The following is a 72089-nucleotide window of genomic DNA, read 5'->3' as shown; positions in this document are numbered from 1 at the left end:
TGTGTTACGGGTGAGGTTTCTGAGTAATGAAACCGAAAGGACACATGCAGTATCCTACGGTTAATTGCTACAGGTTTTTTTCTTTCTTAACCGAGGCTAGAGACTCAGAATGTGGGCAAAATCCAGGCAGCTCCCTCCTCCACAGTTGTCTTCTGTGCCCTTACTCCACAGTGGGAACAGAGCAGCCGATGTGATTGTTTCTCAGGGATAATTTTGGTAAGGCAATAGAGGGATTTTGGGTTTTAATTTTTTGCTGTGAATCTTTTTTTTTTTTTTCCCCTGTCTCTCTCTTTTAAAAGCGCCCTTGTTATTAATTGGGCTTCCCTGGTGGCTCAGCTGGTAAAGAATCCGCCTGCAATGCAGCAGACCTGGGTTGGATCCCTGGGTGGGGAAGATCCCCTGGATAAGGGAAAGGCTACCCATTCCAGTATTCTTGCCTGAAGAATTCCATGGACAGAGGAGCCTGGCGGGGTACAGTCCATGGGGTCACAGAATTAAACCCAACTGAGTGACTAGCACTTTCACTTTTCATACATAGCTTCACTGAGGAGGTATCATTTCTGTTGGATCTTAAAAAGTGATTCAGTCTTTTTAAAAAGGTAACTGGAAGAAATAGATTTTAAAGCAAATGAAGGCAGTGAGCAGATGTATAAAAGTAGGAGCTAATCAGCCCCTAAGTAATCAGGTCCATGTAACCAGTGTAACAGACTCACTGAGAATAAAGTTGAAAGACTTGGTTCATAGACTGTATTCCCCAGGCAGAGACTTTGAAGGTTACTAGGAATGCTGAGTCATGTTTGAGCTCCCTCTCTCTGATGACAGAAAGAGAGAATAAAGTGAGGACACTGGAGATAGAGATGGTTTGGGAGGGTGGTTCTATAACTTAGAAGACATATTACAGTCCCACCACTCTAGGTTCCAGAGAGTCATTCAGAATTTCAGGTTCCTTCCATTCTGCTGTTTGGTACCCACTAAGACATCACAAATATGTGGAAATTCAAAGGTTGACTGCTGCCACATCAGCTGATATCCAGATCAGTTCAGTTCAGTCTGTCTGTCATGTCCAGCTCTTTGCGACCCCGTGGACTACAGCACGCCAGGCTTCCCTGTCCATCACAAACTACCAGAGCTTGCTCAAACACGTCCATCAAGTTGGTGATGCCATCCAACCATCTCATCCTCTATCGTCCCCTTCTTCTCCTGCCTTCAATCTTTCCCAGATAGTAAGATGGATAAGAGTGACTGGTGGAGAACAGGCTCAAAGTTCTCTGGCATAGACCCACCAGTAAGGTACATATACTTCTAATCACCTGGATGCAAGAGCAGGTAGAAAAGTAGGATTTCTACCTGGATTGCCATGAGCTCATCTCATAAAATAGAATCAATCATAGTGTTTACAGTTGAAAATTCTGTAAAACCACTAAAAGTATACCCAACAATATCAGAGATAGATTTTTAAAGAGTCTTAAACTTATAACTTCTAGAGTTGAAATTTAACTGGGTTAGGATAGTGACCCTGAACTTACTGAGACACAGATACTGACAATGAGGGTCGAGCACTGACCCAAGTCCAGAGAAAAAAATTTTTTTTCCTCATCAACTGGATCACAGCATCCTGCCTGCCTTCTCTTTTTGCCTCACTCTTTTGTTTTGGTTTTTATTTTGTTCCATGAGGCTATAAAATAAAAATATGATTTTAGAGATGTAGAATATAAGGCTAGCTAACTCTTTTAGTCTTTAAATCAATATTTTTATTGTTATTTTATTACTATTTATCATATTTTAATGTTTATAATAACTTATTTTAATATTATTTTATTATGCTAATTTATTATTATTACTGAAGAAAAATACCTTTGGAGTTATCTCCCAGCTTCCACGGGAGAACTCCAGAAAGAGTTCCATGGAAAATTATTGCAAGATAAAATATCTTTTAAGAAATGTATTCTATAAATCTTGTTCACAAAATATAGTATTGGTTAAGGAAGAATTATTAAAATAATTTCCTAAACTGATGGAGGATAAAGAGATGTTATTTAACTGAAATGAAATTTTACTCATCTTCTATTTAACTCCAGAAAAGATGGCCAACCCAGCATCTTGTTTTAGAAATAATATGTTAATACAGTCCAGCTGTCGCCTGGAGGAAGAGTGTGGTCTCTAAGGAGAATCTGCAGAAGCACTTTGGGAACACAGATTTAATTGTCTGACCAGTTTTCACATTCTGCTACAGATTTAGATTTTCAAAATCAGGCTCTTCTTTTCCTCATACAGAAGAGCTGCTGATTTCCTAGAATTGAGTCTGTTATAAAAGGAGCTCTTCATCGATTTCAGTTTCAGTCTGGATTCTGTTTAAAAGAAATGCCATTTCAAGTGGCCTCAAGTGATGTAAGACACTGGCTGGCTGGAAAAGCATTATGCTGGATCATTTTAAAACCTAACTACTGTTCACCTTAAACTATGTGTGTGTGTGCTGTCGCTTAAGTCATGTCCAAGTCTTTGCAACACCATAGACTATAGCCCACCAGGCTCCTCTGTCCATGGGATTCTCCAGGCAAGAACACTGGAATGGGCTGTCATGCCCTCCTCCAGGGTATCATCTCTACCCAGGGCTCGAACCCACGTCTCATGTCTCCTGCATTGGCAGGCTGATTCTTTACCACTAGCACTGCTGGGGAGCCCTCACCTTAAGCTATGTTATATGTCAATTATATCTCATTCAAGCTAGAAGAAGAAAAAAGTCATGACTGCAGCCATGTGCCATTTGGTGGGAGTAAGGGGAGAAACATAATGTGAAATAAAATTCATATTTTATGGCAAGAGAAGAAAAATTTAATCATATAAATTTTCTGTGCCCTTTGCCCTCCTGTCTCCCTCCTATGGTGCACTGTGTATCTGCATTATGTATCAGCAAAACTTCTACCATGGGCAGAAATACCTGCTCAGCCATAAACAGCAACATTCCCCTGGCACCAAGACAACGCCTTAAAAGATAACATTCCTTCCTGATCTCATAAAGGGCCATGATGACTCTTCATTCTAGATTATGTGAACAACCAATAACATGCCATTTAATGTACAGCTGCTGCTGCTGCTGCTAAGTCACTTCAGTCGTGTCTGACTCTGTGCGACCCCATAGACGGCAGCCCACCAGGCTCCCCTGTCCCTGGGATTCTCCAGGCAAGAACACTGGAGTGGTTTGCCATTCCCTTCTCCAGTGCATGAAAGTGAAAAGTGAAAGTGAAGCCACTCAGTCGTGTCCGACTCTTTGCGAAACCATGGACTACAGCCTACCAGGCTCCTCCATCCATGGGATTTTCCAGGCAAGAGTACTGGAGTGGGTTGCCATTGCCTTCTCCATAATGTACAGCATCTGTCCTCAAAATCTTTTATCACTGACTTGACTTCTAACAGGTGGAACAGTTCTTTGAGTTTTCTGAGATTCTCTTCTCGTTATAATCCTCAAATCTGACTCAAATAAAATTTCTGATTTCTTCCATAGATCAACAGATTAATTTTTCATCAGCAACTGCATCAAAGAGTTACAGCACCTTTCATTGTTATTTTTTCAAGAGCAAGTATATGGCACTTAGCGTTTTAAGTCTTGCTTTTAATTCTAGGAAGCCCCAGACCGGTCTATTTTTAAGATTGGTGGCATGACCTGGTATCAGTTTTGCCTATCTGTGTGCCCAGTCACTTCAATCATGTCTGACTCTTTGCAACCCCATGAACTGTAACCTGCCAGGCTCCTCTGTCCAGAGGATTCTCCAGGCAAGAATACTGAAGTGTGTTACCATGCCCTCCTCCAGGGGATCTTCCAGACCCATTAATAAGCAACAAAAAGCAGAAATTAGCATTAATTAAGCATTAATAGCATAAAATGCTTAATAAATAATAATGTTTAATAAATAAATATATAATAAATACATAATGCTTAATAATAATTAAGCATTAATAAGCAACAAAAAGCAGAAATCTGAGGAAGTACAGCCTGAATTTGCTAACTGAATCCTATTACTTTTATTTTCTACACCAAATCAGGCAATTTTAGGGAAAGAAGACATCTTCTGTAGACATTGTTAAGTGGCTCCTTCCTCCATACTTTTCTTCAACCCTGAAGACTGGTCAAGCCCAGGAGCACCAGTTATGAGACTGGGATGTGTTTGCATAGAGATGGTTTCAGTTATTCCAGCTTGGTAGCTCCCGATGGTGCTGATTTGGCCCCCAGGTGACATTTGACAATGTCTAAGGACATGTTTGCTTGTAACTGGCTTGGTTAATCATCTACTCTGCAAACTTTCCCTGGAATAAATGGGAGCTTCTCTGCCCAAAATGAATGGCCCACAGCCAATGCCTGCTGTGGGATATTGATATCCAACCCTTTGCTGCAAGGAGGAACCAACTCTGGTGCTGGTTGTGCTAAAGTGGTCACATGGGACCAGCTTGAAGCCACTTTCCACCTGAGATTGTAACCTTTTTTATTTTTATATTCTTTTCCTCTCCCCCTTCTCTCAGTCCCCTTCTACTGAAAGCACTCGCTCAGTGAGCCATTTGTATAAAACTATAGCTCTCAGTCTCTGCTTCTGAGGAAACTGACCTAAGACATTACAAAGCTTCCTTTGTGGTTTAGTATATGTAAGCTTCATGTGAAGGCTCCAAATCTGTTTTAAAAGAATGAGTATTATGTTTCAGGGTGAAGGTTCTACAATTAAACATTAAGCCAAGTTTGTTCATCAAGTTTTTAAGACATTTTCTAATTTCTCCGATTTTTCAGTCTTTTATTTTCTGAATTACTGATATGTGTAAGTCACTTTTATGTTTCACAGTACAGAAATTAAAAGCCTTCTCTGTTCTTTATCTGATTGTGACATAGTGAAAAACATTCATGCTTAAATCATCACACTCAAAATTATTCACCTTTACTCTCCTCCAGAATAATTCAAAGACTTTAGAACACTTGATCTGTAGCCCCAATCTTCCTGAACTATTTAATGTTAATTCTATCTTCTCATTTTTTAGTCCGAGCATATATTATTATAATTGTTTCATGCAATCAGTCATTTATTGATTGTTTCACATTCTACTGCTGTCTTAGATTTTCATTTGCTTTTGCACTCCAGACTTCCTGTCTCTTGGATCTTTTTACTCCCGCTTAAAGTGAAATATTTAGAATTTCAATTAGAGTTGATGTGCTCATGGTAAACTCTCCACCATATATGAATTTTGTACCCATTTTTGAATGCTTTTTCCTGCATATATCTAGGTTAACAACTATCTTTTTCTTTACCTTGCACTTTCTTTTCGTTTCCACTGATGCTGCTGAGAAGTCAGCTTTCACTCTGTCTTGCTGTGAACTAAATATGTTCTTCTTCTATAAATATTCTTCAGATAGTCTCATTTGCATGCCATAATTTCATTCTGATTTCTCAGGTGTATATTTACCATTTTTTCCACTTGGATTTAACCTTGCAGTTGCACATGGATGATTTTTAAAGTTCTGGGAAATTCTCTGACCTTGTATCTTCAAATATGGCCTCTGTCCCATTTCTCTTTCCCCGGCTACTACTTTTGATTCCATATCAGTTAGACATCTTGTTCTATTCCCTCCATTACCAACCTATTCTTCACCCTGAATCACTTTTTATGATGTTTCCCTACCTCAATCAATTTCTCTTCCTTTGGGTCTGATCTGCTTCTTAGCCATATAGCTCCTCCCAAAGACAAAGATACCCTCTTGAGGCTTTCTCGGAGTTCACTTTTCCCGTCAAGGAGAACTTGACTTTAATCCTTGTCCTTTCCTAGCCCAACTTTAGTAAGAATCCTGCTAAGTTAGTTTACTGAGATTCCCCCATCCTTGATTTATGATTAAATTCCTCATCACTCACTCTTGATGTTATGGACTAAATGTCTGTATCCTTCCAAGACAGAATTTGATATCAACAACTGAGGTGCTAAAGTTCAACAAACACCTTAAAATGTGGAAGCAGATTTGGAACTAGGTAAGGGGTAGAGGCTGAAAGAGTTTTGAAGTAGATGCAAGAAGAAGCCAATACTGCCATGAAGAGAATCATGTAAAGGTGATTCTGGTGAGAACTCAGATGGAAATGAGGAATGTGTTTTTTTAAACTGAAGGAAAGATAATTCTTTTTGTAAAGTGACAAAGAACCTGCCCCAATTTCTTCATGTTCTACTATTTGGTAGAAAATAGATGAAACTAGAAATTTAGTTGAGATTTCTAAGTGTTGAGAGAGAAGCTTGATTCCTTCTAACTGCTTTATACTAAAATGTGAGAAGACAGAAAATAATGAAGTTGTAAATGTTAAGGAAAGAGGAACCAGAATGTAAAGATTTTGAAAACTCTCACTCAGGCTGACCACATTATAAAAAATAAGGAAGTACACTCAAAAGAGCATAGTCAAGTTGTGGTGGCAGAACCATTTGATAAGAAAATCAGTGTGGCGTGAGGCATGAATTTAATCAGCCATCTCAACACAAGGCAAGTATAGAGATGGGACTATACCCACAGAAACACTGCCAGCTGGAACTACAGGAAACAGACAAAGTGGGATGAAATGAAGATAGACTGTTGGACTTCTTAGATTCAAGAGAACTGGACCATAGAGCTCTTCGTCAGCTAATAAGTACTCTTCTTCAAGACAAGGGAAGAAGAACCCCAAATACAATTCAGAGATCATCAGGGCTGCCACTTCCACCTCAGGCACAGAGTTCATGGACATGTGGTTTAGGAGTACAAAATGCCTTTATGTTGATTTCAAGGGGTGAGGAAAATGCCCAGCAGAGAATCTGTGGCATATGACCTTCACCCCACAGAGCCACAGGCACATGACCCCTGCCAGGGAGAGCCTCACCCACACAACCCCCACCAGGCAGAACTGTGGGGCTAATGACTCAGTGAGCCCAGGGGGCAGAATTCTGCCCCAATAAATATAGAAGGCAGTGCATTGAAAAAAAAGAGTATTATTGTCCTGCCTTAAGATCTAGTAGAGCTTGCCTTGCTAGGAATTTAGACTTGCTTAGGACCCTCACACCTTCCACCTTTCTCTCCTATTTTCCCCTGTGGTGATGGATTGTATATCCATCCTTATGCTATTTGTCCATGCTTCACCATTGTATCTTGGAAGCATGCAACTTGTCTGGGTTCACGGGTTCACAGCTGGAGAATTTTGCCTCAGGATGATTCCTACTGCAAGCCTCATCCATATCTGATATAGAAGATACTTATGTGAGACTTTGGTCATTACATTTTAGAGCTGTTACTGGAATGTACTAAGAATTTTAATTTTGAGCCTGTTGGGATAAAGTGAATGTATTCTGCACATGTAAAGGACATGCATTTGGTGGGGCCAGTGATGGAATGCTATGGACATCATGTTTGTGCTCCCCCAAAATTCATATGTTAAAGCCAAAATTCCCAATGTGATAGTATTTGGAAATGGGCTTTTTGAAAGTAATTAGATCATAAAGAAGAACCTTCATGAATGGATTTCAGTCCTAATAAAAAGATAATGAAACATAGGATCTCTCTCTGCTCTCTGCCACATGAAAATACAATAAGAAAACAGTTGTCTACAAACCACCAGATGCAAGATCCACTAGCATATTGATCCTGTACTTCCCAGTCTCTAGAACTATTACAAAGTAATTTCTGTTGTTTAAGCCACCTGCTCTATAGTGTTTTTATTACACCACCTGAACTTACTAAGACTCAATATCTAAGCTGTTGGTCTGTCTTTAGCAGTCCTATTAAGCCAGTTTAGCAAGAATTTCCTTATCCTTACCTACCTGTCTTCGTGCTGAGTCGTGTCTAACTCTTTGTGACCCCGTGGACTGTAGCCCACCAGGCTTCTCTGTTCATGGAATTTCCCAGGCAAGAACACTGAAGTGGGTTTGACATTTCCTACTCCAGGGATCAAACCCACATCCCCTTCGTATCCTTTATTGGCAGGCAGAGTCTTTACCACTGTGCCACCTTCAGTAATTTTTTATCCCTTGACCCTCTAACTCTGCTTGTCAGCTATATATTCCCAACTGACTTTACCATATTTGTATCAGAGCTCAATATTTCTTCTCTATTGCAACAGCTTTGACCGCTTTTGCAAAAATCTTGAATAAAGACTTCCTTGCCATTTTAAGAAGTGTTAGTATACTATTTCTATTACAGTCTATTGCTGCATCAGATTCACCATTGTGCTCTGCAGAACTTTCACCTTGGACTTCAGTTGTACACCTGTTAAATTTTTTTCTTCATTCCTGACTTGATTAGAGATCAGTTACTGAGTTCAACTCCTATCTCAGTGCTTCAGATGATAGCACAGTAAGGACAAATTTTTTATTCTTAACAGTCTGTGTATAATCTTGAAACTGTATTAGAATTTCAGACATCAATGATCTAAAGCATGAGAGCTTCTCAGTTCACACCCCTATCTTGAATCCCTGCTGACTACTTTTAACTTAGAGAATCCCAGTAATAAAAAGATTCCAAGATCTTTCATTCAGACCTTGAGATCCTTCTTGGCCTTCCCAAAACACTATGGTCTACACTCCATTCTCCAGTGTCTCCATATTCCCCTCTCCACTGTCCCTTTTCCTTCTGCACTTAAAATGCTCTTCTGCCTTTCAGTTAACCTCCAAGGTAAAAGTATTGAGTCTCCACCATCTGTAGATGATGCTCAAGACACCCCTACAACTTACTCAAATCAAAACCGAAAATAGAAAGTAACATTTAAACCTTGGTCTTAGATCGAATTTCACAACTAAAATCCACCAAGTCCCCAAAGGAAAGAGAGAAATTTATTTAACAATTCAGGAGTTGTTGGGTGCTTACTCTCTGAGATCCTCCAACTTATATCAACTTATCCACTTGTTTGTGGATATGCCTTTCTTTAGGTTTGGAAAGCTAAAGGAACTACTATCTTGGAAAACCTTCAGTTCACTTCAGTTCAGTTCAGTCGCTCAGTCATGTCCAACTCTTTGCAACCCCATGAATCACAGCACGCCAGGCCTCCCTGTGCATCACCAACTCCCGGAGTTCACCCAAACCATCGAGTCGGTGATGCCATCCAGCCATCTCATCTTCTGTTGTCCCCTTCTCCTCCTGCCCCCAATCCTTCCCAGTATCAGGGACTTTTCCAATGAGTCAACTCTTCACATGAGGTGGCCAAAGTATTGGAGTTTCATCTTTAGCATCAGTCCTTCCAATGAACACCCAGGACTGATCTCCTTTAAGAGATCTCAAACCACTGCAGAGTCCAGTCAGGGGGTAAAAAAGTCAAAGAAAAATCATTAGAAGACATTCTGAGTTTTATCCTGTTAAAATTGATTGGTCATGTATTCAAACTTGAAAACAACTAAAGGAGAAACCTTGACAAATTATCATCAGCAATTAGACATTACTTAGAAAGAGCATTCGGGACTTGAACTCAGTTACCAAGCAGCCTTTGCTATAGTCACAGCTTTCTGAATGACCTAAGACTCAAGCTTCATGACACTACTCCCTCAAAAAATGGCTATTGTTAAAATACTGAGATGTCTGAACTTCAGACATTAGCCTAGCACTATGAGGGCAACAGTTCTTAAAAAACAGAAAATGCATAATCAAATCCTATGACTTTATTTATTAAAGCAATTAGGAAAAGTTAAATGACGACAAAACCCCATAATACGGGCCTGCGCCGACCAGGATGCTTGCTGGTATTGCAAAAAAAAAAAAAAAAACTCTATTGGGTTTGGGAATGTCCAGCCTTCAGATGGAAAGAAAAGAACCCAAAACCCTCTTCACAGGATAAATACTAACTCAGCTCTGAGAAAGCAGACATTCCATGCCCTTAATTCCCACTAAATTCACCAGATGATGTTACCCTTGTGAGTTGAATGGCATCCAATCTTGTGATTATTTCACAATCACATTTCACAATCATGTGATTGGCACTCAATCACAATATCATAGATATTGGAGTGACACATTTCACTCTTAACACTGTTTCTTTTTCTGGCCCCTTCAAAATTACCAAACTGCCAGTAGTGGGCTTTGACAATTTGCTTCACAATTTGCCTGCCAGACTCTCAATATCTTTATAAGATCCCTTCAGTGTCAATACAGTTTTCTTCTTAGATCAGCTACCCCAATAACTTTGTGAATTGAGGTGTTAAACGTCACTGAGACCCTGAAGGACTTCTTTCACAAGTCTATTCACTTCCTTCACACCTGCTTCCTCTAATGGCTTTGCCCGATTTCCCTAATCTTCTCTGTCCTCTTCAACCTCGTACCTATTTTGCAGAGGACTTAAGCCAGTTAGTGGACAGAATTTCACCTCATTGTAGACAAGAAATTCCACTGATATTGACATCTATGTGGTGTAGAACCCCATCATAGAATGCTATGATAAGTAGAGGTAGATCTCTCCATGCTCCTCTGCACGAGTCCCCAATGTAATTTAGCATTAGATGGATTTGAAGGACTCTCCCCAATAATTCAGATTTTTAGATAAGGGACTTCTGGTTCCTATTTCTAGCCCATGCAACACTTTCATTCTGGCTGTTAAAAAGCCAAATGGAAAGGGTACTGGCTCTTCCAAGACCTAATGTACTAATATGTTCCCTTTCATCTAGGAGACCTCTATTCTGAGCTCTATCAGTGTTCCCCTTCCTGCATTCAACCCCCAATCCACCCATGTCAGACTTTCCCCTTCCCATTCTAGCCCTTAAATGCTATACAATCACTCAAGGTTTAGGCTTCTTTCCTCTCTGGGACTTTTGAGAAATGTAGGAACCTCAAATGCAACTACCAGAGGCTGATAAGACTAATTGCAACAAAGAAGATAATTTATCCACTCAGATGAGTTTTTAAAACATCCAGACAGCTGTTAGTCTATAGTCTTCATAAGATTACACATCATGGCAAAAGAAAAAACTTACAAGTCTCTTTCAACTTTCACTATATTTCACCAGTTTTGATAAGTTGTATTTTCATTTCAATTCATACATTTTAAAATTTCCATTGAGACTTGTTTGACTTATATATAATGTAGAGGTGCATTGTTTAGTATCCAGCTATTTTAGGACTTTCCAGATATCTTTCTGATATTAGTTTCTAGTTTAATTCCACCATGATCTGAGACATGCGTTGTAACATTTCTATTCTTTTAAATTGTTAAGGTGTGTTTTACCATCCATAATGTGGTCTTGTTGTCATTGTTGTTCAGTCACTCAGTCATGTCCAACTCTCCCTGTCCTTCACCATCTCCCAGAGTTTGCTCAAACTCATGTCCCTCGAGTCAGTGATGCCATCCAACCATCTCATCCTCCGTTGTCCCCTTCTTCTCCTACCTTTCCCAGCATCGGGGTCTTTTCCAGTAAGTCCGCTCTTCCCATCAGGTGGTCAAAGTAATGGAGCTTCAGCTTCAGTATCATTTCTTCCAATGAATATTCAGGACTGATTTCCTTTAGGATTGACTGGTTGGATCTCCTTGCCATCCAAGGGACTCTCAAGAATCTTCTCCAACACCACTGTTCAAAAGCATCAACTGTTTGGCACTCAGCTTTCTCTATGGTCCAATTCTCACATCCATAAATGACTACTGGAAAAACCATAGCTTTGACTACATGAATTTATGTTGGCAAAGTAATGTCTCTGCTTTTTAATATTCTGTCTAGGTTTGTCATAGCTTTTCTTCCCAGGAGAAACATCTTTTAATTTCATGGCTGCAGTCACCATCTGCAGTGATTTTGGAAGCCAAGAAAATAAAGTCTGTCATTTTTCCATCTATCTTGGTGAATGTTACATGTGAACTTGAGAAGATTGTGTAACCAAAAAGCAGAAACAACCCAATTATCCACCAACTTTATGAATGGGTAAATAAAATGTGTTACCTATCACCTCACACTGGTCAGAATGGTTATCATCAAAAAGAACACAAGTAACCAATGCTGTAGACAATGTAGAGAAAGGGGGAATCCTGGGTACACTCTTGGTGGAAATATAAATCAGTGCAGCCATAGTGGAAGAGTATGGAGGTGACTCAAAAATCTAAAAGTAGAGCTATCATATGACTCAGCAATTCTACTCCCAGAAATATATTAAAAAAAAAAAAAAAAGAGTGAGAGAAGAAACACTAATTTGAAAAGATGCATGCATCCCAGTGTTCATAGGAACATTATTTGCAATGGCCCAAGTATGGAAGCAACCTGGGTGTCCATTAACAGATGTGAATGGATAACGAAGATACGGTGTATATGCACCATGGACTACTACTCAGTTATAAAAAGGAATGAAATTTTCTATTTGCAGCAACATGGATGGAACTGGATGACATTATGCTAAATAAAATAAACCAGAGAAATATACTACATGATATCAGTGACATGTGAAGTCTAAAAAATACAACAAGCTAGTGAATATAACGAGAGAAGCAGACACAGACATAGAGAACAAACTGGTGGTTACTGTGGGAGGGACAATAGAAGGGTGGGGGCAGGGAAGGTACAAAATATTGGATGTAAAATAAGCTACAACCCAGAGAATATAGCCATTAATTTGTAATAACTGTAAATTAATTGTAACCTTAAAATTGTATAAATTTTTTTTAATTTTTAAATAAAAATAAAAAGCAGTATATTTTTGCCATGGAATAATATTTAGCCTTAAAAAGGAAGGAAATTCTGACACATTACAACATACATAAACCTGAAAACATTATGCTAAGTGAAATAAACCTATCACATAAAATATTGTATAACACCATTTATATGAGGTATTCAGAGTAAAGTTCATAGAAAGTTTACTAGTGATTACCAGGAAATTGGTGAGAAGGAAATGGAGACTTGTTTATTAGATACAAAGTTTCAGTTTAGAAAAATGAAAAAGACTAAGAGACAGCAATGAAGCTTGCAACAACTATGTTCATATACTTAATTCCACTGAATTGTACTCTAAACATAGATAAAATGCAAACATTATGTTGTATATATTTCACGACAATGAAAAAAAATTTAATATTTTAAGTGGAAGGAAAATAGAACTTGATAGCTTCTGCATTTTATGTATTAGTGGACAGTCAGCAGGGACAGAGAGACATTGGGACCTCTCCTAGTGCAAATATATCAGAAAGGAATTCATTAATTTGCATTTGATCAGGGACTGGAATCAGTCCCTGCATCAGTCAACTGGGCCAAGAGTGAGCACCATATTCAGTGCAACATGAGACTACTGGGCATAAAAAGTGGTCAGGGGAACAGGATCATATTGCTGAAGTAAAAGAATTCCATTCAAATAACAATGCTGAGTAGGGAAGGCACCTTTCCAAGGAAAGAGATACTAGGAAAAACATTGTAGAGCTGATATACCAGTTGCAGTCAGTCATAGAAACAGAAACCACTTCAGTTTGTTTAAACATAATAAATTTGTACAAGTGACACAGGAACAGAGATCAAAGACAGGGGCTCATGCAATAACCCTGGGGGCTAAGTAATTGCAGTAAGAAACAACATCCTAGGCTTCAGAAACAAGAGACTGATACTAATGCTGAAACTGATAAACATGCTGATACTGAAGTCCAGAGGCCTGGGCCTCAAGCAGAAAGTGATGCCTCACAGGCCTCTGTTGAGGGAGTTGGAGCAACAGAGATGTACCTCCTCCCAGACACTACCTGAGGAACACAGGATGCAGAGACCTCAAACTGTCCCTTCCTCCTCACTCACACTTTTCATCCAGTGCCTCATATCTTGTCTGGAGCTAGTACTAGGCAGGCAGGGGGATGGAGGAATGTGTGTAGTGCTGAGCTGAAATTTCCACAGCAGTGGAGAGCAGCAGGAAAGGAACAGAACAGACCTTAGAGCAAATAGTCCAAGACCAGCAACGATAATTTCTCCAGACGCTGCTGTTAGAGAGATAAAGAGATTTTATTATTTTAAAAAGAGCTGGAAAAGACTCATGAGCTCATTTTAGCTATGTTAAATGTTCCATCACTCAGACCTGAGATGGAAAATCACTTTGAATATCCACCTAAGGTCAGAAACCTTTGTCTTAGCCTCACTCTGGGACTCCAGAGTTAACAGTTCAGAGCTATAAAGCTCAAACCTTGCTCTGTGAGAGAGCTTGCACATTTTTCCTATCAAGACCTTTGCATCAATCCATTAACATAATCCTTCTACTTGAGATCTTGTCTTTATGTTCTTTCCATCAGATGGAAAAACACAACATTCTCAGCAAACACCTTTACTATTTTGACTATGGGTAATGGTCAGTAATGGATATTGATTATCCCTTGAAATGATAAAGAAATGTTACACTTATTTATTCAGCCAACCATTCATCTATTTACTCATTCTTTCAATCATCATGTATTCTGGGTTTTATTATGCTTTGATGTTATCTTATTTGGTCCTTAGGATTCAATTGTGCATATAATGCACAATTATATGCCCAGACAAGAAAGACTAGATTGAAATCACACTTAAAGAATGAGTATTTGGTTTCTACTTTGAGTCTTAATCACTATCCAGGTTATATATATATATACACACATACACAACATTTATTACTACCTAAATATTGCCATAATATTATGTAAGGTCCATACAGGGTGTAATCTGCATGAAAACAATATTTTTACTTTTCTCTCTTCAGATAATCCAGAACAATAGCAGGTAGGGCATAAGAATTTAGCAAACAGTGTAAATAATTAGAACTAAATATTCCTTAATAAGTATTAGAACAGGTGTATGAATAAATTGTTAACTACTTTTGAAAGTTTTTTTCTCTTTTTTAAATGATCAATACAAGTTGGTTTTTTTGTTTGTTTGTTTTACTTTACAATATTGTTTTGGTTTTGCCATACATCAACATGAATCTGCCACAGGTGTACACGTGTTCCCCATCCTGAACCCCCCTCCCACTTCCCTCCCCATACCATCCCTCTGGGTCATCCCAGTGTACCAGCCCCAAGCTTCCTGTATCCTGCATCGAACCTGGATTGGTGATTCGTTTCTTATATGATATTATACATATTTTAATGCCATTCTCCCAAATCATCCACCCCTCCCTCTCCCACAGAGTCCAAAAGATTGTTCTATACATCTGTATCTCTTTTGCTGTCTCGCATACAGGGTTGTCATTACCATCTTTTCTAAATTCCATATATATGCGTTAGTATACTGTATTGGTTATTTTTTATTGAAAGGAAATGAAAACAGTATTTCACAGAGATATCTGTACTCTCATGTTTATTGCACAATTAATCACAACAGCCAAGATATAAAAACAACCTAAACACCAATCAATAGATGAATGAACAAAAAAGAAGTGATACATATACACAACAGAATGTTATTCAGCCATGAGGAAAGAGGATATTCTGCCATTTGCGGCAATACAGATGGACCTTAAGCACATTATACTAAGTGAGATGTCAGACTAAGAAAGACACGTACTCTATAATGTCACTTATATGTCAAATCTAAAAACGTCAAGACTTCTTTATGTTCTTCAATTCGGGATGTCTCTGGTCTAAGGGACTATAACATCTGCTTAATTCAAGTTCTCAATGGGAAAAGATATACAGGTTTTCTATAGAATAATTTGCTTTTCCACTAAACCCTATCATTTATTGGCCACATACTCTTTACTAAACAGTTTCTTCCTTAAAAGGCAAAGTCATTCTTCCTTCTGAACACTTGAAGTCACAGTTATAATTGATAAAGTCATTTAAAATCTCCAGTGGAGATGTGTTAACGTCCTTGCAGAGGCACAGAGATTGTGATACACAGAGGAGGTCACAGAGGAGGAGACTGTGCCAGAAAAGTTTTTTTTATTCTGCTAGCATTTAAATCAACTTAGAGATCTTAATCTAGTGTGTGAAATCCAAATTATCATTCCTTCAGGCCTTTGGAGTGTTCATGGAACTCTGGCAATTGATAACCATCATGCATGTGTCAGCATTTTGTGTTTCCAGCAGAGTCTTATGCAGTATACTCTGTGCCTAAACATACCCATGAAGATGCGCAGAAAAGTAGGTCATGGTTTCTGTCCTCGGATGAACTTTACTTTCATTTGAAAACAAACACTAGACAAAATTTCTTGCATTGCACCTGGGCCAGGACTGGATTTATTACCAGATCCCATGTGCCTCTACTTTAACAGGGACACTGTAAATTCTTTTCAGGATCTGGGTATCACTGCAAATTTGGATCCTGATTCCAAGAGTCCTCAGAACATGCAGGCATTCCCATTCTCCAGCACACAGGTACCAAGTAAATTTCCAGAGGTCCCCTAGAAGGGGAATGGGAAAATCATTATAATATAACCTTGTTCTAGAGTTGCAGGGTCATTTCTCTTGAGATCCTGCTTTCCTCTCCAGGTGATAAGTTCATTATCTGAAATTGGTTTAGATCAAGGCTATAGACTTTCTTTTCTTCGAGGCTACTTCTCAGCCTCCTGATATACATCCTTGATTCCATTTGATTGCTTCTTCCACATCCATTTTGACTCTACAGTCATCCTGTTCTATTTGCCATATTCAGAATTTTCTCTGGCCAGCTCCCGCTGGCTTCCACTCCAACCATGTTATGGACTGAATGCTTGTGTTCTCCAAAATTCATTTGTAGAAACCCTAACTCCCAATGTCCCAATGTACTTGGAAGTGGGGCTTTGGGGAGGAAATTATTTGGTAATGAGTGTGGGGCCTTTATGAGTCTGATTAACGCCCTCATAACAAAGAAATATGAGGTATTCCTTCTCTCACTCTTCCAAAACTGTGAGAACACAATAGGAAAGTTGTCATCTGTGAAGCTGCAAGAGGACACTTACAAACAACCCAGCAGTGCTGATACACACTTTTGGACTTACAGCCTCCGTAACTGGGAGACATAAGCATTTGTAGTCTAAGCCATCCAGTCTGTGTTAATTTATTATAGAGCCTGAGCTAAGACAAACCCTGATTCTCACCACTATCATTGTGCGTACTTGACTTTTGATGTTTAAATGCCAACACCTGGCCTCCATGTATCAGCGTCTATCAGCCCCAGTACTGTCAGGACATCCATTTCTTCATGGTACATCCCTCCTTCTACTCTTGCCTGCAGCAGAGAGCCACCAGTGAACTTTCAAGCAAGATGGGATTCCTCTCACCAGGAATATTCCTAATGTTTAGTAATTTTCTTCCAGCATCTTACAAGTGTACTTCACGGGAAGTAAAGGCAAAGAGTCGGACACAACTTGGTGACTAAACCACTACCACTAATGCTTCCTCTAGCTGAGATATCAAGGGGTAACAGGAAAGTTTATACCTTATACTTGAAGCAAATGTAAGGGATTAAAAACCAAACCAAGAGGAAAACAAAACTAGGATGCAGATTTGACGCCTTCTAGTGTTTTGCTCCAACTCATTGAACAGGCTAATATTTCTAGAAACAATGAACAATTTTATCATCTAACAGTCAATTTCAAATTCCATTTATTATCATTTTTAGTATTATACTTTATGCTTTCTTTGTTATTTGAGAAATGACAACGATATAATGAAAAACACGTGTTTTTTTTAAACACCCTTAACACCAAGCTGTCCCTCCCCAGAAGAAATCAATGATATCAGTTTTTCAAGAGACGCTCCATGTGTCCATATAAATGAGTGCACATAATAACTGCAGTTTTTATGGTGAACAGATAATGCAAACTGTTTTCTACCTCAGTTTTTTTAATTCTACAATATATCTTTAAGCTTTTTCTATATGTGGCAGAGAAGGCAATGGCACCCCACTCCAGTACTCTTGCTTGGAAAATCCCATGGACGGAGGAGCCTGTTAGGCTGCAGTCCATGGGGTCATTGAGGGTCGGATACGACTGAGGGACTTCACTTTCACTTTTCACTTTCATGCATTGGAGAAGGAAATGGCAACCCACTCCAGTGTTCTTGCCTGGAGAATCCCAGGGACGGGGGAGCCTGGTGGGCTGCAGTCTATGGGGTCACACAGAGTCGGACACGACTGAAGTGACTTAGCATAGCATAGCCTATTTATGCGGATAGACTTCCATTGTTGATTTATTTACTGGCTGCATAGTATTCCAGTATATGTACATGCAAAATATATATTATTAATACCAACTATATAGATAGACACTTAAGTAGTTTTCAGTCTTTTGCCATTAAAAGAGATGCCTCAATGGACCTCTTGTATATATGTGTGTATAAAGCAGTAGTGGTGTGAGTCGCTCGATCATCTCCAGCTCTGAGACCCCATGGACTATAGGCCGCCAGGCCCCTCTGTCCATGGGATTTTCCAGGCAAGAATACTGGAGTGGGTTGCCATGCCCTTCTCCAGAGAATCTTCCTGACCCAGGGATTGAACCTGGGTTTCCTGCATTGAGAGCAAATTCTTTACCGTCTGAGCTAGAAGGAAGCTATATATGTGTATATATGTGTATATGTTGTGTGTGTGTGTGTGTGTGATTTTGCACACATATATTTCTTAAAAGTGGAGATGCTGTATCAAAATGTCTAGGCATTTATTCTGTCTAATGTGGGTCAGGCATTGATATTTTTAGTAACCACTTTTTATATTTAAAGCCTTGCTAAATGAAAGTGAAAAGCATTCACACCAAACATAGGCCAGAGCATATACATATATTATATATCTTTAATTTCTTTAAAAGGAGATCTACTTTTTAAATAGCAAGCTCACACCTTCCACAATACGACCAAGAAGTTTGCCTGGAACACACAATACTGAAGCAATCTCTTTGCCAAATCTGTCCAAGACTAGTGAAATCCAGGAAGCATTACCATCATTAGTATTATCAATCATATTTCTCAAATGATTTATCTCTGCACTCATATTCTCAGATTTCTGTCCAAATCCTTCTTTAAGCAGAGCTTCCTGTGCCTAAAAAAAAAAAAAAAAAGAGTGAGAAGAAGAGTAAAAAATTTTAAATTCCCTTTTTTCTCAAGGATTACATTTTCTCAAATCTTAAAATTTCATCAAACTGTCTGTTGTAGTCCTAATATTGTTCTCTGTTACTCAATCATGGAAGGAGAATTTTGTAAACAGAATATCTACCGGTTTTGACCTGAACATTAAGAGAAATTGTAGTTTACAGTCTTACTACTACTCATACACCATTGGATTTAGCCCGTGAAGCTAAGACTGACATGAGGACAAATACATGTTCTAGGCAAAAGATGCCAGGTGTAATTGCACTAAGTCTCAGCCCCACTCAGGATGGTATAGTCACCCAAATCATAGACATCTGTTCTAAACACACCCAGATGGACAGTGAGAGAGTTTCCCTTTTGCTGCACGATAGCTTGGGTATCCACCCTTGGAGACAATGCAGCACATTTAAAGCTGTCCCTGCCCTGTGTTTGTTAAGTCTGGGCATTGCTGATAGTTCTATGTCAGCATAGATAGGGCCTTTGGGTGGTAGCAGGGTAACTGGCAGTGACGCTCATAAAGCAAACCAGTTAAATACATGTGGTTGGAGTATCCATTTAACCAAGCCTCATGAGATCATTTTAAAACTCCCCAAATTTTATAATAGGGTTTATAAATACAAACAGTGTTTATATCCTCTGATGGCTTGCAGAGGCCCTATGCCTCTTGAAGTCTCCAGAGTCTACTTACAGAATAGCCCTCAAAGACTTTGGAAGGATTCAAAGGCTTTGGGGTTTTAATGAATCACAAGCAGTAAATGGCAATGGTGCTTCCCTCCATGGTCTTGCCGTAACCTTTACCCATCCCTTCCTGAGGTCCCAGGGTAGTGACCATCGAGCACAACTAAGGCCACAGCCTGACTTACCTTCAGCTTATGCTCCAACATCATAGTCTGCTCTCTCAGTATGTTTTCTCTTTCCCTCTCCAGCTTCTCTGTCAGCTGGGCTATGTTTTCCTGGAGACTCCTCTGTTGCGCCTCCATCTCCTGCTGCTGCTCTTGCAGTTTCTGTTTTAGCAGCTCCCATTCCTTCTCAGCTGCCTCATTCCTGGCCCGCTCCTCTGCCCCAGGAAGGTTTTAGAGAGGGAAGAAAATAAGGTAAGGACTGATCTCTACCCTCCTGACCTCAGAGATTAAAATAAAGTTGGAAAGGGAGGTGGGAAATCTCTGAATTCCTTGCTTTGTCCACATCACCAAGAGCACATTCCAGAATGTGATGGGAGTCTGGCTGATGTCTAACCCCTCTGTGATTGCACAATTCCTTTTACTGTTTTCAGATGTAGCAGAGTTGTTCCACAGATGGAGAGGAATCTCTTTGTACCAGGGTTTTAGTCTCACACCTGTCAGAGGGCACTGCCCAAGTCTACCCATTCCCTGTGAGCCAAACCCTACCCCGTACCTGCTATAGCCTTCTCCCCATCAGTGAGGGCTTTATCTGCCTGCAGGATGGATTTCTCGACTACCACCTGTGACTGCAGAAAGCTCTGGAGGACTTCATTTTCCTGAGGAACCAAGAAGGAACACAGAACTTAGATTTCCATTGGGGAGATAAGTGCAAAAACAGTCACATCCACATAATTTTTCTTCATGTTTAAAATTCCACAGTAGTCCCCTACAAGTCTAAGCTCCTTAGAGTGACCTGTCTTCCTCCCATCTCCCTCCCAGTGCTACTTCCTTCTAGCCACTCTAGACTCCAGCCAGTCAGAACTATCTTCAGTTCTACAAACCCAAGATCTCCAGTACTTTTATATATTTGTCTTCCCAGTGTGAAATATTGCCTCTAAACTGTGCTGCTGTTTTCCTCTGCTCAGTTCACTTCAGTTGCTCAGTTATGTCTGATTCTTTGCGACCCCATGAATCACAGCACACCAGGCCTCCCTGTCCATCACCAATTCCTGGAGTTCACTCAAACTCATGTCCATCGAGTCAGTGATGCCATCCAGCCATCTCATCCTCTGTTGTCCCCTTCTCCTCCTGCCCCCAATCCCTCCCAGCATCAGAGTCTTTTCCAATGAGTCAACTCTTCACATGAGGTAGCCAATGTACTGGAGTTTCAGCTTTAGCATCATTCCTTCCAAAGAAATCCCAGGGATGATCTCCTTCAGAATGGACTGGTTGGATCTCCTTACAGGCCAAGGGACTCTCAAGAGTCTTCTCCAACACCACAGTTCAAAAGAATCAATTCTTCGGCTCTCAGCTTTCTTCACAGCCCAACTCTCACATCCATACATGACCACAGGAAAAACCATAGCCTTGACTAGACAGACCTTTGTTGGCAAAGTAATGTCTCTGCTTTTGAATATGCTATCTAGGTTGGTTATAACTTTCCTTCCAAGGAGTAAGCATCTTTTAATTTCATGGCTGCAGTCACCATCTGCAGTGAGTTTGGAGCCCCGAAAAATAAAGTCTAACATTGTTTCCACTGTTTCCCCATCTATTTCCCATGAAGTGATGGGACCAGATGCCATGCTCTTCGTTTTCTGAATGTTGAGTTTTAAGCCAACTTTTTCACTCTCCTCTTTCACCTTCATCAAGAGGCTTTTTAGTTCCTCTTCACTTTCTGCCATAAGAGTGGTGTCATCTGCATATCTGGAGTTATTGATAGTTCTCCCAGCAATCTTGATTCCAGCTTGTGCTTCTTCACTTGATGGCTAAAACTTAAGGCAACTTTGTTTAACCTGCTAATCCTCTCAGTTCAGATCTTTAAGATGATGACAATAAGTGTAGATGCATCTTAATGTCATTTGAAGGATTAAAGGGTCTAAGGAAAGATCCAGGAATCCCATTCCTGGGCATATATTCCAGGAAAACCAAAATTTAGAAAGACACATGTATCCCAATGTTCATTGCAGCACTATTTACAATAACCAGGCATGGAAGCAACCTAAATGTTCATCAACAGAGGAATAGATTAAAAGGATATACATAAATGGAATATCACTCAGCCATAAAAAAGAACAAAGTAATGTCATTTGCAGCAATATGGATGGACCTAGAGACTATCAAATTGTGTGAAGTAAGTTAGACACAGAAAACAAATATCATATGATATCACTTATATGTGGAGTCTAATAAAAAGGTACAAATGTAGTTATTAATGAATATCATACAGTGAATCTTAAGACCTAAAACTTTCATGATTTCCCCATGTTCTCTTATTACTCACACTTGGTGTTTTGCTCTCAGATTTTCAAGAGACCCTCTGGACTCTATTCTGTAGGCTCCCCATGCTCCCCTTGTTCCTCACCTTTACTCCTTTCCTGGGCAGTTGGCAATAGTCCTGTTGTAATCTTTCCATTGCTTTCCTGTAGAGTTTGTGCCCTCCAGGAACAGAGAAAGCACCTGATGATATACTTTGCATTAGGGCCTTGGAAAGCTCATCAAGTTTAGCCTGGCAGTATTTGATAGATACCTCTTCATTCTGCAGCATGAAACCCTCCTTCTTATTCTTTATGACATCCTGCAAGGGAAATATAGAGAGATGTCACCAGGAAAATGAAAAAGAGGAGATAAAATTTCAAAGAATGTAGTAGAAGGATTGGTCTAACTGCTGTACTCATGAGAAAAGTATTTTTTTTTAATCAAATAAAAAAGCAATCACAAGACCTGATCTATCACAACTCTGAAAACTCTCTGATAGAGCACAGGAAATTTTCTCAGCTTCCCTCAGGTTCTTCTTCTGAAATGTTGGAGTTGCATTATCTCTTCTCTGTGGTTCTTTGCAGTTGCAATGCTCAGTGATTCTATTTTCAATGATATAGCAAGGAGCAACCTAAGCTGAAAATGACTTGGAATAAGAGTCTGATTAGAAAAATTTTAGTTCCTGATCAAAAGAATGTGTTCAAAGAAAAAGAAATCAACTTAAGAATGACTTGTGTGTGTGCCCTGGACAGCACTGAAATCTGCAGAAGTATTTACTTCCAAAGGATATCTATACTGGTTTTACAGCAGAGATGAGAGACATTTCCAGATAAACTTCCCAAGATTTAGTAGAAAAAAGAAGAAAACGCAGTCCTTTGAAACTCTATCCCTCATGTGAACACAGACTACTTCATCCTCGAGTGAGGGATGAACCATGGGGACCATAAGGGCACTGCTAGGCTTCATTATTCAAGGGGAGGGGGGGAAATGGTAAATACAAAGACAAATTACCACAAGAGCCCTCTGGAATTCCTGATCTTTGTCCTTGAAGGAGCTCTCCATGAAGATGGCGATGGCTTCCCTCTCACAGGCTGTGTGCAGGTCCAGCAGTTCCTGGAACGTCTCGGTGGGGAGGCTCAGTCGCTGGGCCATCTGCTCACTGTAGTGGTCAGCTGCCTTCTGCACAGCTGCTGAGTTTTCCAGCTGGGCCAGAGTTGTCACTGCATTCTCCAAGCAAGGTACAGCTCCGGTATTGATAGTATCCACATAGGTCACAACCAAAGTCCTCAGTCCTAAATAAGTCAGGACATTTAAGGGATAAATATTAAGTTATCAATCAATAGGCACCAAGATTCTCAGACTACATTTTTAAAGACACACATGCTCACACACACACACACACACACACACACACACACACACCATCCCCCCTTCTATTATCACTACCTTCATTTTCTTATTGACTCTTTATTTTTATGTTTTTCCAACCCACAGGGCAGAAAAAATTGAAAATCTACCTCTATGTAATAAACTAGGAGGCATCTGAAATATTAAAAGCAAAATAGATTGCTTAGGTATTAAGATGAGACAGGGTATATCAGATTATATTTACTCACAATTCTGAGGCTTTGAATGGATTTTTCAGTGATTTATGGACTAGTATTTATTTTTGGTCCACTCTAATCTTCAAAAAAATTAAAAGACACTTAAAATTAAAAGATGCTTGCTCCTTGGAAGAAAAGCTATGACCAAACTAGATAGCATATTAAAAAGCAGAGACATTACTTTGCCAACAAAGATTTGTCTAGTCAAAGCTATGGTTTTTCCAATAGTTGTATTGAATGTGAGAGTTGGACCATGAAGAAAACCGAGTGCCGAAGAACTGATGCTTTTGAACTGGGTGTTGGAGAAGACTCTTGGGAGTCCCTTGGATCTCAAGGAGATCAAACCAGTCAATCCTAAAGGAAATCAGTCCTGAATATTCATTGGAAGGACTGATACTGAGGCTGAAGCTCCAATATTTTGGCCACCTGATGGAAAGAACTGACTCATTGGAAAAGACCCTGATGCTGGGAAAAATAGAAGGCAGGAAGAGAAGGGGACGACAGAGAATGAGATGGTTGGATGGCATTACTGACTCGATGGACATGAGGTTGAGCAAGCTCCAGGAGTTGGTGATGGACAGGGAAGCCTGACGTACTGCAGTGCCTGGGGTCACAAAGTGTCAGACACGATTGAGCGACTGAACTGAGCTGAATCTTCCAAAATATCTTTCGTATTCTACTCACAAAGAACACTTACTATATAGGACTTCAGAAAATGGAAGATTCTGTTTTTATACCCTAATAGTGAGTTTTTTTCTCAGTAGAGGAATTTTTCAGATAAGTAGAAGCCACAGATTTCAGTGACAAAACTTGCCATTTAAGGAAGGGATTTGTAAATTCCCCAAAGTAAGATAATTATGAAGCATACATATTTCTTTATGGAGTATGAGTGTCTGTAAAACCCAAATTCCATAAAGAATCAAACAAAAATACTGAAAAACATATTATTTACAATATTCAGCACACATCAACCCCCATTGAATCAGGAAAAAGAGACTCACGATTCCCAGTGACCATGATCCCCTCTTTGAGAGTCTTGATTTTTGCATTGGTAAAGATGTAAGAACAGAAATTGTTTGTTTGTTTCAGGAATTTAGGATCCAGTTGGTCTTCAGACACATTCTCAATATTGTATAGGAGTTCTTTGTCATTTGTTGGCCAATCAAACACAAAACACTTCCGTGTTGGAAAGAAATGCCTGATACACTCTCTGGGTAGATTGGATGTTCTAGCTTTGGGATTCCTGCCTGAAAGACAGAAAAACAGATTAGAGAGGGAAGACTTTTTTGAAACAAGGGAGCTCATGGTGTTCAGGACAGAGATTTGCGTTTCTTTGGTGTCTTCTATGGTAATAACTTATTTAGCATAAACACTCAGCACTTCCTTGCACATAAAACTTACACCATTGATATAACTCTGGAGAGAAGTTTAGGGAGACATCTGATTCAATAAAAGAAAGCTAAAACTGATATCTGCAGACCTGCACACTATAGAGCAGTTGTCTCTTGTAAAAGGATGAAAGTTCAAATGTAAATTTTAGCTCTACTGAGTCTCATGTAGGAATTGAACTGTGAGGCCGAGAAGAAGAGCCATAAACAAGGGTTAAGGGACAATACTTGAAATATTGGGAATGACACCCTAATTATTTAGAGAAAACGATTTTGATGCTAAAAAATACTTGGTACAGAGTTAGCTAATTTTTAGTAAAAACCTCTGAAGGATAAACGTAACTAAAATTCAATTTTAAGATGTCACCACTAAAATCAATCAACTCTTTGACAAAAACTATTATATTTGATCTGACAGTTGTCCTCTTCTGACTAGACAATTTCTCAATAGATATTTTGAGAAAGAATAAATAGAAAAAGCAAGAATGAGTAAATCAGAATTGATATCTCTCTCAAGGTTTCATCAGATATACCCAGTGTAAATGTAACCCATTAAAATAATTCATTAATTTGTAATTAAAACACAGGTAAATATGTGAGAATCAGGAGAAAGCTGGGATGAAGAAGGTAAAATGAATGTTCTAAAAATTATCAGAAATATTTAAAAGGCATAGATTGAAAAGACACACACTTCATCAGGTTTATTTAGAACATTAAGTCATTTTTTACATGATATTCCCAGGTGGTACTAGTGGTAAAGAACCTGCCTGCCAATGCAGGAGACATAAGAGATGTGGGTTTGATCCCTGGGTCGGGAAAATCCCCTGGAGGAGGACATGGCAACCCAATCCAGAATTCTTCCCTGGAGAATCCCAAGGGCAGAGGAGCCTGGAGGGCTATGGTCCATAGAGTCGCAGAGTCGGACATGATGAAACGACTTAGCCTGGCACATAACTATACAGGATTAGAAAGATCCCTGTTTGAGAATAAAATCTACCTATGTGAAATGCAGTTTTTTTTTTATTATTAGATAGACTTTTCATTATAATTTCATGCCAACAAGTATCTGGTCAGTTGTTTTCCTCAACAAAGAAAAGCAGAAGCCAAAATAGGGAACACAGGCTTCTGGTCTTTAGAAGGCTTTAGCACCCATTGTAATCTGGATGCTATTTTACAAATGGTATAAAAAACGAATTGATTTTGAATAATTTCACTTCACCTTACACTTTACTTTTCTTAAGTGAACATCAACTCCAGTGGCTAGAGCTTTGCAACCCACTTTCCAGCCACGATTCCTACAGATTTTGATCTAGTCTCAAGTACAAATGCAACCCTGTAGAGGGAATTCCTAATAATGTACTTTCACAGCCTTGAGAAATTCCATAGAAATAGCACCTGGAAAAACAGTATATATTAAGAAACTGTGTTAATGATTATCTTTCATGTTTTTCTTAAGAATGATCTCCTTGTTACAAACCCTAAGGCCAGACCCAGAAGGGAGTATGACTGGGATCATGAAAGCATGGACCTTGGAACACTGGGTCGGCTGCAGGCATGAATGCTGCCTACCCACTTGATGATTGTTCCCAAGACAAGCCCAAAAGGGAACTTCCTGGGGTAAAAACAAGGAGATCTGGACTATGTCAGTGTAGTGTCTTGGGAAATATAAGATCAAAAATAGTCTTGTAGTCTGCAATTAAAAATAAAAGCTGGACTCAGAGTGGACCCTCACCTCAATCCAATAGAGGCTGTATGTACCCTGACCCATTGCACCAGATTTCATGTTCTCTCTTCATTCTCGTCGCTCGCTCCCAGACCATTAGGGCAACAATTGGCACCCAACATAGGGCCGGAGCGAAAGACCACTAGGAGCAAAAGTGAAATTACAGCAACACAGAACCTGGGACAGTTGAGAGGCCTCTGAAAATTCCTGCTGGTAAGTCTTCAAGCATTTACAGGGTTAAAATGGTAAAACTCAGCAGTGGCCACAGGACTGGAAAAGGTCAATTTTCATTCCAATCCCAAAGAAAGGCAATGTCAAAGAGCGTTCAAACTACCGCACAATTCCACTCGTCTCACACGCTAGTAAAGTAATGCTTAAAATTCTCCAAGCCAGACTTCAATAATACATGAACCCTGAACTTCCAGGTGTTCAAGCTGGTTTTAGAAAAGGCAGGGGAACCAGAGATCAAATTGCCAACATCTGCTGGGTCATTGAAAAAGCAAGAGAGTTCCAGAAAAAAAACATCTATTTCTACTTTATTGACTATGCCAAAGCCTTTGACTATGTGGATCACAACAAACTGTGGAAAATTCTTCAAGAGATAGGACTACCAGAGCACCTGACCTGCCTCTTGAGAAACATGTATGCAGGTCAGGAAGCAACAGTCAGAACTGGACATGGAACAACAGGCTGGTTCCAAATAGGGAAAGGAGTACGTCAAGGCTGTATATTGTCACCCTGCTTATTTAACTTATATGCAGAGTACATAATGAGAAACGCTGGGCTGGAAGAAACACAAGCTGGAATCAAGATTGCTGGGAGAAATATCAATAACCTCAGATATGCAAATGACACCACCCTTATGGCAGAAAGTGAAGAAGAACTAAAGAGCCTCTTGATGAAAGTGGAAGAAGAGAGTGAAAAATTTGGCTTAAAACTCAACATTCAGAAAACTAAGATCATGGCATCCGGTCCCTTCACTTCATGGCAAATGGAGAAACAGTGGAAACAGTGACAGACTTTATTTGGGGAGCTCCAAAATCACTGCAGAGAAGGCGATGGCACCCCACTCCAGTACTCTTGCCTGGAAAATCCCATGGACGGACGAACCTGGTGGGCTGCCGTCTATGGGGTCACACAGAGTCGGACACAACTGAAGTGACTTAGAAGTAGAATAAAATCACTTCAGATGTTGACTACAGCCAGGAAATTAAAAGACTTACTCCTTGGAAGAAAAGCTATGACCAATCTAGACTGCATATTAAAAAGCAGAGACATTATTTTGCCAACACAAACGTCCGTCTAGTCAAGGCTATGGTTTTTCCAGTAGCCATGCATGGATGTGAGAGTTGGACTATAAAGAAAGCTGAGCACAGAAGAATTGATGCTTTTGAACCGTGGTGTTGGAGAAGACTCTTGAGAGTCCCTTGGACTGCAAGGAGATCCAACAAGTCCATCCTAAAGGAAATCAGTCCTGAATATTCATTGGAAGGACTGATGCTGAAGCTGAAACTCCAATACTTTGGCCACCTGATGCAAAGAACTGACTCATTTGAAAAGACCCTGATGCTGGGAAAGATTGAAGGCAGGAGGAGAAGGTGATGACAGAGGATGAGATGGTTGGATGGCATCACGGACTCAATGGACATGAGTTTGAGTAAACTCTGGGAGTTGGTGATAGACAGGGAGGCCTGGTGTGTTGCATTCCACGGGGTCGCAAAGAGTTGAACATGACTAAGTGATTGAACTAACTGAAAATGGGAAATATTGAGACTGTAAAACACTATCACCCACATATTTGTTTATTAAGACAACTCTTGAAAGGGGGAGGAGCTTCTATTAGTGAAGGGGGATTATTAGAATTGTTGCAAGCAATAGATAAATATTGCTGCTGGTTCCCATCAATAGGGGCCTTGGATTTAAAAGTCTGGGGAAAGGTTGGAGCCAAGTTTTAAAAAGAACATGCAAAAGGAACTCCACTCCCTATTTCTATTTGGAGTATGTGGGCATTAATTAATTCAGTACTGGAACCTTTACAGACTTCTGATTCTTTTGATGAAAATGATGATAATTCTCTTTAATAACCTCAAAGTTCAGAGTATGTGGAGTCTGAGGGAAAGGGGAAACCATCTGCAAAACCTGCTCCTTCAGCTGCCAAGGAAGATGATGAGGAATTTTTTCTTCTGTCTCCTCCCCCTTGTCCTGCAAATCAATACAGCAAGGGCAGTCACCAAATTATGTTCAATCAAGGTTATATACCAGGATTGGGACTGGGCAAAATCAACAAGGAAGAATTTATCCTTTGACTACTCAAGATTTCAAACCGCCCTCTTTTCACTAGTGGCCACTGCTCCTATTAATCTTCCTCCACCCACACCCATACCTCTTAATTGGAAAACAAATCAACCTGTGTGGATAGAGCAGTGGCCCCTAAAACAAAACAAAAAAAAATTTGAGGCTTTACATGAATTAGTTAATGAACAACTTAACAACAGATATATTATTGAGTCCTTTAGCCCTTGGAATTCTCCAGTGTACATTATACAAAAGAAATCTGGTTAATGGAGCATGCTTACTGATCTGAGAGCTGTTAATGCTGTTATTGTTTCAATGGGTGCTTTGCAGCCTGGTCTACCTAATCCTAGTATGATTCCAAGAAATTTGCATTTGTTTGCTATTGATCTCAGAGATTGTTTTTTCACTATTCCTTTACATCCTGATGACAAACCTAGATTTGCCTTTTCAGTTCCTTCCATTAATTTAAAAGAGCCACATAAAAGGCTTCAATGGACTGTATTACTTCAAGGTATGCTTAACAGTCCCACTATTTGTTAAAATTTTGTAACCAAGGCTTTACATCCAATGCGACAGCAATTCCCTTATGCGTATATCATTCATTATATGGATGATATACTATGTGCTTACCTGAAATTGATAGCCTATAGGAATGTTTTTAAAGCTAAAGGAATGCTTGGAATGTACTGGCTTGTATATAGCTCCTGATAAATTACAATACACTGAACCTTTTCAGTATTCAGGAAATAAGTCACCCATACTGCAATCAAACCAAAAGATGCAGATACGCAGAGACTCAATTAAAACCTTAAATGAACTGGATTCGGCCTAAACTAGGGATTCCAACTTATTCTTTATCCCATTTATTCTATTAAGAGAAAATCCAGAGCTTAATAGCTCCCAACAAAAATTTCCTGAGGCTGAGAAAAAACTAGCAATTATAGAACAAGCTGTACAAAACTGCCAAATAGACAGAATAGACTCTTTAGAGCCTCTTCAGTTGTTTGTCTTCCCCACCCCTCATTCTCCTACTGGGTTGATTATGCAAACTCCTTTAATAGTTTAATGAATATTCTTAGCTAATTCACAAACAAAATCTATTACCCTTTACTTAGATATGGTAGCCAATATAATTCTATAAGGAAGAGAGTGTGTTCAACAGCTTACTGGACATGATCCCTGCCTTATTTGGACTACACCAACTTCCAAGGAATTAAAACATTCTCTTCAAAATTCATTATTCATTATCTTGGCAACAAGCTTTTAGCTGTCCAATATGTTGAACATATTGGCAACCACTATCCTGATTTGCCTATATCTTGCAGTTTTTAAAACAAACAAGATGGATTTTGCCTAGAATTACTAGTGTCAACCCCATTCCCTCTGCTCCTCTCAATTTTACAGATGGCACTAGCTGAGGGAAAGCAGGATATACAGGCACATTTACGCTAGTAATTGAAACACCTGGATATTCTGCACAACAAGCAAAAATTCTACCTATTATACACATATCACAAAATATTCCCCAAGCAATTAATATCTTATCTGATTCTCAATATTCTGTACATGTCACTAAACATATATAAACAGCAACTGTTAAGGATACTATCCCATCCACATTATATATACTTTTTACAAATTTACAACAGGTGATTAGACACTGACAGTTTCCATTCTACATTACTCATATTCGGGCTCATACTATTTTACCAGGGCCTTTAACAGAAGGAAATACTCAAGCCGATGCCCTTTTATTTCCAGCCTTTACAGAGGCATCAGCCTTTCATGACCTGACACATTGTAATTCAAAATATTTAAAAACCAAGTTTCACATCACTTGGGCTCAAGCTAAACAGATTGTGAGCACTTGTCCTACATGTCAGATGGTTGCAATAACAGAAACTGGGGGAATTAATCCTCGTGGCCTGAGGCCAAATCAGATCTGGCAGATGGACGTAACTCACCTTCTGTCCTTTGGAAAGCTTGCTTATGTACATGTCACAGTTGATATTAACTCTAAATTTATCTGGGCAACTGCTTGCGCTAGAGAATCTACAAGACATGTTATTTCACATTTGCATAGCTGCTTTGCTACTATGGGCCTCCCAGAAAATATAAAAACAGACAATGGCCCAGCTTACACTAGTTCTGCTTTTAGGGATTTTTTAAGGCTTGGTCTATGAAAACATCATACAGGAATTCCCTATAATCCCCACAGACAAACTATTGTAGAACAAGCTAACAGATTCTTAAAGAAATGTTACAAAAACAGAAAGGGGGAGATGGAATGTCACTTCCACCACAGCAAAAATTATATAAAGCATTATTTACTTTAAATTTTTTGCATCAAGATAATGATTTCACCGCAGCAGAACAGCATTTTATAAAGGAACAAAAAGAAATTCACCCCAAACCACCTGTTTGGTGGTATGATCCAGAAACACACTCATGCATAGGGGGAATCTGATAACCTGGGGAAGGGGTTTCGCTTGTGTTTCACTAGTGATTCAGAAACACCCGTTTGGATTCCGTCGCATCATCTGAAACCATATCATGAGCAAACTCCCACAGAAGAGATGCTTCAATGGGATGTAGAGACCCCAGTAATGAGTTTAAAAAGCATGAGTCTGAAACAAACAAAGATAACGATTGCCCTCCTGTCGACACATCAGAACAAGATCCCCACTTGGGGACAAATTAAAAGATGAACACAGAAATCAGAGGAGATCTTAGAAAATGAAGAGAAAGCTGTCACTCCTAACAACCCGGGCGTTGCCATGTTTGCTCTTATCACCACCGCAGTGAGTATACATACCCCTAGCAACAGCTGACTCTAAAAATTATACTTATTGGGCATGTATACCTAACCCCCCATTACAAAAACCTGTTGACTGGGGGGATTCTATGATCCCCATTTATGTTAATGATTCTTCCTGGATACCAGGACCTGAAGATACACATCTTCCTCTTTTTTAAACAAGAGGAAGGGACTCCTTTCAGTGTTGTTTATGGGTATGAATCCTGGACAATTTGTGTAGGACCAGCTACAGGATGTCTTAAATTATCTGTGCAAGCCTGGCTGTCCACCAATTCTTTAAATAGCAACTATACTAAGATTTAGCTATATCTTCTCTCTGGTCTGAGTTTTGCTTATAACAACTCAGAACCCTACAATGACACCAAATCAGACAGACCTTTATGGGAGCATCTCAAGCTATGGACTGAAAAACAAGATCATATTCAGTGGGATAATTGTTGTGGAACTGAGGGAGTAATTTTGATTAATGGTTCCTATGGAATTGTATGGGACTGGTCCCCTAAGGGGTAGGCAGTCTCTAATTGCTCTCATCAAAATCAGTCCTGCAATTCTCACAAAAGGCTGTGTTGGAAGCTGCATAAAGTCTTTCACCATACTAATATTACCACTCATTTAGATCATCCAATTATATGGCATGGTAGTGGCATGTCTCCCCCCTTCCCACAATTGGATCAAGGAATAGGGCAAGGAGAGATTTGAAAATTGGCTTTAAGTCTTAAAAAATTCCAAATTTGGGATGGATGTTATTTCTTGACATTTAATACCAGTCCAAACTGGACATTTTATATTCAGGCTTTTGTGAGAGATCCTTATGTACTCTTGAAAAGAACAATTTCTATCAATGAAAGTGTACAAGAATTTTCTTGCCAGGATTGAAAATTATATACTTGCTTAAATTCTTCACTTTATAATTCTAATGAGTGCATTTGTTATATGAAGAAGGAGATGGGGAATATGGCTTCCAGTAAATCAAACCAGACCTTGGGGAGGCTCTTCTGAAACACATCCTCTTTTAAAAGTTATAAAGAGGAGGGAGGAGCCAAGATGGCGGAGGAGTAGGACGGGGAGAACACTTTCTCCCCCACAAATTCATCAAAAGAGCATTTAAACGCCGAGTAAATTCCACAAAACAACTTCTGAATGCCGGCAGGAGGACATCAGGCACCCAGAAAAGCAACCCAACTCTTCGAAAGGAGGTAGGAAAAAATATAAAAGACAAAAAAAGAGACAAAAGAGGGAGGGACGGAGTTCCGTCCCGGGAAGGGAGTCTTAAAAAGAGAGAAGTTTCCAAACACTAGGAAACCTTCTCACTGCCGAATCTGTGCCGAGATTTGGAAGCACAGAGGGCAACATAACAGGGAGAAAAAATAAATAAACAATTAAAACTCACAGATTGCGAGCCCTATGGTAACTCCCCCAGCGGAGAAGCAGCGCAGATGCCTGCACACGCCATTAGCAAGCGGGGGCTGGGCAGGGAGGCGCGGCACGGGCTGCATCGCTTAGAGTAAGAATCTGGCGTGAATACCCTGAGCGCTATCTGAGCGAAATAATTTGGGCTAGCAAACCAGACTGTGGGATATCTACCACGCGAAAAGCCAGGCCTAACCTAAGACACTGCCAGGTCTGTGCACGGAACAAAGGACTGAACAGAGATAGCCGGCTGCAGACCTTCCCTCTCCGGTGACAGGCAGCCAGAGCTGGAAGGGGGCAATCGCAGCCCCAGAGAGACATTATCTATAAAACTGTAAGCAGGCTTCTTTGCTAACTAAAACTTCTTGGGGGTCTTTACGGTCAACATCTGCCTGAGAAGGTGTGCCGGTTTTACACCCAGATAACCAAGTGGCGGGGAGGCGATAAGTCGCAGCATTGGCACTCGCCAAACACCTCATCACCTGAGCTGCTCGGACCTGGGAAGAGCACAAAACGCAGGCCCAACTGAGTCTGCGCCTCTGAGGACTACCTGAGTGCCTGAACCTGAGCGGCTTGGACCTGAGAAGTGCAGGCAGCCCAGGGCCGGCCTCGGATTGTTCCTGGCGGAACAATCTAGAGCCTGAGCAGTGTGGGCAGGGAGGCTACACGTGCCGTGACTGGGGGCAGACCCAGTGTGGCTGAGGCACTGCGAGCGCATACCAGTGTTATTTGTTTGCAGCATCCCTCCCTCCCTCCCCACAGCGCGACTGAACAAGTGAGCCTAAAAAAAAAAAAAGTGTCCTCCACCGTCCCCTTTGTGTCAGGGCAGAAAACAGACACTGAAGAGACCAGCAAACAGAAGAAGCTATAACAGAGGGAAACGCCTTGGAAGCTACAGGCAATAGATTAAAACCCTGTGGTTACTACGGACTACATAGGAAGGGGCCTACAGATCTTGAGAAATATAAGTCGGACCAAGGAACTAGCCAAAAATGAACTGAACCCACAATACTCACAACAAAACCAGAGAAAGTCCTAGATATATTTTTACTATTTTTACGATCATTCTTTCTTTTTTTTTAAAATTTTTTTTTAATTTTAAGTCCTCTATTATTCCTATAATTTTCACTTTTATAACCTATTACTTTGCAAAAAAAAAAAGACCCTTTTTTTTTCTTCTTCAGCAAACTTCATATATATATATTTTATAATTTTTTGACCTTGTTTTTTTTTTTTTCTTTTCTTTAACATTGTATTTTTGAAATTCCAAACTCTACTCTAGATTTTTAATTTTAGCTTTTTGGTATATGTTATCAATTTTGTACCTATAGTTTTTTTAATAATTTCTGTGACTTTTTTTTTCTCTGTTTCTTTCTCTTCTTCTTTTATATAACATTGTATATCTGAAATTCCAAACTCTACTCTAGATTTTTAATTTATGCTTTTTGGTATTTGATATCAATTTTGTACCTGTATTTTCTTTATAATTTTTGCAACATTGTTTGTTTTTGTTTGTTTGTTTTCTCTCTTTATTTTTCTTCTTCTTTTTTTTTAACATTGTATTTTTGAAATTCCAAACTCTAGATTTTTAATTTTTGCTTTTTGGTATTAGCTATCAATTTTGTACCTGTATTTTCTTTATAATTTTCATGACCTTGTTCGTTTTCTTTGTTCGTTATTTCTCTCTTTCTTTTCCTTCTTCTTTTCTTTAACATCGTATTTTTGAAATTCCAAACTCTACTCTAGATTTTTAATTTTTGCTTTTATGTATTTGTTACCAGTTTTGTACCTTTAATAACCCAATCTTCAGGACCCATTTTTCACTAGGGAGCGAGATTACTGGCTTGACTACTCTCTCTCCCTTTGGACTCTCCTTTTTCTCCACCAGGTCGCCTGTGTCTCCTCCCTAACCCCTCTCTACTCTACCCAACGCTGTGAATTTCTGTGTGTTCCAGACGGTGGAGAACACTTAGGGAACTGATTACTGGCTGGATCTGTCACCCTCCTTTTCATTCCCCCCTTTTATCCTTCTGGCCACCTCTGTCTCCTGCCTCCTTTTTCTCTTCTCTGTATAACTCCATGAACATCTCTGAGTGGTCTAGTTGTGGAGTACACATAAGGAAGTGACTACTGGCTAGCCCACTCTCTCCACTATTGATTCCACCTCATCTCATTTGGGTCACCTCTAACTCCCTCCTCCCTCTTCTCTTCTCCATGTAACACTGTGAACCTCTCTGAGTGACCCTCACAGTAGAGAAACTTTTCATCTTTAATGTAGATGTTTTATCAATGGTGCTGTATAGAAGGAGAAGCTTTGAAACAACTGTAAAAATAAGACCGATAACTGGAAGCAGGAGGCTTAAGTCCAAACCCTGACTCCAGGGAACTCCTGACTCCAAGGAACATTAATTGACAGGAGCTCATCAAACGCCTCCATACCGACACTGAAACCAAGCACCACACAAGGGCCAACAAGTTCCAGGGCAAGACATACCAAGCAAATTCTCCAGCAACAAAGGAACACAGCCTGGAGCTTCAAGATACAGGCTGCCCAATGTCACCCCAAAACCATAGACGTCTCATAACTCATTACTGGGCATTTCATTGCACTACAGAGAGAAGAAATCCAGCTCCACCCACCAGAACACCGACACAAGCTTCCCTAGCCAGAAAACCTTGACAAGCCACCTGTACAAACCCACACACAGTGAGGAAACGCCACAGTAAAGAGAACTCCACAAACTGCCAGAATACAGAAAGGACACCCCAAACTCAGCAATTTAAACAAGATGAAGAGACAGAGGAATACCCAGCAGGTAAAGGAACAGGATAAATGCCCACCAAACCAAACAAAAGAGGAAGAGATAGGGAATCTACCTGATAAAGAATTCTGAATAATGATAGTGAAATTGATCCAAAATCTTGAAATTAAAATGGAATCACAGGTAAACACCCTGGAGGCAAGGATTGAGAAGATGCAAGAAAGGTTTAACAAGGACCTAGAAGAAATAAAAAAGAGTCAATACATAATGAATAATGCAATAAATGAAATTAAAAACACTCTGGAGGCAACAAATAGTAGAATAACAGAGGCAGAAGATAGGATTAGTGAATTAGAAGATAGAATGGTAGAAATAAATGAATCAGAGAGGATAAAAGAAAAGCGAATTAAAAGAAATGAGGACAATCTCAGAGACCGCCAGGACAACATTAAACGCTACAACATTCAAATCATAGGGGTCCCAGAAGAAGAAGACAAAAAGAAAGACCATGAGAAAATACTTGAGGAGATAATAGTTGAAAACTTCCCTAAAATGGGGAAGGAAATAATCACCCAAGTCCAAGAAACCCAGAGAGTCCCAAACAGGATAAACCCAAGGTGGAACACCCCAAGACACATATTCATCAAATTAACAAAGATCAAACACAAAGAACAAATATTAAAAGCAGCAAGGGAAAAACAACAAATAACACGTAAGGGAATTCCCATAAGGATAACAGCTGATCTTTCAATAGAAACTCTTCAAGCCAGGAGGGAATGGCAAGACATACTTAAAATGATGAAAGAAAATAACCTACAGCCCAGATTATTGTACCCAGCAAGGATCTCATTCAAGTATGAAGGAGAAATCAAAAGTTTTTCAGACAAGCAAAAGCTGAGGGAATTCTGCACCACCAAACCAGCTCTCCAACAAATGCTAAAGGAGATTCTCTAGACAGGAAACACAAAAACGGTGTATAAATTCGAACCCAAAACAATAAAGTAAATGGCAACGGGATCATACTTATCAGTAATTACCTTAAATGTAAATGGGTTGAATGCCCCAACCAAAAGACAAAGACTGGCTGAATGGATACAAAAACAAGACCCCTACATATGTTGTCTACAAGAAACCCACCTCAAAATGGGGGACACATACAGACTGAAAGTGAAGGGCTGGAAAAAGATTTTCCATGCAAATAGGGACCAAAAGAAAGCAGGAGTAGCAATACTCATATCAGATAAAATAGACTTTAAAACAAAGACTGTGAAAAGAGACAAAGAAGGTCACTACATAATGATCAAAGGATCAATCCAAGAAGAAGATATAACAATTATAAATATATATGCACCCAACACGGGAGCACCGCAGTATGTAAGACAAATGCTAACAAGTATGAAAGGAGAAATTAACAATAACACAATAATACTGGGAGACTTTAATACCCCACTCACACCTATGGATAGATCAACTAAACAGAAAATTAACAAGGAAACACAAACTTTAAACGATACAATAGAACAGTCTTATGGACTCTGTGAGAGAGGGAGAGGGTGGGAAGATTTGGGAGAATGGCATTGAAACATGTAAAATATCATGTATGAAACGAGTTGCCAGTCCAGGTTCGATGCACGATACTGGATGCTTGGGGCTGGTGCACTGGGACGACCCAGAGGGATGGAATGGGGAGGGAGGAGGGAGGAGGGTTCAGGATGGGGAACATATGTATACCTGTGGCGGATTCATTTTGATATTTAGCAAAACTAATACAATTTTGTAAAGTTTAAAAATAAAATAAAATTTAAAAAAAAGAAGAAGAAAAACTACTGAGAAAAAAAAAAATTTTTTTTTAAATAAATAAATAAACGATACAATAGACCAGTTAGACCTAATTGATATCTATAGGACATTTCATCCCAAAACAATGAATTTCACCTTCTTCTCAAGCGCACATGGAACCTTCTCCAGGATAGATCACATCCTGGGCCATAAAGCTAGCCTTGGTAAATTCAAAAAAATAGAAATCATTCCAAGCATCTTTTCTGACCACAATGCAGTAAGATTAGATCTCAATTACAGGAGAAAAACTATTAAAAATTCCAACATATGGAGGCTGAACAACACGCTGCTGAATAACCAACAAATCACAGAAGAAATCAAAAAAGAAATCAAAATACGCATAGAAATGAATGAAAATGAAAACACAACAACCCAAAACCTGTGGGACACGGTAAAAGCAGTCCTAAGGGGAAAGTTCATAGCAATAAGGCACACCTCAAGAAACAAGAAAAAAGTCAAATAAATAACCTAACTCTACACCTAAAGCAACTAGAAAAGGAAGAAATGAAGATCCCCAGGGTTAGTAGAAGGAAAGAAATCTTAAAAATTAGAGCAGAAATAAATGCAAAAGAAACAAAAGAGACCATAGCAAAAATCAACAAAGCCAAAAGCTGGTTCTTTGAAAGGATAAATAAAATTAACAAACCATTAGCCAGACTCATCAAGAAACAAAGGGAGAAAAATCAAATCAATAAAATTAGAAATGAAAATGGAGAGATCACAACAGACAACACAGAAATACAAAGGATCATAAGAGACTACTATCAACAATTACAAATTCTTAGAAAAGTACAACTTTCCAAAACTCGACCAGGAAGAAATAGAAAATCTTAACAGACCCATCACAAGCACAGAAATTGAAACTGTAATCAAAAATCTTCCAGCAAACAAAAGACCAGGTCCAGACGGCTTCACAGCTGAATTCTACCAAAAATTTAGAGAGGAGCTAACACCTATCCTGCTCAAACTCTTCCAGAAAATTGCAGAGGAAGGTAAACTTCCAAACTCATTCTATGAGGCCACCATCACCCTAATACCAAAACCTGACAAAGATGCCACACAAAAAAAGAAAACTACAGGCCAATATCACTGATGAACATAGATGCAAAAATCCTTAACTAAATTCTAGCAATCAGAATCCAACAACACATTAAAAAGATCATGCACCATGACCAAGTGGGCTTTATCCCAGGGATGCAAGGATTCTTCAATATCCACAAATCAATCAATGTAATACACCACATTAACAAATTGAAAAATAAAAATCATATGATTATCTCAATAGATGCAGAGAAAGCCTTTGACAAAATTCAACATCCATTTATGATAAAAACTCTCCAGAAAGCAGGAATAGAAGGAACATACCTCAACATAATAAAAGCTATAGATGACAAACCCACAGCAAACATTATCCTCAATGGTGAAAAATTGAAAGCGTTTCCTCTAAAGTCAGGACAAGACAAGGGTGCCCACTTTCACCATTACTATTCAACATAGTTTTGGAAGTCTTGGCCACAGCAATCAGAGCAGAAAAAGAAATAAAAGGAATCCAAATTGGAAAAGAAGAAGTAAAACTCTCACTATTTGCAGATGACATGATCCTCTACATAGAAAACCCTAAAGACTCCACCAGAAAATTACTAGAACTAATCAATGACTATAGTAAAGTTGCAGGATATAAAATCAACACACAGAAATCCCTTGCATTCCTATACACTAATAATGAGAAAATAGAAAGAGAAATTAAGGAAACAATTCCATTCACCATTGCAACAGAAAGAATAAAATACTTAGGGATATATCTACCTAAAGAAACTAAAGACCTATTTATAGAAAACTATAAAACACTGGTGAAAGAAATCAAAGAGGACACTAATAGATGGAGAAATATACCATGTTCATGGATTGGAAGAATCAATATAGTGCAAACGAGTATACTACCCAAAGCAATTTATAGATTCAATGCAATCCTATCAAGCTACCAATGGTATTCTTCACAGAGCTAGAACAAATAATTTCACAATTTGTATGGAAATACAAAAAACCTCGAATAGCCAAAGCTATCTTGAGAAAGAAGAAGGGAACTGGAGGAATCAACCTACCTGACTTCAGGCTCTACTACAAAGCCACAGTTATCAAGACAGTATGGTACTGGCACAAAGACAGAAATATAGATCAATGGAACAAAATAGAAAGCCCAGAGATAAATCCACACACATATGGACACCTTATCTTTGACAAAGGAGGCAAGAATATACAATGGATTAAAGACAATCTCTTTAACAAGTGGTGCTGGGAAATCTGGTCAACCACTTGTAAAAGAATGAAACTAGAACACTTTCTAACACCATACATGAAAATAAACTCAAAATGGATTAAAGATCTAAGCATAAGACCAGAAACTATAAAACTCCTAGAGGAGAACATAGGCAAAACACTCTCCGACATACATCACAGCAGGATCCTCTATGACCCACCTCCCAGAATATTGGAAATAAAAGCAAAAATAAACAAATGGGACCTAGTTAAACTTAAAAGCTTCTGCACATCAAAGGAAACTATTAGCAAGGTGAAAAGGCAGCCTTCAGAATGGGAGAAAATAATAGCAAATGAAGCAACTGACAAACAACTAATCTCAAAAATATACAAGCAACTCCTGCAGCTCAACTCCAGAAAAATAAATGACCCAATCAAAAAATGGGCCAAAGAACTAAATAGACATTTCTCCAAAGAAGACATACAGATGGCTCACAAACACATGAAAAGATGCTCAACATCACTCATTATCAGAGAAATGCAAATCAAAACCACTATGAGGTATCATTTCACACCAGTCAGAATGGCTGCGATCCAAAAGTCTACAAGTAATAAATGCTGGAGAGGGTGTGGAGAAAAAGGAACCCTCTTACACTGTTGGTGGGAATGCAAACTAGTACAGCCACTATGGAGAACAGTGTGGAGATTCCTTAAAAAACTGAAAATAGAACTGCCTTATGATCCAGCAATCCCACTGCTGGGCATACACACTGAGGAAACCAGAAGGGAAAGAGACACGTGTACCCCAATGTTCATCGCAGCACTGTTTATAATAGCCAGGACATGGAAGCAACCTAGATGCCCATCAGCAGATGAATGGATAAGAAAGCTGTGGTACATATACACAATGGAGTACTACTCAGCCATTAAAAAGAACACATTTGAATCAGTTCTAATGAGGTGGATGAAACTTGAGCCTATTATACAGAGTGAAGTAAGCCAGAAAGAAAACACCAATACAGTATACTAATGCATATATATGGAATTTAGAAAGATAGTAACAATAACCCTGTGTACGAGACAGCAAAAGAGACACTGATGTATAGAACAGTCTTATGGACTCTATTGGAGAGGGAGAGGGTGGGAAGATTTGGGAGAATGGCATTGAAACATGTGTAATATCATGTATGAAACGAGTTGCCAATCCAGGTTCAATGCACGATACTGGATGCTTGGGGCTGGTGCACTGGGACGACCCAGAGGGATGGTGTGGGGAGGGAGGAGGAAGGAGGGTTCAGGATGGGGAACACATGTATACCTGTGGCGGATTCGTTTTGATGTTTGGCAAAACTAGTACAGTGTTTCAGGTTAGAAATAAAATAAAATTAAAAAAAAAAAAGAAAGAAAAGTTATAAAGAAAGTACTACAACATTCCAAAATGTTTATTGGACTCCTTATGGCAGCAATTATGGGAATTATCACCATAGCCATGACAGCAGTAATAGCCTGGCTGGCACTGCATCAAACTATATAAACGACTACATTTGTACAGCAGTGGCACCAAAATGCAAGTTCTGCCTGGGGAAGTCAAACCCACATAGACCAAGAAATTAATGAACAACTGATTGCTTTAGAAAATGCAGCTCTCCTACTAGGGGACAAAGTACAAAATTTTAAGTTACAAACTCATCTTAAGTGTGATTGGCATATCTCTTCATTTTGTGTCATACCTCATAAGTATAATCAAAGTGCATATACTTTGGACCAATTATCTGAACATTTGAGAGGACACATTCATAATAATCTATCCTTAGATATTTCCCGGTTACAGGCTACTATTTCTAATATGCAAAATGATCACTTACAATTACTCCCAGAAACTGATTTTTTTGAAGAAATTGAGGAAAGCTTACATTAACTTAACCCCATATGTGGATTAAAACTTTAGGAGGAGGATTGCTTGGTACAATAATATCAGGATGTAAATTTTTAACTGTTTTGTGTCTAGTCCTCAGATACATGAGAAAAACCATCCGAGAACTGATGAAAAAGGCAGTTGCTCAGATAGCATATCTACTCCTGCAAAAACAAACAGTGGGAGATGTAGTGGGAATTCCTATAATGTACTTTCACAGCCTTGAGAAATTCCACAGAAATAGCACCTGGAAAAACAGCATATATTAAGAAACTGTGTTAATGATTATCTTTCATGTTTTTCTTAAGAATAATCTCCTTGTTACAAACCCCAAGGCCAGACCCAGAAGGGAGTATGACTGGGATCATGAAAGCATGGACCTTGGAACACCAGGTCCACGTCAAGCATGAACGCTGCCTATACACTTGCTGATTGTTGAGACAAGGCCAAAAGGGAACGACCTGGCATAAAAACAAGGAGATCTGGACTATGTCAGCGTAGTGTCTTGGGAAAGATAACATAAAAAATAGTCTTGTAGTCTGCAATTAAGAATAAAAGTTGGACTCAGAGTGGACTCTGCACCTCAGTCCCATACAGGCTGCATGTCCCCTGACACATTGCACCAGATTTCATGTTCTGTCTTCATTCTTGTTGCTCGCTCCCGAACCATTAGGGCAACACAACCCCAGAGATGATAGACAGTGTTTAGTAAATCCCACCCTCCATTAGACCATCCACTGCCCGGGTCATGCTCTAATACCTGGAATCAGCTTCAAGGCATTCTCCAGGTACTGATCTTCTGTGATAGGGTGACCGTTTAACTTCAGCTCCAGGGTGAAATCCCGAACAGCCCAGATAAAGTCTGGAAAGAAACTCACAAACTCTGTGGAATCTTCTACTCCATCAGGTCTTGGAGAGGACTTGGCCTGGATAAGTTCTGTGAGCTCTGTCACATAGCTAGGACTTGGTTAAAGAAAAGTAACAGCCTCCACACAAGTCCTACATTTCCCTAATTAAAAAGTATTATCATCACTCTCTTTGGCCCTGGGTCCCCTCTGCTCCACCAAAAGCAACTAAATGATAGGGAAGGAGAAATGACTCTATCATTTTCATCAAACTTGGTGAAACTTGGAGGTTCAGTTTCTGGAAGGATACTACAGCTGTTCCAGGGCCTGGTGGTTGATGGTGCTTGTGCTATTGTAGACAAAGGTGCTACATAGAAGCACAGCCAGGGCAAAGATCCACGAGTCATTCTTAGGGTCACCCTAGAAATCACATTTAAACAAGTGGTTTAGGATTTTACTCCTAAATTAAAAATTGATTCATCCATTGATTCTATCATGCTTTCATGTATTATTTCAGTTAACACACTCACCATGCATAGACACTATTTGAAGACAGACGCAAATACAGATATCAGCTTTGACAATTACAAAGACATTTTTTATGTTTGTGATTTTTTCATGTATAAAGTGATTCTAATCTTCATAAGACTTTCTTTTCCCTCAATGGATGAAGGAAAATAACATATACATAAAAACTAGTACAGTACTTGGTATGTAACTATGTATTCATGATGAGTCTTAGTACTTCTTCGTTCCACATGTATTTATTCATCATAGCTCATATAAAATAGACCAGAGTTGGCATAACTGGGCTTTTAAATTATATTAAATCAATAAATATCTACAAAAGTTAATACTCTCCCACTGTTCTTAGATTTCAAAAAGCAATGTTAAAAATGACAATTATTCCTTTCAGGACACCTATTTCAAATAAGTGACAAACATCCATAACAATAAATGCAGCAAAGATGACAGTACCTATAGAAAGCTGACATGTTAGTAATGTATATAAGCAGAGAAACTTATAGCTATAACATTAAATTAAAATTTATGTCTGTAAAGGAAGAACCAAGCTATGAAAGTTGGAGAAAGAACGTGACACGAAAGCTTCCTTGAAGTCTTGAACTGAGTATTAAAGAATTGGTAAAATGTGGACTTCAAGAAATGAAGGTGATCCCATAGACAGAAGCACTCACAGAGGCAAAATCAGAGATGGGAGAATACTGGGGTCTTATAATTAAAACAGAGTTATTTCATTTGACTGGAGCAGAAGGTGAGTGGAGAAGTGAATTTGAAGCTCTAGTGCAACCTGATGAAGGGCCTTAAAGGCCAGACCAATTTGTTTGTATAAATCATAGCATTTTCTAAATAGTAGCATAAATCTATATATTATTTCTGCTGTAAAGAGTGTGTAAAGCTGCTGCCTAGAGCAAATGGAAAAACTGATTTATGTCAAGACAATTCTATATGGGAATTTAGGGGGAAATAGTCTATTCATTACTTTATTTCCCCAAAACTCAGTCTTAGAAAATAATCAATTAGAAGAAGAAGTGGCATTTATGGAAAACAATCAATTATTTCAACAACAAGACTATATCATTGTTTGATATATGACTTTCAAGATAAAAACAGAATTTCTAATTCTCCTTTGGGGAGAAATATCAAAGGCTATAGAAATTTAGGTACTATTTCCAAATAAGTCTAAAGTTAATGAAACAAAGAAATGTAACTTCTTTCACCCATTAGTAGAAAGCTAAAATATCAAAAAATCCATCTTAAAATGTTTCTTGTAGGACAAACATATGTCTTATAGAACCACCACATCTAGAGGTATCTCACAGCTTTCTAAAATGTTCTGTGAGCAGTTGATGAATTTCATCATAGAAAATGTAAACCCATCTCTTAACTCCAACCTTTAAATACACTCTTCGTCTGATAGCTAAGAAGATGAATCAAAAATCCTTCCTCTCTCCCAGGTTGATGTTTCTCCTCTTTTTTACCAACGCACCTTTATAACTTAACTGTAAGTGATGGAAACTGTCAAGTCCTGCCTGGATCACCTTTCAAGACTGAAGGACTTATTCCCCTAGCTGTTGGGATTGCCAGTGAAAGAGTCTTTAAGTGTTAGCCCTGTTAATTAGAAAGGCTCCCAAAGTAACTTTTCAATAATTTACTAGCACCGTTGTTCCAAGTCAGAGCAACTCAAAAGGACCATTCTTGCCCAGAGCTCCCAGGAAATTGACAGGGGTTGGTGATTGCAATGTAGTTCAGCTTCCTCCTCTCTCCAACCTGCTTCTTTACCAATCACCCTTTATTAAATCTGACTGCACATGTGTGGTCTTTGAGAACAAGACATTTACTTTGGTCACTGATATCTACCTTATTTGGGCCTCCCTGGTGGCTCAGTTGGTAAAGAATCCACCTGTAATGCAGGAGACTCGGGTTTAATCCCTGGGTCAGGGAAGATCCCCTGGAGAAGGAAATGGCAATGCACTCCAGTATTCTTGCCTGGGAAATCCCACGGACAGAGGAGCCTGGTGGGCTACAGTCTTTGGGGTCACAAGAGTCAGATACAGCTTAGCAACTAAACCACCAACACAATCTACCTTCTTAAGTCCAAAGGCCTAGAATTCAGCTGTTTAATAATTATTTATTAAAAGAAATCAAGTCATCCATGCAGTGCCAAGAAATAAAACATTTTATTTAATATATATCTAATAACTTTTCCTAGAAGTGGGATTCAAACAAATCATAGTTTGCCTCATTTACTATAGTTGACTTCTGGATTTTACAAATGGACTACAGCAGCTAAAGTTCTATGATCATCAAGCAATAAGGAGAAAACCCAGAATAAAAAGGATTTATCTGTGACCTTCCACCTCACCTTTTCCACATCCCCCAAGCCCTCGGTGTCCAGAAGGACCAGGGTGTGGTTCTCCTTGGAGGGGTGGGGCAAACACCACATCCAGATGCCCTTGGTTTCAGACTGCACTGTGGAGCCCAGAGGGAAACCTGCAAAGGGAGGGGAGAAAGCAATATTCAATCACAGCAGATAATCTAAGCCACCAAGGGATTACAAAGTCAGACTTACTAGAATGCGAGTACCTTAGTACATATGATGGTGCTGTCTCTACCTCAACAAGAATGCCCTACTTTGTGTGTTCTCTGTTTCAAGGAGAAGGGGATATTAATTGCAATAATGATACCAGGCAAGGGTTCAGCATGGAGACAAAGAAGCATCCATGAATCAGTTAAAACAGAGGTTATGGCTAACTGAAACAAGAGCATTTTGAAAGAATGGTGAGTTTCAAAAGTGGAGAAGTGTATTACAGTGAGATATGGGCATGGAAAAAAAGTAAAAAAAAAAAAAAAAAAAAAAGAAAAGAAATTGAGATTGTATTTTTTCCAGAAAAAAATTATTTTTTAAAAAGTGGGAGAGTTTGAGAGGTTTTAGCCACAATAGGATATGAAATCCAGGAAGAATTTTTAAGATGATAGATAATGAAATATCTTTATATGTTCTTGAGAATATTCAATAAAAAACAAAATGCTTTGAAAGTGAGAAGACAACTGCAAGAGCACAGTATTTAATCAGGTTGGATAAGGTAGGATTTTTGCATATGTTGAAGAGATTTTGCTTTACAGGAATAAAACAGAGAACATGATAATAGATCACAATAAGGTAGTGATTTAGTGGTGAGAATTAGAAGTGGAAGATTGGCTTATTCAGAGGAATTTGTTTCTCCCTTCACATGATCAAGGAAGAAAACTAAGAATCTAAGATGTCAGCTAGAATCAAACAACTGGACTCTAACCAAGTACAACACTCACCACGGTTCTGTCCTGCAAGACGGTTCATCAAGTAGGATTTGCCTGTACGATACAGTCCTACAATGGCCACCACCACCACTGGCTGAGAAATCTTCTCAAGAATCTGTAGAGCTTCCTGGTTCACTGACAGAATCTCATTGTCATTTTCCACCAGACAAATGGGGTTCATCATGTTGGGTCCAGATGCCATGGTAACCTAGAAGAGCTTTCTAGTAGAAATAAGATTACAGGCAGAGTAATACAAGGCATCTGTCAACTTCAAATTCAGTAAGACTTCTGTACTTTCCATGAGACAACGGGTAACCTAGAATTAGCATACTACAGAGGTTTTCCTCCATCATTCCCTCAAATCTCTATGATGTTTTTAATAAAACACAAACTATTATCACTATCTATAATTTTACTTCAAGAATAATAATAATAAAATTCAAGTTATTGTTACCATGCACTGAAGGCCTACAACATACCAAGCCCCAATCCTAAAGGAAATCAATCCTGAATATACATTGGAAGGACCAATGCTGAAGCTGAAGATCCAATACTTTGGCCACTTGATGCAAAGAGCTGACTCACTGCAAAAGACCCTGATCCTGGGAAAGACTGAAGGCAGGAGGAGAAGGGGATGACAAAGGATGAGATGGTTGGATGGCATCACTGATTCAATGGATACGAGTTTGAGCAAACTCTGGGAGATGGTGAAGGACAAGGAAGCCTGGCATGCTGCATTCCATGGGGTTCTAAAGAGTAAGACGTGACCTACCGACAGAACAATGAACAATGATACATAAAATACATGTGTGATGCTGTTCAGTAGCTCAGTCATGTCTGACTCTTTGTGACCCCATGAACTGTAGACCACCAGGTTCCTCTGTCCATGAAATTTTCCAGGCAAGAATACTGGAACACATTGCCATTTCCTACTCCAGGGGATCTTCCCAACCCAGAGATTGAACCCCCTGTCTCCTGCACCTTCTGCATTGGCAGGCCAATTCTGTACCACTGAGCCACCTGAGAAGCCCACATAAAGCACAAACCCAGCTAAGTTCATATTTAAAAGAACCAACCATGCTATTCAAGACTTGGAACATTCAGCCTCATTCCCCAACCTCTGGGGATCACAGAAGAGCTGAAAGTTGAGTAATCATCAGTGACCAATTATTTAATCAACCATAGCTATTGAATGAGGGTTCTATTTAAAAATCTGGAATAAAAAAAGCTAACTAAAATGGTTCAGAGAGCTTCTGGCTTGATAAACATGGAGGTTTCCAAAGGATAGCATGTCCAGAGGGAACATGGAAACTCCATACCCCTTTCTTGAGGCTGCTGCTGCTAAGTCACTTCATTCATGTCTGACTCTGTGGGACCCCACAGATGGCATCCCACCAGGCTCCTCTGTCCCTGGGATTCTCCAGGCAAGAACACTGGAATGAGTTGCCATTTCCTTCTCCTACCCCTTTCTTACTTTCATGCATTTCTTCTCTCTTGCTCTTCCTGGATTGTATCCTTTTTTTTTTTTTTTAATAAATCAATAACCTAGCAAGTAAACAATTTTTCCTGATTTCTGTAAACCATCCTAGCAAATTATTGAACCTAAGGAGAAAATTGTGGGAACCTTCACTGTATAGCCAGTTAGAAGCCCAAGTGACAATCTAGACTTGCAATTTGTGTCTGAATTGAGGGACTCAACCCTTAACCTGTGGACTGTGGAGTATGGACTAACTCTGAGAAACTAGTGTGTCAAAATTGCTTAGTATGATTATATGCCCACTTAAGTGATGACCAGAAGTGAAATATGGAAGATAGAAATTTGAGAGGAGAAGCTGAATTTTTCCTTTTCAGGGTAAAGGCAAACAATAGATGATCAGAAGCCCTGAGGAGAGACTCTCTGGAAAACTAAGATATTTTAAAGCAGCACAGATATGGGAAATTTGAAAAGGCACACACAGGCCCAGGGAAGATGCATAAAAGAAAAGCCTAAAAAGACTTTATTGTTTCTCTTTAGCTTAATCCCAAACCTCAAAACCAAGGACAAATTTAGTGAAAGATTTCCTTGGAACAAAACTGGTATACAAAGAATTCGAAATGTGACTGATTTTATAAATGCCCAACATCAATAATTACTAGAGAACTGTAAATCTCCAATATTTGTTATTTGTGTTTGGGTTTTGTTTTTTTTTTTCTTTTAACAATAGCCCTTCTTATTGGCCATTTATTTTTTTTAGAATCTTACAGAAAAACCTGAACCAACTTTTTAACCAACCCAATATATTTAGAGAGATAAAGTAAATGTAGCAAAAGATGCTGCTACTGCTGCTGCTAAGTCGCTTCAGTCATGTCTAACTCTGTGCTACCCCACAGACAGCAGCCCACCAGGCTCCCCCGTCCCTGAGATTCTCCAGGCAAGAACACTGTAGTGGGTTGCCATTTCCTTCTCTAATGCATGAAAGTGAAAAGTGAAAGTGAAGTCACTCAGTGGTGTTCGACTCTTAGTGACCCCATGGACTGCAGCCCACCAGGCTCCTCCACCCATGGGATTTTCCAGGCAAGAGTACTGGAGTGGGGTGCCATTGCCTTCTCCAAGCAAAAGATGACCACTAGGTAAATCTAGATGGAAAGGAAATGGGATTTCCTTGTAACTGTTTTCCAAGGCAAAGTTTGATTTGAAAATTAAATATTAAAAGCACTATTATACCATGGATCTCTTGGCATATTTTTGGTTGCTATTATGCTAAAAGTTCCCTAAAATATCTATGCATGTTTCATTATCAGAATGTATAAGCATGATATTTTATTCAATTATCTAAAATATTGTTTTATATTTACAGGTCAAACATTCTAGATACATTTAATACTATCAAAAGATACTTCAAAAACCAAACAAACAAAAAATCACTCTATCAGTTACTACTCATGTAGTCTTAAACAAGGAGCCCCACCTAGTTAAACTTAAGTTTTTAAAGATAATTATAGGGGTAATGTGAGAAAAATTAGAGATCCAGTATGGTGGATGTTTTAATAATAAAATTAGATACTATAAGCTTATATCTAAGCATAGCACACAGCACAAAATAGAATTTCAGAACATGTTTGTTGAATTAGATGAAGATTTATCCACAAAAATTGCACTGAACAGATTTGTCCATTGGGTTCTGCATTTGAACACAATCTGTGAACTCTAGGTTACTAAGAAATAAGGTCTACAAATAAAAAATTTTTATCAGAGAAAAGCAGCAAGCAATTTCATACATTGCTCCTACACCATTTGCTTTTGTCTAGTTCTTCAGTGTGGGAATCAAGAATACAAAGGAAAACAGGAGCCTCTAATAGCTACATTATAATTTCTAGAATTGTCCAGTTCCCTTCTTAAAGGGAAGATTACAGGAAGCTGTAGGAAGATGTGAGATGAATCACTGCAAACAACTTTATAAAAACCAGTTCTGTCTTCCCCTCAATAAATCATTCATCCACTCATTGTCTGTTGTGTCTCTTTTGCAACTCCATGGACTGTAGACTGCCAGACTCCTCTGTCCATGGGATTTCCCAGGCAAGAATACTGGAGTGGGTTGCCATTTCCTCCTCCAAGGATCTTCCCAACCCAGTGATTAAACCCACATCTCCTGCATCTCTTGCTTAAAAGGCAGATTCTTTACCACTGAGCCACTTAGGAAGCCCCCCCACACACCTCCCTCAATGAATATTCTACCTCTAATCAAAAATACCCCATTCATTCAATGATAAAAATAAGAAAAAAGATGAAATCAAACAACCCTACAGGGATGCCCCCACACTCTCCCCTGAGTGTGTCTTTTTGCTTTTGCCTCAGTAAACTACTTCTTTGTTCTCTTTGCTCAAAAAAGCAAACAAACAAAGAAAAACCCACAGATCTGTAGATCTCTGATTTCTTACTGTGAATGGGCTACAAAATTCTGAACTTCAAATTAACAAAGTGCAGCTGTTCAGTCCTACTCAGGATTGGTTTTCTAAATTTGATCTACAGAAGAATTATCCAAAGGTATTGTTAAACCTAGATGGTATAGATTTTTTAAATGCTACAAACGGCTCCAACTTCATAACCATGAAAAGCAAACCAACAAACACAACAGATGGGAGAGGAGTGAGAGAGAGAGAAAAGGAGAAGAGAACAAAAGAGTTTTGATGAGATTTTAAATCTTTAATTATTAAATATCAGCTATGTGGGTACTAAATTTAATGTACATAGATAAATTTTCAGAGCTCTCTCTGTGAAGCTTTCTTAAGTGTGACTGATATAAAGATGAAAAGAAATGATCTTTTTAAGTTATAATTGCCTGTAACCGCCTTGGCAGGAAATAATCTTGTTCTCTGAATTCAAATGCCAGCCACAGAGCTTGACAAAGCAAGACAGGCAAAATCCCATAAGGGCTCTTTCTAGAAGCAGTACATCCAGGAAGACACAGTGTGCCTGTCACTTTGCAGCCCTACTGATCCAAACAGAGAAGCTGTAGCTCCCCAAAATAAAGCCAGCTGTAGACCTCTGCACTCCAGACAACAAGCAATCTGCCCTTCTTCAATTGTCACATTGAATCAAAAATCAATCTTAGATAGCACATAAAAGATGGACATACCTGTTCCACACACCAGGAGTCCAAGAATGGTTCCAGTTGCCTCTCACTCTTTGCTTACTTGCTCCTTCCACCCCTTTGTCTCTCCTTTATCAAAGCTAAAGAAGACTGAGCAAGTCAGTCTTCTCTTCCAGTATAGTGATGTGTTTAAACTGAAATTGAAAGTAATTCATGCGCTTTCTGAGGTAGCAAAGTCATGCCAGATTCTTTGACTACAGCACAAATATGGGTGTGTGGAGCAGAGTGAGAGGAAATTAGAAAAAGCCAGTCCAGAATGACTGAATTAGGATTGCAGAATGTGAATCTTAACACATTCCACCACTTTTCTATGGTGGAATTTCAGCCACGTTAAAGGCTTCCATGCCTCTCTTCTCTCCTGGGCATAAGATTGCTTGAAGTGAGTGAAATTGAGCTGTGTAAACCAAGTATATTTCAAGCATTTTTTTTTCTCAGCAAGGATTCCTGGGTACTGTGTTAGTGAAGAACTCTTAAACATTTTAAATCTGTTCCTTAATACATATATTTAATGAAACAAGTATCTTTTAAAATAAAAAGATAAGATGAAAATGAGTAATCCTTCATGGTATTATCCAAGGTGCTCACTACTGGCTGGACATTTTCACAGTTCCCCAAAACATGGACCCTCAACTAACATGGGTACCACCCCCCTTTCTACAGAAATTTAGCCAATTGGACCAGTTTCAAAGGGGTTTATTTGATCAGGTAAGAAAATGATTGGGTGTACATGTTTGTTAGTGAGGAAGGCAAAGGAGCCATGTAAAGAGAAAAACAGAGGTTTGGTAGGAAGATGCCCAAGGAAGTCAGGCTGTGAGGTTCCATCTGCCTGGTCTCCATTGTCCTCACCATTCTCCTTGTCTATGGAAACTTTTCCAGAAAAGGCCAGATAGTAAACACTTTAGGATTTGCAGGACATAGGTCTCTGTCACAACTATTCAGCAGAAGCATACATAGACAAAGATAAACAAATGGGTGTGGCTATGTTCCCATAAGACTTTATTTACAAAAGTAGGCAATGGGACAGATTTGGCCTATGGCCATAGTTTGTCCACCCCTGGTTTAGTTAAGTGTGCTGCTGCTACTACATGCTAGGGGTTGTCACCTTCTCATGTATCATTGTCTTACAGGATAAATGGAATGGCCCAAGTCCAAGGTCTCAGTCTGAGTGTCTACTTCTATGGCAATTTGGGTCTAAGTATCCTTATTATTTTGGAGCAGAGAGACAGAAAAGGAATATGCTTTCTGTCCATCTGTCTGAGCATCATCCAAGTGAGTTCCTGCCTGGGTCCTTCAGCCAAGCATCCACGTATCGACACAACTAACCATCCAACTCCCAACAATATAGCACTGCCAGTAGCTCCTAAAGAGGCCGAAGAGGAACAAGGGTGATGGCAGATAGTCAGTGGTAATGGGGAAGAGGCTGGTTTGGATGTGGGACTCCTGTTGCGGGTCTACCATCCTCTTTAAGTGAGGAAGCCTAACATCTGGGTACATGTCAAGGTGACTTCCTCCAGCCTGAGTAAGCTGTGCTTTGCTGAAATATATCCAGACTTTCCTGCCTGCATTTGCTGGACTGCTCATTCCAAGCACAGGTTAAAGTACACGGTTTCCATGGAAGCAGCACAAAGCCAAACCTAAGCTATAAAGACTTGCCGACACTGCCACCATGTGGCAACTCAAAATCATGATCTATCTCCAGTAATATATGAATTTTCCTGCAACAAAATCTTTGTTGAATTCAATATAAATTCAATATAGAATCTATATAAATTCAACTATTAAAAAGTGTGAATCCACATATACAAATATATCACATGCATGCAATGATCATTTTGATTCCATAAGTTTCTTAACATAAACACTGGCTAAACTTCAGTACTTTGGCCACCTCATGCGAAGGGTTGTCTCATTGGAAAAGACTCTGATGCTGGGAGAGATTGGGGGCAGGAGGAGGACGAGAGGAGAAGGGGACTACAGAGGATGAAATGGCTAGATGGCATCACTGACTCGATGGACGTGAGTCTCAGTGAACTCCGGGAGTTGTTGATGGACAGGGAGGCCTGGCGTGCTGCGATTCTTTTGTGACCCCATGAACTGCAGCCCGCCAGGCTCCTCTGTCCATGGGATTTCTCAGGCAAGAATACTGGAGTGGGTTTGCCATTTCCTTCTCCAGGGGAACTTCCCAACCCAGGGATCGAACCCACATCTCCTGCATTGGATTCTTTACCCTTGAGCCACCTGGGAAGCCCCTGTAAGTTCTCTAAAGATTAATTGAAATGAAGAGAGAAGTAGCAAGGTCTTAAGCTCCTTTGGAAAGAATGTTTATTCTTGGGTTCTCCCTCCCAGAAAAGAGACATGGATGCACACAGTTTATTTGAGAAGCAGTGACAAGAAGCCAGAAGAAGGGTGAAGGAGGATAGCAAGAGTAAGAAAGGGAAAATGGAAAAAGTAAAAAAGGTGAATTATTGAGCTTGTTACCCTGTGGGAAACTGCAAATCAATCTCAAGATGGATATTCTGAAGAACTACACTGAATGAGTTTCTGAAGTGGCCCTTTGAAGGACAACATGAGGATTTTTCCAACAATTTGTTTCCCTTCAGTTGAGAGTTACCTTAGAGGTCTTTAACCCCTCTAAACTTCTAGGCTGTGCTTGTGTAAAATGAGCTGCCTTTCATAGCTTGAAAAAAGCCTGAGAGAGGATGGATAAGACACTCGAGCAGGACATAGAAATATGCTAACTGGTACCCTAAGTGCAGTGGGTTTGAGAACGGACGCAAGAGGCAGAAGGAGCAGATAGTAAGTACTGGAAATTACTGAAGCCTAGGAATTGCAAAATACAGTGACCTGATCTGAATAATCTTTTCAAACAAAGCCTTGTACTGAAAACAAGTTAAAATTCTGCATTTAAAAATGTATCTTTTTAAAGCAATAAAATTTTTGCAAGTTAGTAATGAATGACATCATTAGGTCAAATTTCACAGCAAAGTGAGCTTTGGGTGGAGCACCGAAGCTGCTTTTTCCCAATAACATTTGCCAAACAAGGGAATGTACCATCAGTTTTGAAGGTGTTATGACATAAGGGGCCAGAGTTCAAAAGCCAGAACTTGTCCAAAGAGTCTATGGGGATGTAATATACTACAGTTGCCATGGTGACCAGAGTTAACAGCACTCTATTGTATGTTTGAAAGTTGCTAAGAGAGTAGATGTTAAAAGTTCTCATTAAGTGAATATAATCTATACTAGAAAAAAAAAAAAAAACTCGTAGCAAACAAAAGGCCAGAACCAAATGGCATCACTGGGAAATTATACCAAACATACAAAGAACAACTTACAGCAGTCCTTCTTAAACTCTTCCAAAGGATTGAAGAAGAGGAAACACATCCAAAGTCATCCTATGAGGTCACCATCCCCCTGATACAAAGATACTACATTAAATAAAAAAGAAAAGTCTAAGCTTAAATTCCCACAGGCACTTTATAACAGCCAATGTGTATGTAGTTGTAACTGTAAAAATAAAGCCAATACTATTAGGGAGGGCATATATTAACACATGGGTTTGAAGCTTACTTCTTTTACTTATATCTTAGGAGTTAACGATTCAATACTTCTATAATGTTATAATATTTTCTATCTCTCCCCTCTCCTAGACTATTTCCTCAAAGTCTGAAATCACTGTTGTTTATCATGATACACACAATCAGTTCAGTTCAGTCACTCAGTTGTGTCTGACTCTTTGCGACCCTATGTACTGCAGCACGCCAGGCTTCCCTGTCCATCACCAGCTCCCAGAGTTTACTCAAACTCATGTCCATCAAGTCAGTGATGCCATCCAAACATTTCATCTTCTGTCATCCCTCTCTCCTGCCTTCAATCTTTCCCAGCATCAGAGTCTTTTTCAATGAATCAGTTCTTTGCATCGAGGGGCCAAAGTTTTGGAGTTTCAGCTTCAACATCAGTCCTTCCAATGAATATTCAGGACTAATTTCCTTTAAGATTGACTTGTTGGATCTCCTTGCAGTCCAAGGGACTCTCAAGAGTCTTCTCCAACACCACAGTTCAAAAGCATCAATTATTCAGTGCTCAGCTTTCTTTATAGTCCAATTCTCACATCCATACATGACTACTGGAAAAACCATACCTTTTACTAGATGGACTTTTGTCGGCAAAGTGCTTTCTCTGTTTTTTAATATGCTGTCTAGGTTTGTCAAAGCTTTCTTCCAAGGAGCAAGCATCTGTTTTTTAATTAATTAATTTATTTTAATTGGAGGCCAATTACTTTACAATATTGTATTGGTTTTGTCATATATTGACATGAATCAGCCATAGGTGTCATGTGTTCCCCATCCTGAACACCCCTCCCACCTCCCTCCTCATCCCATCCCTCAGGGTCATCCCAGGGCACCAGGCCTGAGCACCCCGTCTCATGCATCGAACCTGGACTGGCAATCTATTTCACATATGGTAATATACATGTTTCAATGTTATTCTCTCAAATCATCCCACCTTTGCCTTCTCCCACAGTCCAAAAGTCTGTTCTTTACATCTGTGTCTCTTTTGCTGTCTAGCATATAGGGTCATCATTACCATCTTTCTAAATTCCATATATATGCATTAATATACTGTATTGGTATTTTTCTTTCAGACTTACTTCACTCTGTATAATAGGCTCCAGTTTCATCCACCTCATTAGAACTGATTCAAATGTATTCTTTTTAATCAGATCAGATCAGATCAGTCACTCAGTCGTGTCCGACTCTTTGCGACCCCATGAATCGCAGCACGCCAGGCCTCCCTGTCCATCACCAACTTCTGGAGTTCACTCAGATTCACGTCCATCGAGTCAGTGATGCCATCCAGCCATCTCATCCTCTGTCATCCCCTTCTCCTCCTGCCCCCAATCCCTCCCAGCATCAGAGTCTTTTCCAATGAGTCAACTCTTCACATGAGGTGGCCGAAGTATTGGAGTTTCAGCTTTAGCATCATTCCTTCCAAAGAAATCCCAGGGCTGATCTCCTTCAGAATGGACTGGTTGGATCTCCTTGCAGGCCAAGGGACTCTCAAGAGTCTTCTCCAACACCACAGTTCAAAAGCATCAATTCTTCGGTGCTCAGCCTTCTTCACAGTCCAACTCTCACATCCATACATGACCACTGGAAAAACCATAGCCTTGACTAGACGAACCTTTGTTGGCAAAGTAATGTCTCTGCTTTTGAATATGCTATCTAGGTTGGTCATAACTTTGCTTCCAAGGAGTAAGCGTCTTTTAATTTCATGGCTGCAGTCACCATCTGTAGTGATTTTGGAGCCCAGAAAAATAAAGTCTGACACTGTTTCCACTGTTTCCCCATCTATTTCCCATGAAGTGGTGGACCGGATGCCATGATCTTCGTTTTCTGAATGTTGAGCTTTAAGCCAACTTTTTCACTCTCCTCTTTCACTTTCATCAAGAGGCTTTTGAGTTCCTCTTCACTTTCTGCCATAAGGGTGGTATCATCTGCATATCTGAGGTTATTGATATTTCTCCCGGCAATCATGATTCCAGCTTGTGTCTCCTCCAGTCCAGTACTTCTCATGATGTACTCTGCATATAAGTTAAATAAACAGGGTGACAATATACAGCCTTGATGTACTCCTTTTCCTATTTGGAACCAGTCTGTTGTTCCATGTCCAGTTCTAACTGTTGCTTCCTGACCTGCATACAAATTTCTCAAGAGGCAGATCATGTGGTCTGGTATTCCCATCTCTTTCAGAATTTTCCACAGTTTATTGTGATCCACACAGTCAAAGTCTTTGGCATAGTCAATAAACCGTAAATAGATGTTTTTCTGGAACTCTCTTGCTTTTTCCATGATTCAGCGGATGTTGGCAATTCGATCTCTGGTTCCTCTGCCTTTTGTAAAACCAGCTTGAACTTCTGGAAGTTCATGGTTCACATATTGCTGAAGCCTAGCTTGGAGAATTTTGAGCATTACTTTACTAGCAAGTGAGATGAGTGCAATTGTGCGGTAGTTTGAGCATTCTTTGGCATTGCCTTTCTTTGGGATTGGAATGAAAACTGACCTTTTCCAGTCCTGTGGCCACTGCTGAGTTTTCCAAATTTGCTGGCATATTAGCTGAGTAATATTCCATTGTGTATATGTACCACAGCTTTCTTATCCATTCATCTGCTGATGGATATCTAGGTTGCTTCCATGTCCTAGCTATTATAAACAATACTGCAATGAACATTGGGGTACACGTGTCTCTTTCAGTTCTGGTTCCCTCACTGTGTATGCCCAGCAATGGGATTGCTGGGTATATGGTAGTTCTATTTCCAGTTTTTTAAGGAATCTCCACACTGTTCTCCATAGTGGCTATACTAGTTTGCATTCCCACTAACAGTGTAAGAGGGTTCCCTTTTCTCCACACCCTCTCCAGCATTTATTGTTTGTAGACTTTTTGATAGCAGCTATTCCAACAAAGGTCCGTCTAGTCAAGGCTATGGTTTTTCCAGTGGTCATGTATGGAAGTGAGAGTTGGACTGTGAAGAAAGCTGAGCGCCGAAGAATTGATGCTTTTGAACTGTGGTGTTGAAGAAGACTCTTGAGAGTCCCTTGGACTACAAGGTGATCCAACCAGTCCATTCTGAAGGAGATCAGCCCTGGGATTTCTTTGGAAGGTATGATGCTAAGGCTGAAACTCCAGTACTTTGGCCACCTCATGCGAAGAGTTGACTCATTGGAAAAGACTCTGATGCTGGGAGGGATTGGGGGCAGTGGACAAGGGGATGACAGAGGATGAGATGGCTGGATGGCATCACTGACTTGATGGACATGAGTCTGAGTGAACTCCAGAAGTTGGTGATGGACAGGGAGGCCTGGTGTGCTGTGATTCATGGGGTTGCAAAGAGTCAGACACAACGGAGGGACTGAACTGAAATGAAATGAACTGATTCTGACTGGCGTGAGGTGGTACTTCATTGTGATTTTGATTTGCATTTCTCTGATAATGAGTAATGTTGAGCATCTTTTCATATGTTTGTTAGCCATCTGTATGTCTTCTTTGGAGAAATGTCTGTTTAGTTCTTTGGCCCATTTTTTGATTTGGTCGTTTATTTTTCTGGAATTGAGCTGCAAGAGCTGCTTGTATATTTTTGAGATTAATTCTTTGTCAGTTGCTTCATTTGCTATTATTTTCTCCCATTCTGAAGGCTGTCTTTTCACCTTGCTTAGAGTTTCCTTCCTTGTGAAAATGCTTCTAAGTTTAATTAGGTTCCATTTTTTTATTTTTGCTTTTATTTCCATTACTCTGGGAGGTGTGTCATAGAGGATCCTGCTGTGATTTATGTCAGAGAGTGTTTTGCCTAAGTTTTCCTCTAGGAGTTTTATAGTTTCTGGTCTTACATTTAGATTTTTAATCCATTTTGAGTTTATTTTTGTGTATGGTGTTAGAAAGTGTTTTAGTTTCATTCTTTTACAAGTGGTTGACCAGTTTTCCCAGCACCACTTGTTAAAGAGATTGTCTTTAATCCAGTGTATATTCTTGCGTCCTTTGTCAAAGATAAGGTGTCCATAGGTGCGTGGATTTATCTCTGGGCTTTCTATTATGTTCCATTGATCTATATTTCTGTCTTTGTACCAGTACCATACTGTCTTGATGACTGTGGCTTTGTAGTATAGTCTGAAGTCAGGCATGTTGATTGTTCCAGTTCCATTCTTCTTTCTCAAGATTGCTTTGGCTATTCGAGGTTTTTTGTATTTCCATACAAATTGTGAAGTTATTTGTTCTGGTTCTCTGAAAAAAACCGTTGGTAGCTTGATAGGGATTGCATTGAATCTATAAATTGCTTTGGGTAGTATACTCATTTTCACTATATTGATTCTTCTGATCCATGAACATGGAATATTTCTCCATCTATTTGTGTCATCTTTTATTTCTTTCACCAGTGTTTTATAGTTTTCTATGTATAGGTCTTTTGTTTCTTTAGGTAGATTTATTCCTAAGTATTTTATTCTTTTCATTGTGATGGTGAATAGAATTGTTTCCTTAATTTCTCTGTTTTCTCCTTGTTAGTGTATAGAATGCAAGGGATTTCTTTGTGTTAATTTTATATCTTGCAACTTTATTATATTCATTGATTAGCTCTAGTAATTTTCTGGTGGAATCTTTAGGGTTTTCTATGTAGAGGATCATGTAATCTGCAAACAGTGAGAGTTTTACTTCTTATTTTCCAATCTGGCTTCCTTTTATTTCTTTTTCTTCTCTCATTGCTGTGGCTAAAACTTCCAAAACTATGTTGAATAGTAGTGGTGAGAATGGGCACCCTTGTCTTGTTCCAGACTTTAGGGGGAATGCTTTCAATTTTTCACCATTGAGGATAATGTTTGCTGTGGGTTTATCATATATGGATTTTATTATGTTGAGGTATATTCCTTCTATACCTGCTTTCTGGAGGGTTTTTATCATAAATGGATGTTGAATTTTGTCAAATACTTTCTCTCCATCTATTGAGATAATCATATGGTTTTTATCTTTCAATTTGTTAATGGGGTGTATCTCATTGATTGATTTGTAAATATTGAAGAATCTTTGCATCCCTGAGATAAAGCCCACTTGGTTATGATTCATGATCTTTTTAATATGTTGTTGGATTCTGTTTGCTAGAATTTTGTTAAGGATTTTTGCATGCATCTATGTTCATCAGTGATATTGGCCTGTAGTTTTCTTTTTTTGTGGCATCTTTGTCTGGTTTTGATGTTAGGGTGATGGTGGCCTCATAGAATGAGTTTGGAAATTTACTTTCCTCTTCATTTTTCTGGAAGAGTTTGAGTAGGATAGGTGTTAGCTCTTCTCTAAATTTTTGGTAGAATTCACCTGTGAAGCCGTTTGGTCCTGGGCTTTTGTTTTCTGGAAGATTTTTTATTACAGTTTCAATTTCCATGCTTGTGATGCATGTGTTAAGATTTTCTGTTTCTTCCTGGTTCAGTTTTGGAAGATTATACTTTTCTAAGAATTTGTCCCATTTTTCCAAGTTGTCCATTTTATTGGCATATAGTTGCTGATAGTAGTCTTTTATGATCCTTTGTATTTCTGTGTTGTCTGTTGTGATTTCTCCATTTTCATTTCTAATTTTGTTGATTTGATTCTTCTCCCTTTTTTTCTTGATGAGTCTGGCTAATAGTTTGTCTATTTTATTTATCATCTCAAAGAACCAGCTTTTAGCTTTGTTTTGTTTTTGCTATGGTCTCCTTTGTTTCTTTTTTATTTATTTCTGCTCTAATTTTTAGATTTCTTTCCTTCTACTAATCCTGGGGTTCTTCAATCTTCTTTTTCTAGGTGCTTTGGGTGTAAAGTTAGGTTATTTATTTGATTTTTCTCTTATTTCTTGAGGCAAACTTGTATTGCTGTGAACCTTCCTCTTAACACTGCTTTACTGAATCCCATAGGGTTTGGGTTGTCGTGTTTTCATTTCATTCATTTCTATGCATATTTTGATTTCTTTTTTGATTTCTTCTGTGATTTGTTGGTTATTCAGAAGCATGTTGTTTAGCCTCCATATGTTTGTATTACCATATTGTGATCAGAAAAGATGCTTGAAACGATTTCAATTTTTTTGAATTTACCAAGGCTAGATTTATGGCCCAAGATGGATCTATCTGGGAGAAGGTTCCATGTGCACTTGAGAAAAAGGTGAAATTCATTGTTTTGGGGTGAAATGTCCTATAGATATCAATTAGGTATAACTGGTCCATTGCATCATTTAAAGTTTGTCTTTCCTTGCTAATTTTCTATCTAGTTGATCTATCCATAGGTGTGAGTGGGGTATTAAAGTCTCCCACTATTATTGTGTTACTGTTCATTTCCCCTTTCATACTTGTTAGTATTTGCTTTACATATTGTGGTGATCCTATGTTGGGTGCATATATATTTATAATTGTTATATCTTCTTCTTGGATTGATCCTTTGATCATTATGTAGTGTCCTTCTTTGTCTCTTTTCATGGCCTTTATTTCAAAGTCTATTTTATCTGAGATGAGTATTGCTACTCCTGCTTTCTTTTGGTCTCAATTTGTGTGAAATATCTTTTTCCAGCCCTTCACTTTCAGTCTGTGTGTGTTCCTTGTTTTGAGGTGTCTCTTGTAGACAGAATATATAGCTGTCTTGTTTTTGTATCCATTCAGCCAGGTTTTGTCTTTTGGTTAGAGCATTCAACCCATTTACATTTAAGGTAATTATTGATAAGGATGATCCCATTGCCATTTACTTTATTGTTTTGGGTTCGAGTTTATAAACCTTTTCTGTGTTTCCTCTCTAGAGAAGATCCTTTAGCATTTGGTGAAGAGCTGGTTTGGTGGTGCTGAATTCTCTCAGCTTTTGCTTATCTGTAAAGCTTTTGATTTTTCCTTCATACTTGAATGAGATCCTTGCTGAGTACAGTACTCTGGGTTGTAGGTTTTTCTCTTTCATCACTTTAAGTATGTCCTGCCATTCCCTTCTGGCCTGAAGAGTTTCTATTGAAAGATCAGCTGTTATCCTTATGGGAATCCCCTTGTGTGTTATTTGTTGTTTTTCCCTTGCTGCATTTAATATTTGTTCTTTGTGTTTGATCTTCATTAATTTGATTAATATGTGTCTTGGGGTGTTTCACCTTGGGCTTATCCTGTTCAGGACTCTCTGGGTTTCTTGGACTTAGGTAACTATTTCCTTCCCCATTTTAGGGAAGTTTTCAACTATTATCGCCTCAAGTATTTTCTCATGGCCTTTCTTTTTGTCTTCTTCTGGGACTCCTATGATTCAAATGTTAGGGCATTTAACATTGTCCCAGAGGTCTCTGAGGTTATCCTCATTTATTTTAATTCTTTTTTCTTTTTTCCCTCTCTGCTTCAATTATTTCCACTATTCTATCTTCTACCTCACTTATCCTATCTTCTGCCTCAGTTATTCCACTGTTGGTCCCCTCCAGAGTGATTTTGATCTCAGTTATTGTATTAGTCATTACTGATTAACTCTTTTTTATTTCTTCTAGGTCCTTGTTAAACATTTCTTGCATCTCTCAATCCTTGTCTCCAATCTATTCATCTGTAACTCCATTTTGCTTTCAAGATTTTGGATCATCTTTACTATCATCATTCTAAATTCTTTTTCAGGTAGACTCCCTATCTCCTCCTCTTTTGTTTGGTTTGGTGGGCATTTATCATGTTCCTTTACCTGCTGAATATTTCTCTGCCTTTTCATTTTGTTTAGATTGCTGTGTTTGGGGTGGCCTTTCTGTATGCTGGAAGTTTGTGGTTCCTCTTTATTGTGGAAGTTCCTCCCTGTGGGTGCGGTTGGACGAGTGGCTTGTCAAGGTTTCCTGGTTAGGGAAACTGGAGCAAGCATCTTTTAATCTCAAGGCTGCAGTCACCAACTACAGTGATTTTGGAGCCCAAGAAAATAAAGTCTCTCACTGTTTCCATTGTTTCCCCCATCTATTTGCCATGAAGCGATGGGACTGGATGCCATGATCTTCGTTTTTTGAATGTTGAGTTTTAAGCCAACTTTTTCACTCTCCTCTTTCACTTTCATCAAGAGGCTCTTGAGTTCTTCTTCGCATTCTGCCATAAGGGTGGTGTCATCTGTGTAACTGAGGTTATTGATATTTCTCCCAGCAATCTTGATTCCAGTTTGTGCTTCATCCAGACCAGCATTTTGCATGATGTACTCTGCATAGAAGTTAAATAAGCAGGGTAACAATATACAGACTTGCCATACTCCTTTCCCTATTTGGAACCAGTCCATCGTTCCATGTCCAGTTCTAACTGTTGCTTCTTGACTTGCATACAGATTTCTCAAGAGGCAGGTCAGGTGGTCTGGTATTCCTATCTCATTAAAACATTTTCCAAGTTTGTTGTGATCCACACAGTCAAAGGCTTTGGCATAGTCAATAAAGCAGAAGTAGATGTTTTTCTGAAACTCTCTGCTTTTTTGATGATGGCAATTTGATCTCTGGTTCCTCTGCCTTTTCTAAATTGAGCTTGAAAATCTGAAAGTTCTTCGTTCAAGTACTATTGAAGCTTGGCTTGGGGAATTTTGAGCATTACTTTGCTAGCATGTGAAGTGAAGTGAAAGTTACTCAGTTGTGTCCGACTCTTTGCAGCCCCAAGGACTATACAGTCCATGGAATTCTCCAGGCCAGAATATTGGCATGGGTAGCCTTTCCCTTCTCCAGGGGATCTTCCCAACCCAGGGATCAAACCCAGGTCTCCTGCTTTGCAGATGGATTCTTTACCAGCTGAGCCACAAGGGAAGCCTAAGAGTACTGGAGTGGGTAGCCTATCCCTTCTCCAGTGGATCTTCCCAACTCAGGAATCAAACCAGGGGTCTCCTGCATTGCAGGCAGCTTCTTTACCAACTGAGCTATCAGGGAAGCCCTTGCTAGCATGTGAGATGAGTGCAATTGTGTGGTAGTTTGAACATTCTTTGGCATTGCCTTTCTTTGGGATTGAAATGAAAACTGATCTTTTCTAGTCCTGTGGCCAATCTGAGTTTTCCAAATTTGCTGGCATACTGTTAAAGAGTGCAACACTTTAACAGCATCATCTTTTAGGATTTGAAATAGCTCAGCTGGAATTGCAAAATCTCTACTAGCTTTGTTTGTAGGGATGCTTCTTAAGGTTCACTTACCCTCACACTCCAGGATGTCTGGCTCTAGGTTAGTGATCATACCATCGTGGTTATCTGGGTCATGAAGATCTTTTTTATATAGTCTTCTGTGTATTCTTGCCACTTCTTCTTAATTTCGTCTCCTTCTGTTAGATCCATACCATTTCTGTCCTTTATTGTACACATCTTTGCATGAAATGTTCCCTTTATATCTTTAATTTTCTTGAAAATATCTCTAGTCTTCCCATTCTATTGTTTTCCTCTATTTAATAAATATTGAATTCTTCATCATCCAAAATAAAAAAGTTCTCATCATTAGAAAAAAAAATATTATAACTATGTGTGGCAATAGATGTTAGCTAGAATTACTGTGATGATAATTCCACAAATACAGAAACCTGCCTGCCAATGCAAGAGATGTAGAGATGCAAGTTTGATCCCTGAGTGGAGATCCCCTGGAGGGGGGCATGGCATCCCACTCCAGTATTTTTTCCTGGAGAATCCCATGGACAAAGGAGCCTGGAAGGCTACAGTCCATAGAATCACAAAGAGTCAAACACAACTGGAGCAACTTAGCATGCACACATACATGCACCAAACATCAGAGCACATATATACATAAATATTACCAGCTATTAATGGAGATATTGACAATAATACAAGAAACAGTGAGATACTTTAACACCTCACTTACATCATTGGATAGATCATCCAAACAGAAAATCAATAAGGAAACATTGGCCTTAAACACTTTAGACCAGATGTACATAGAACATTCTACCCCAAAACAGCAGAATACATATTCTCTTCAAGTGTGCATGGAGCATTCTTCAGGATATATCACAAGTTTAGGCCATGAAACAAATCTCAATAAATTTAAGAAGGTTGAAATTGTATTAAGTATCTTTTATAACCACAATGGTATGAGACTAGAAATCAATTTAAAAAAGAGAACTGGATAAAAACACAAACACATGGAGACTAAACAGCATGCTTGTGAACTCAATGGATCAACAAAAAAATCAAAGAGGAAATTTTAAAAATACCTGGAGACAAATGAAAATGAAAGCACAACATTCCAAAATCTATGGGTTTTGGCAAAAGCAGTTCTAAGAGAAAAGTTTATAGTGATACAAGTCTACCTCAGGAAACAAGGAAAATATCAAATAAATTATCTAACTTTACATCTAAAGGAACTAAAAAAGTAGATAACAACAAATCCCAAAGTTAGTAGAAGGAAGGAAATAATATTACATGATACTATGTATAGAAAAATTCAGACTCCACAAAAAATTATTTGAATTGAAAAATGAACTCAGTAAAGCTGCAGGATTAAACATACTATACAGAAACCTCTTGTGTTTCTATACACTAAAAATAAACTGACAAAAAGAGGAATTAAGAAATACAACCCAGTTTACAATTGCTTTAGAATGAATACACCTAAGAATAAATCTAATTAAGGAGGTAAAAGATCTATACTCTGAAACCCAAAAGATATTGATGAAAGAAGTTGAAGACAATATAAATAAATGGAAAGATATACCAGGGTCATGGATTGGAAGAATTAATATTGTTGAAATATCCATACTACCCAAAGCAATTTATAAATTGAATGCAATCCTTATCCAAGCGCCTGTAGCATTTTTTATGAATCTGAAACAAATAGTCCTAAAATTTCTATGGAACCACGAAAGATCTCAATTAGCCAAAGCAATCATTTTTTTTCTTAACATATATATATATTATTGAAGTATAGTTGACTTACAATGTTTCAGGTGCACAATGAGGTTATTCAGTTATACATATACACATATATTATTTTTCAGATTATTTTCCATTATAGGTTATTACAAGATATTGACGATAGTCCCCTGTGCTATATATCAAATCTTTATTGCAAAGCAATCTTGAGAAAGAGCAAAACTGAAATACTACACACCCTGTTATCAAACTACACTACCAAAATATAGCAATCAAAACTGTATAGTACTGGCACAAAAACAGACATATAGATCAATGGAACAGAATAGAGAGCCCAGAAATAAACCTACACTTATATGGCCAACTGATTTACAACCAGTGAACCTAGAATATCCAGGGAGAAAAAGACAGTCTCTTCAATAAATGCTGTTGGGAAAATTGAATAGCTGCATGCAAAAGAATCAAACTACAACACTTTCTTTTACAATATATAAAAATAAACTCAAAGTGGATTAGACACTTAAACGTAAACCTGAAAGCGTAAAACTCTTAGAAGAAAACATCAGGAGTATGCTCTTTGACACTGGTCTTAGAGATATTTTGGGGGGTCTATCTTCTCAGGTGAGGGAAGCAAAAGCAAAAAAGTAGAACTACATCAAACTGAAAAGCTTTGTACAGTAAATGAAACCATCAAGAAAGGAAAAAGCAATCTTCTGAATGGGAGAAAATATTTGCAAACCATATACTCAATAATTGACTAATATAAAAATATATAGAGAATCCATTACAACTCAATAACAAAAAAATAAACAGTCCAGTTGAAAAATGAGCAGAGGACTAAATACATGTTTCATAGGAAGACACAGAGATGGCATACAGACACATGAGAAGATGCTCAACATCATTAATCATCAGGGAGATGCAAATCAAAACACAATATTATCTCACAACTGTCAGAGTGGCTATTCATGGTCACTGTCAAGAAGACACACAGATAACAAGTGTTGGTGAGGAAGTGGAGAAAAGGAAACATTCATGTACTGTTGGTGGGAATGTAAATTGGTGCAGCCACTATGGAAAACAAAATGGAGCTATCTGCAAAAAAATTAAGAATAGAACTACCATACAATCCAGAAAATCTACTTCAGGGTATCTATCCAAATAAAACAAAAACACTAATTTGAAAAGATATATGCACCCCTAGGTTCATTGCAACATTATTTACAGTGGCCAAGATATGGAGGCAACATAAGTGTCTGCCAATAGATGAATGGACAAAGAAGATGTGGTATACACATACAATGGAATATTCCCAGCCATTAACAAGGGATAAAAACTTGCCATTTGAGACAATATGGATGGACCTAGAGGCTATTACACTCCTGAAACAAAACAAGATGAAGAAAGACAAACACTGTGTGATTTCACGTATATGTAGAATTTAAAATTTTAAAAAACAAAAAGCACACAAAACAAAACTGAAATGCCTTACAGATACAGAGGACAAACTGATGGTCACTAGAGGGAAGGGGAGGATGGGTTGGGCCAAATAGGTGAAGGGGATTAACAGGTATAAACTTACATTTATATCATAAATAAGTCATGGAAATGTAACATACAGCATAGTGAATATAGACAACAATATCGTAATCACTTTATATAGTGATGAATGATTAACAGACTTAACAAAGTGATTAACCTGTAATATATGTAAATGTTGAGTCACTATGTTGTACACCTGAAGCTAATATAATATTTTACGTCAACTATACATCAGTTTTTAAAATTTTAAAGAAGAAATATTGGTGGATAATTATTCTCTAGAAATATTGAAAGAAAACCAAACCACAAATTCAAGACCAATTAATCAAAGAAAGTAACTTCCAAAAATATCCATATAGACACAACATGGTAAAACTGCAGAACCACAAAAGCTTTAAACTAGGTGGTAGAACAACTAAATATAAAATAAACAAGGATATAAAGGACTCAGCATCACTATCAAACCACTAGACCTACCAGACAACTGTAGAGTAGTTTTCGCAACAGCAACACAGGACATGCTCTTCTAAAACACACCTGAAACATTCTTTTAAGACAGACCATACACAAGGCCACAAAACACACCTCAACAAGTTTTAAAGGATTGAAATCATGTAAAGTATATTCCCTGAACACAATGGAATTTAAATTAGAAATCAATAACAGAGGGAAATTTGGGGATTTACAAATATGTGGAAATTAAATAACACGTTCCTAAATAAGGACTGTGTCAAAGAAAACATCACAGGAGAAATTAGAAATACTTTTAAATAAATAAAAATGTGAATTCAACACAATATGTCAAAATGTACAAATGAGGCAAGAACAAAGCTGATAGCTGTAACACCTCTATCAATGACTAACTAGCATAAAGAAAATTTTAAAGGCTCCCTTATTTCAAATGAGAAATAAACACGAGGACAGCAAAAAGTGAGTTTCTCTTAGCCATTGACATAGCTCTGCAAGATTAGGACATGACGCACAATTCTGGGACTTCCTCTTCAGGAGGGAGGAAGAGAAGAGGCGTGCACACTCAGTGGCCAGGCTTTTCAAAGCACTGCCCTAGGAAAAGGGACAGGTGGCCTATGGAAGTCACACAGCTCTGTGAGTTTGAGAGAAGGAGCATAACCTTGAGATTTCTCCCTCAGATGGGGGAGAGAGGAATAGGGCATGAATCTAACATCTGCCCTAGGTAACGGGCGGGGGTGGGGGTGGGGGACGGCAGCTCATGGTGGGTGGTAGCACAGGTCTGCAAGTCTGGGGGAAGACATACAGCCCTGAAACTTCTCTCCCAGGAGGAAGATGAGGCATGGAATGTGCACATCCATAGAAAATGTTTGAGAGCTCCCAGAACTTCTAGCCAGGCCAGTTGCTGAAAGCTTCTCCCTGCCATAGCCAGTTCATTAAAGCTACAAGGGGAGTTACTTTTTCAAATCACAGAAGCCAATGCAAAGATACAGGGAGCATAAGTATCAGCAAAATATGACACAAAGTAAATCTCCAGTAACTTATCCTAATGAATTTGAGATTTCAAAATAATCATCTTAAAGAAGCTCAGTGAGCTTATAGAGAACAACAACAAACTTTTTTTAAAAAGAGAAAGAGAAAACAAAGAATATTGAAACTGTACAAGATCCTGAATTCTTGTCTTTTGAAGTAAAATGCTGACTCAAGAGTTAGTGACTGGGGATTGTGAAGCTGTAGAAACAAAGGGTAGCTGTTGGGCTGGGGAGCTGGTAACAATTTAGAATATAATTCTGCCACATAGCAGAATCACCAGATTCCCAGTTCCCTTAAAAATATAGATAGAGGCCTGACACAGTTTCTACAGGAAATATACCAAATCATAACATGCGAGACAGATTATCTAAGCTCAAACGCCAGTTAATTCAGCCCATAGTCCTTTTATAGAAGAGTCCACATTCTTAACAATAACTCATAGGGACATCTGTGTTCTATAGGAAGCAGACCCCTGACCAGATAAAAACTGCCGACTGAAAGAACATAGACCTTAGACTGGTTGAAACCAGAAAGTTGATGATGCTTGAAACTTGACTTTGATGCCAATCAATCCAAGCATGGTCCCCAAGCTGATCACGCTCTGCTTCCTGAGCACTATAAACATCCTCACTGCACCCCTCCAGGGTGGGTCACACAGTCTTGGGGGAATTAGCCTGCTGTGGCCCCCTTTCCCTTGCAAAGCAATGAAAGCTACACTTTTCTACTTATCCAAAACTGTCTCCTCATTGCTATTCAGCACCAATGAACAGAGGCAAAGTTTCAGCAACAGTACCACCACCACAACAGAAATCGGCAAAGCACAAAAGAAGACAGGAAGAGAGGAACGAAAGAACTACAAGGCAGACAAAGTCAACAACAGTAACATCCAACTGGCTGAATAGGTTAACTGGTGTATTCATACAGTGGAATATGACTAAAAAGGACAGAAATCCTGCTATTTGTGACAACATGGATAAACTTGGAAGACGTTGTGTAAGTGAAGTAAGCCAGTCATAGAAGGACAAATAATGCCTGATTCCGCTTATACACAAAACCTATAATGGTCAAACTCACAGAATCAGTCAATCAAGTGGTTGTTGGGGAGGGGGAATGGGGAGGAGGCAATGGAGACTGGTTGTTCAATGGGTTTAAAATTTCAGTTATGAAAGATAAGTAAGTTCCAAAGAACTACTGGACAACATAGAACCTATAGTCAATAATATGGCATCACGCACTTAAAATTTTGTTGAGAGGGGAAATCTCTGGTTAAGGATTCAGAACTCCCCCCAAAAAAGAGGCACAAAACTTTTAGAGACAATGAATATGTGTATTACCTTGCCTGTGGTGATAGTTGCATGGCTGTATGCATATGTCCAAATTTACCATCTGCAGACATTAGATATGTACAGTTTTTGTATATCAACTCTATCTCAATAAAACTGTCTTTAAAAAAAATAACCCTGAGGACAGCTAGGTCAAGAGGGGGAACTGGTAATTGAAACAAACACCGCAATTTACATAACGGTACGATGGCTCACAGAGTATATAAAATATACCAAACCATAACATGCAAGACAAATTATCTAAGCTCAAACGCCAGTTAATTCAGCCCACAGTCCTTTTATAGAAGAGTCCACATTCTTAACAATAATTCATAGGGACATCTGTGTTCTAAAGATAAAACTGCAAACAATAGCTAAAACTCCCAGACTTCACAAATTCTAAACAATTCCTGCAGAGACTATCTTGTGTTTAACTCCCATCCCCTGAACCCTTCCTAATTTCCCAATTTTGAGATGCCACCTAGTTACCTATTGTGTACATTTTCCCTGACTGCAACCAGCAAAATAAAGTTTTTTCCCTGGTGAGTTTTGATCAGTGAGTGTTTAAAATAAAGATATAAAATAAAAGAAGTTAAGAAAAATCTGTATAATATAAATTTGAATTGAAAAAATTTTATGTATGTATATAACAGTTTGGCCCACTGAAAGGTCCTGGAAACTATAGAACTCTAATAATATTGAGTAAATGCAGCACCCAAATTTTTGATTTTAAACAATTTTTGTTCATTTTTAAAAAAAAATAACAGCAAATAGCACTCCTTGGAGAAATCAGAGGTTGCAGGCATAGGCAGAAAACTTAAGGTGTGGCTGTGACGTAGTTCTGTGCCAAACAGCAGAAGCACACTCAAAGATTAATGAGTTTATATCAAGGACAAAGAGGCTGGCCAAAGGGACACCTCATGGACAAGTTTGGGACAATTTTAATATCAAAAAGAATCATGACTATGAGTGATTATAATCATGTAATCCAAGGCAGTATCCTGATCTAACTTCAGTGATAGGAAACATGGAGGGAAGAAAAACAAAGTAAATGAAACTGCAAGAAAATGGACAGGCAGATTATCTGGAGTCTTCTATAAGAAAACTAATCTAGTTCTTTAAAAATTAAATGTCAGGGGCTTCCCTGGTGGCTCAGTGGTGAAGAGTCCACCTGCCAATGCAGGAGACACAGGTTCCATCCCTGGTCCAGGAAGATCCTACATGCCAAGGAACAACTGAGCCCGGGCACCACAACTGTTGATCCTGTGCTCTAGAGCCCGAGAGCCACAAATACTAACATCTAGGTGCCCTAGAGCTCATGCTCCACAACAAGGGAGGCCACCACAGTAAGAAGCCCACACACCATATCTAGAGAGCAGGCCCCGCTCTCCACAACTAGAGAAAAACTGGGGCAGCCACGAAGATCCAGAGCAGCCAAATAAATACATACATAAATAAATAATAATAAAAACTGTTTTAGAAAATCTGATGTCTCTTTAGGTAGATATATTCCTAAGTATTTTATTCTTTTCGTTGCAATGGTGAAGGGAATTGTTTCCTTAATTTCTCTATTTTCTCATTATTAGTGTATAGGAATGCAAGGGATTTCTGTGTGTTGATTTTATATCCTGCAACTTCACTATATTCATTGATTAGTTCTAGTAACTTAGGAATATATCTACCTAAAGAAACTAAAGACCTATATATAGAAAACTATAAAACACTGGTGAAAGAAATCAAACAGGACACTAATAGATGGAGAAATATGCCATGTTCATGGATCGGAAGAATCAATATAGTGAAAATGAGTATACTACCCAAAGCAATCTATAGATTCAATGCAATCCCTATCAAGCTACCAATGGTATTCTTCACAGAGCTAGAACAAATAATTTCACAATTTGTATGGAAATACAAAAAACCTCAAATAGCCAAAGCAATCTTGAGAAAGAAGAATGGAACTGGAGGAATCAACCTGCCTGACTTCAGGCTCTACTACAAACCACAGTCATCA

The 72089-nt window shown here is 38.9% G+C and overlaps 2 protein-coding genes across 3 annotated transcripts in view; both read right to left on the bottom strand.

Annotated features, from left to right (window-relative positions):
- Positions 1 to 33, bottom strand: part of LOC129656153 (trichohyalin-like) — a 17557-nt gene extending 17524 nt beyond the window's left edge. The window contains exon 1 of one of the 2 annotated variants that reach the window (XM_055586899.1): positions 1 to 33. This exon is cut by the window's left edge and continues 126 nt beyond it. The gene's annotated coding sequence lies outside the window, so the exon portion shown is untranslated. The other variant, XM_055586900.1, reaches the window with a different exon arrangement.
- A 15218-nt stretch (positions 34 to 15251) lies between these two features.
- On the bottom strand, positions 15252 to 51507 carry LOC129655161 (guanylate-binding protein 6-like). The gene is made up of 11 exons (XM_055585239.1): positions 51372 to 51507; positions 46768 to 46976; positions 45821 to 45948; positions 43247 to 43356; positions 42852 to 43048; positions 24687 to 24932; positions 23093 to 23373; positions 22188 to 22400; positions 20340 to 20442; positions 19808 to 20001; positions 15252 to 18894 (listed from the first exon to the last, which is right to left on the bottom strand). The coding sequence occupies exons 2-11, from the start codon at positions 46955 to 46957 to the stop codon at positions 18670 to 18672; spliced, it is 1887 nt and encodes a 628-aa protein (XP_055441214.1). The 5' UTR covers positions 46958 to 46976; positions 51372 to 51507; the 3' UTR covers positions 15252 to 18669.
- Positions 51508 to 72089: the final 20582 nt, after the last annotated feature.

This window comes from Bubalus kerabau, chromosome 6, assembly GCF_029407905.1.
Source record: "Bubalus kerabau isolate K-KA32 ecotype Philippines breed swamp buffalo chromosome 6, PCC_UOA_SB_1v2, whole genome shotgun sequence".
Lineage (NCBI taxonomy): Eukaryota > Metazoa > Chordata > Mammalia > Artiodactyla > Bovidae > Bubalus > Bubalus kerabau.
The sequence above is the reverse complement of the archived record's forward strand: the minus strand, read 5'-3'. Positions and strand labels throughout refer to the sequence as shown.

Coding starts and splice junctions, on each gene's coding strand:
- LOC129655161 (XM_055585239.1), bottom strand. CDS start 46,957: ATGGCATCTGGACCCAACATGATGAACCCCATTTGTCTGGTGGAAAAT. Junction 43,049..43,246: donor CAGGCCCTGGAACAGCTGTA/GTATCCTTCCAG, acceptor ACCAAGTCCTAG/CTATGTGACAGAGCTCACAG. Junction 23,374..24,686: donor GATCATGGTCACTGGGAATC/GTGAGTCTCTTT, acceptor TGACTTATTTAG/GACTGAGGACTTTGGTTGTG.